The sequence below is a fragment of the Ipomoea nil genome, unplaced genomic scaffold, assembly GCF_001879475.1.
Source record: "Ipomoea nil cultivar Tokyo-kokei standard unplaced genomic scaffold, Asagao_1.1 scaffold3142, whole genome shotgun sequence".
NCBI lineage: Eukaryota > Viridiplantae > Streptophyta > Magnoliopsida > Solanales > Convolvulaceae > Ipomoea > Ipomoea nil.
In genome coordinates this window covers 636506-708594 of record NW_017619570.1, presented here as the reverse complement: position 1 = coordinate 708594, position 72089 = coordinate 636506, and the positions used below count along the sequence as shown (strand labels likewise).

General features: G+C 39.3%; 2 protein-coding genes and 2 long non-coding RNA genes across 4 annotated transcripts in view; 1 reads left to right on the top strand and 3 right to left on the bottom strand.

Annotated features, from left to right (window-relative positions):
- The window catches only part of LOC109167004, a 22710-nt gene extending 10567 nt beyond the window's left edge, over window positions 1–12143 (bottom strand). Inside the window, exons 1-2 of the long non-coding RNA XR_002051776.1 lie at window positions 12063–12143; window positions 403–408 (exon numbers count right to left, since the gene is read on the bottom strand). This is a non-coding gene — a long non-coding RNA (uncharacterized LOC109167004). The remainder of the gene's footprint in view (window positions 1–402; window positions 409–12062) is intronic.
- Window positions 12144–27567: 15424 nt separating this feature from the next.
- Window positions 27568–56142, bottom strand: LOC109166978 (abietadienol/abietadienal oxidase). The gene is made up of 10 exons (XM_019315878.1): window positions 55670–56142; window positions 54648–54972; window positions 46139–46288; window positions 45052–45291; window positions 41516–41605; window positions 40796–40874; window positions 36307–36329; window positions 32756–32854; window positions 32071–32198; window positions 27568–27655 (listed from the first exon to the last, which is right to left on the bottom strand). Exons 1-10 carry the CDS (start codon window positions 55897–55899, stop codon window positions 27568–27570), a joined length of 1452 nt encoding a protein of 483 aa, XP_019171423.1. The 5' UTR covers window positions 55900–56142.
- Window positions 35208–35588, bottom strand: LOC109166991. The gene is made up of 2 exons (XR_002051763.1): window positions 35374–35588; window positions 35208–35239 (listed from the first exon to the last, which is right to left on the bottom strand). It is a non-coding gene; the product is annotated as an uncharacterized LOC109166991 (long non-coding RNA).
- A 7019-nt stretch (window positions 56143–63161) lies between the features above and the next one.
- Window positions 63162–64223, top strand: LOC109166977. Its single transcript, XM_019315877.1, has one exon. It carries the CDS (start codon window positions 63162–63164, stop codon window positions 64221–64223), a length of 1062 nt encoding a protein of 353 aa, XP_019171422.1.
- The last annotated feature ends 7866 nt before the right edge of the window (window positions 64224–72089 follow it).

The window sequence follows — 72089 nt, the reverse complement described above, 5'->3', positions numbered from 1 at the left end:
ACCATCTTCCTTGATAGCGGAGGCTACCATCTTCGTATATTTTGAATGGTCCGTCATTTCCCTGAGTTAGGTCGAGCCGTATTTTATCTAGTTCTGGGTCTTGCTGCTGCCCGGCTTTGATTTCTTCGAGTAGTGTGGGTATGATTCTGACATTGAATAGGTGGATTTTAGAATTTGTTTGTCCTTGCTCTACTACCTCCAAATTCAACCTTTAGAAGTCCTTGCATAGCTCGTCTGACAAGATCCAGGTGGTGTTGAGGGAGTGATTATTCTTTCGGCTTAGGGCGTCTGCCACGACGTCAGCTTTCCCCTCTTGGTACTGAATATCTAGGTCATAATATTTTATAAGTTCCAGCCATCTTTGTTGTCGCAATTTTTAGATCCTTCTGGGTGAAGATGTACTTTAGGCTTTTATGATCTGTATAAATCTTGCATTGCACTCCGTATAGGTAATGCCTCCAAATTTTCAGGGCGAACACGATGACAGCTAGCTCGAGGTCGTGTGTGGGGTAGTTTTCTTCGTGGGTTTTGAGTTGCCTGGATGCGTATGCTATTACTTTGCCCCTTTGTATTAGTACGCATCCCTGTCCCTTTTTGGAGGCATCGCTGAAAACTTCGAATCCTTCCACTCTAGAGGGAAGGGCTAGGACGGGTGCTGTGGTCATCTTCTCTTTCAATTCTTGAAAGGCTGAGGTGCAGTTGTCGTCCCATCGAAAGGGGGTTTCCTTTTTCATGAGCTTAGTGAGGGGTTGGGCTATCTTGGTAAAATCGGGTACGAACCTCCTATAGTAGCCTGCTAACCCTAGGAAGCTTCTGACCTCCGAAAGTGATTTCGGTGCGGGCCATTCTTTGACGGCGTGGATTTTGGTTGGGTCCACCCTGATCCCCTCTTTGGTTATCACGTGACCCAGGAAGGCCACGTTGTCCTTCCAAAATTCGCATTTGGAGAATTTGGCGTATAGCTGGTGTTCCCTCAGGGTTTGCAAGGTTGTGCGGAGGTGCTTTTCATGTTCCTCCTTGTTTCGGGAGTAGACCAGGATGTCGTCGATGAACACGATGACAAAGTCATCTAGGTGGGGCCGGAATACTCGGTTCATGAGGTCCATGAATTTAGCGGGTGCATTGGTGAGTCCGAAGGGCATTACCGTGAATTCGTAGTGGCCGTAGCGGGTTTGAAAGGCCGTTTTCTGAATATCTGGGTCGGCCACTTTTATCTGATGGTACCCGGATCTTAAATCAATTTTCAAGAACACCCCTGCTCCTTTAAGTTGGTCGAACAAGTCATCAATTCGGGGAAGAAGATACTTATTCTTTATTGTAACTTGATTTAGTTCCCTGTAATCGATGCATAGACGCATGCTCCCATCTTTCTTCTTGACGAATAGCACTAGTCCTCCCCATGGTGAGGTGCTGGGGCGTATGTATCCTTTATCTAGTAACTCCTGAAGTTGTGCTTTCAGTTCCTTCATTTCTTTTGGCGCCAGTCTGTAGGGTGGCTTCGAGATTGGGGTAGCGCCAGGCATCAAATCTATGGTGAATTCGACTTCTCCGGTTGGGGGTGCTCCGGGGATCTCGTCTGGGAGGACATCGGTGAATTCGTTTACCACTGGAATGGTTTGGGGTTCGGCTATTTTGGTGTCGAGATCTTTGACTGAGCATAGGAAGGCTTCGTGCCCCTGGGTCAGATATCTCTTCATTTTCATCATGTTTACTAATTTGATTTCTGGGTTCTTGTGGGTTCCGTGGTAGGATACCCGTTTGCCGTTTAGTCCCCGCAATACCACTTTTTGTTCGCCGCATAGGATTTGCGCTTGGAATTTCCCTAGCCAGTCCATGCCCAAGATCACTTGTATCCCATCTAGTCTGAATTGTATTAGGTTGCTAGGGAATTCCACTCCTTCGATGGTTATCATTATGTCTTTGTACATGCGGTCACATTTTATGATTTCGCCGGACGCTACCTTGACTTGCTTGTGTTGGTGTTCAGACCGAGTCATGTGGCGAATTCGGCTGCTATAAATGAGTTGGTAGCTCCCGAGTCAAATAGTACGGTGGCGGGGGTGGTGTGTATGAGGAAGGTTCCGGAGATTATGTTGCTATCTCCGATTTTGGCTTTGCTTAGGGTAAGGATCCTTCCTTGAGTGGCTGGTGTTATGGCTTTGTGGGGTGAGGTGGCCCTGGCGGTTTTTGGCTCTTGGGGGGGTTTGCGTGATTTCCTTCAATTTTTCTTTTGTGTCCCAGGTGCGTCTCCTGTGGCTTGCTTGGTATTTGTTGTAGTTGAAATGCTTTGGCATATGCTTCTTCGAGAGTTCTTGGTTTTCGTATGGTTAGAGCCTTCTGGTTTTCGAGGTTGAGGCCCGTTATAAATTTCTCGATTTTGATTGACTCTGTAGGTACCAGTTCGGGTGTGAGGCGAGCTAGCTTGCGAAACTGCCGGTAGTATTCTGCGATTGGGATCGCTCCTTGTTTTAGATGGAGGAATTCTTCGTGTATGGTTGTTTTCATGTGACTGGGGTAGAATTGTTCCCGTAATCGTGTCTTTAGGGTCTCCCAGTTGAACCCCGGGCTTTGTTCGCGATTGGGTATCTCGTGGACCAACCAGATGTCGGCTTCGTGCCTGAAGTAGAAGGAGGTCGTTTCTACTTGGTGATTTTCCGGGCATCCCGTTGCTCTGAATATTCTGTCAAAGGTTCCGATCCATTCTTCGAGAATTGTGGGGTTTTCATCCCCTGAGAAGGTAGGCGGTCGGTGTTTCGAGATTTGGCGGTGGATTTCCAAGTTTCTGTTTGGTGGTGAAGGTTGGAGGACTGTGTTGCTTAGTGTCTGGGCAACTTGGGCCAGGCGTAGCAGATTCTGAATCAAGGATTCTTGTGTGGGGAGTCCCGGTGCTTTTGCCTATTTCCTTGTCGGTGCCATCCTGGGGGTTCATAGGCCGATAATATTTTGCATCCTTACCTTGATGCTATGAGTGTAGGGGAAGTTCTTTTAAATTAAGTGCGAATTAGGGTGAGGGCAAGTTTAGGGGTCTCACAATCTCACTGCGCGTCCTATGATCCCTAAATCCTATGTTCCTGAACTCCTAGAGTTTAAGCCTAATGTCCTAAAATATGGTCTTAAGAGTCTTACCCTAGGGTCAAACTTAGGCTCTGATACCAACTGTAACACCCCAAAATTTTGAAACTTTTAAAACTTATATAATGAAGGTGAATTCTCATTAAATCCCAAAATCAAACATAAGAGTACGGGGTGCTATGCCACATCTGAGCTGGAGAACTGAGATGCACAGGCTAAACTAACTAAATATCCTCAAAGCAATGTCAATACATAATCATGGCACGCAGGCCGAAAGGGAAACTAACTAATCTATGCTCCGGATCTCTAGCGCGCTCCGGGGTCTACTCATCTGTGCCTGAAAGTCAAATATATCTGTTCAGCGAATGATGCTGGTAACCCACTCCAACGCGTTGAAATACAATATAGATAAGTATATATATAGATATACAAAAACCATTTTGAAGCAGGAAGATATATACTTAGGGGACTCTAGCTTTAAAATCAGGGATAGACTCGACAAGTAGGGATAAGCATATTCAACAATGATAAACAGTTATATCGAGACAACATCATAAAGAACATGTATCTAAGGTCACAGTTCACTTTCCAACCATTCCCATCATCATTCAAGTCACGCGAGCACACTTTGGTGGCGCCACGAGACCAATCGCATGCCCCGAAATGAGGGTTAGTGCATATAGCACTAACACGGCCCCGCAGCACCCTACCTCACACCGCAGCATGAAGGGGTTGATCGCAACCAACCGTATAGACCGCCGATAGTTCGACGGCGGATCACAGCCCTACACACCGCTGACGCGCTCAGTCGGTGGACTGCGATCCTCTTTTGGGGACTACGACCCTACACACCGTTGACGAGCACAATCGATGGATCGTAGCGAATCAAGCCCTACACACCGCTGAGGGACTCAGTCGGTGGGCGATGATCCTCGGAGACTACGACCCTACACACCGCTGGCCCTTCACTCGGTGGATTGTAGCCGACCATAGCCCTACACACCGCCTGCTCACTCATTCGGTGGGCTATGGCCTTCCTCAGGCTGGTGGCCCTACACACCGCTGGTGCGTCCAGTCGGTGGACCATCCGCACACGAGGCCCATGTGGGCTGCAGCCCAAGAAGTGAATCACTGATAGTAGCCAGGAAAATGAACCGCAGCTCATAAGTAACCAATTTGACCGCAGCCAACTTCCGAACTGCAGCTCAGGAACACCCAATTTGATCGCAACCAAATTGGGGAATCATGCATCACATAACTCATTGTAGCACATAATAGCACATTAGGAAGGGGGAGACGTATAAATAAACTTACGTGTGGTCATTCACATACTAAGAGTAGTCCTAAGGGGTTCATGCATTCTCCTCCTAGGCCAACGGGTTACCGATTCACTAGCATGCAATTCCTAAGACTCTTTTATCCTACGAATGGCACCCGAAACATCAAACTAGACTCAAGCACGACAAACGGGGTCCGTTGGGGCACCACAGGGAATGGGGAACATCAAACGGGGAAGCCGAGAACCCGGGGTGGGTAACATACCAGCGGGTAGCCGGTGGGTGGAGGGCCACCCGCCGGCGACGATCTTCCGGGCAGCGGGTGGCCGGCGGGCAGACGTCTGCCCGCTGCCTGGCGGTGATTCTCAGGCAGCGGGTAGGTGGCAGGTCCTCCTACCCCCCACTGACTCTTTCATCTAGTAATGCGTCCCGGGATCCTTTGTGGAACCCGAAACCATGCTTAGATACTTTTAAACACAAATAACGACAGCACATAGGCAATTAACGGATTAAAAAGCAAGAATCATATTGAACACATCCTAACATGACTTCTAAACATAACAACACCCGAACATGCGAATTCCCACCCAAATATAAATCAAGAACATCCCAATACAATTTCCCAATCCAACGTAGGGCTCTAATTCCCATCCAAATTATCAAGACCTTATTTTATCTCTAACATCAAGAAACATCAAGATTTATCAAGAATCATCACATAACTATCAAGAACCTCTTTTTAATATCAAGATCATCAAGATCACATATAAAATCATCACATCAATCAAATAAGATTATATCACGATTATCATAAAGGAATTCATCAAGACACAAGTATATAGAGGGAGCCAAAGAAGGAGATTATAGCAAGGAAAATAGGTTTTGTTGAGATATGGGTTACCTCTTAGCCTTAATTAAATTCCTTGGCTATGAAGAATTTTTCTTTAAGATTTCTTCTTTCTTGATTTCTCCTTTGGGAATCTTTGGAAATTCTTGTGTGGTGAAAGTTATTGTTGTGTGAGTTCGAGGTGCCTTCTACGTCCCTATTTATATATCTAAAAGTCCTAATTAGGGTCTAAATGGTATGGGTTTGCTAATTATATTTCCTATAGGACTAAGGGATTGGTTTTAGGATAAGGGTTCATGGGCTTATGGTGGACTCTTCCTAATTAATTAATGAAATTTAATTCTTTCTTTTTGGGTAAATGAGTAAATAATTAATTGGTTTAAAGGCCGTAACACGGGGTGTTACAGGGGGTGTGCACACTGACAAGTACGATACCTGATTCCATAGTGTTTGAGAAAAGAACCAAGAGAGTGGTTCTGTGGGCGAGACGAGTATTAGGCTGGCTAGATGTCGATCCCAGATAGGTCTGTTCACATTGTGGTGAAGTTCCTACATCGCCCACGAGTAAAGCAAGAAAGAAAGAAAGCGAGTCAAGAGACTCAAGTGAAAGAAGAGAAAAGCGAGTCATTGTGACTCAAGAAGAAACCTCCACAGATCAAGTGTTCCTTGATACAAAAGAGCGAGTGTATATGTATATCTGTAACACCCCGTGTTACGACCCCCTAAACCAAATTAATTAATTAATCACCCACCCTAAAAACGGAATTAAAATCCATTAATTAGCTAACAAGGGGTCCACCATAGTCCATGGGCATTTATCCCTAAAGCCAATCCCTTAGTCCTATAAGAAATAGAATTAGCAAACCCATACCACTTAGACCCTAATTAGGACTCTTAATTATATAAATAGGGACATAGGAGGCACCTAGAACTCACACCACAATAAACATTCACCACACAAGAATTACCAAGAATCCCCATAGGAGAAATCAAGAAATAAGAAATCTTAAAGAAAGACCATCCATAACCAAGGAAATTAATTAAGGCTAAGAGGTAACCCATGTCTCAACAAAACCTATTTTTTTTGCTATGATCTCCTTCTTTGGCTCCCTCTATATACTTGTGTCTTGATGAATTTCTTTATGATATTTGTGATATAATCTTGATTGATTGATGTGATGATTTTATGAGTGATCTTGATGATCTTGATGTTAAAAGGAGGTTCTTGATATTTATGTGATGATTCTTGATAAATCTTGATGGTTCTTGATGATGAATATAAAATATGATTTTGATGGCTTGGGTGGGATTTGAGCCCTAGGTTGGATTGGGAATTTGTATTGAGATGTCCTTGATTTATATTTGGGTGGGGATTCGCATGTTCCGCATGCACCCGCTGCCCGGAAACTCGTCGCCGGCCGGTGGCCGTCCACCCACCGGCTACCCGCTGGTTTGTCACCCACCCCGGGTCCTCGGCTTCCCCGTTTGATGTTCCCCATTCCCCGTGGTGTCCCAACGGACCCCGTTTGTCGTGCATGAGTCTAGTTTGATGTTTCGGGTGCCATTCATAGGATAAAAGAGTCTTAGGAATTGCATGCTAGTTGAATCGGTAACCCGTTGACCTAGGTAGAAGTTGTATGAACCCCTTAGGACTACTCTTAGTATGTGAATGATCACAGGTAAGTCTATTTATACACCTCCCCCTTCCCAATGTGCTATTATGTGCTACAATGTGTTATGTGATGCATGATTCCCCAATTTAGATGCGATCAAAGTAGCTATACGAGAAGTTGGATGGGTTGAGAACCATACCAACTGTTAACCAGGTCGGTTGCGATCGGTTAGGTATATAAATATTATATAGGGTTGCGGTCCACTGTTTGGTTGTGATCAAACGTTGTACATGAGCTGCTGTTCATTCTCCTGGCTGCGGTCAGTGATTCACTTCTTGGGCTGCGGTCCACATGGGCCTCGTGTGCTATGACCCACCAAACTGGACGCGCTAGGCGGTGTGTAGGGCCAATAAGCCCGAGGAAGGCTGTAGTCCACCGAATGAGCAATCAGGCGGTGTGTAGGGCTACGGCTGGCTGCGATCCACCGAGTGATGGGCCAGCGGTGTGTAGGGTCGTAGTCTCCGAGGATCATCGCCCACCGACTGAGTCCCTCAGCGGTGTGTAGGGCTTGATCCGCTACGATCCACCGACTGTGCTCGTCAACGGTGTGTAGGATCCTAGTCCCCCCTTGTAAAGAGGATCAAAGTCCACCGACTGAGCGCGTCAGCGGTGTGTAAGACTGTGGTCCGCCGCTGAGTTCGTCAACGGTCTATAGGGTTGGTTGCGATCAACTCCCTTCATGCTGCGGTATGAGGTAGGGTGTTGTGGGGCCGTGTTAGTGCTATATGCACTAACCCTCATGTTCGGGGCATGCGATTAGTCCCGTGGCGCCACCAAAGTGTGCTTGTGTGATATGAATGATGATTGGATGATGATATGATTGATTTGAAAGTGATCTGTGACCTTAGATGCGTATTCTTTATGATGATTGTCTCTACTTAACTGTTATCATTGATTATTGTGCTTGCCCCTATTTGCTGAGTGTATTCCTGGTTTTAAAGCTAGAGTCTCCTAAGTATATATCTTCCTACTTCAAAATGGTTTTCCTATATATATATATATATATATATATACATATATATATATATATATATATATATATATATATATATATATATATATATTCAGGTCCGGCAGTGTCTTACGGTGCGGTTATTTCTTACGGTGCGGCAACACCAATAGTTCACCAAATATGCACCATCAACGTTAGGAAATACACCACACAAAACAGAGTCAACAGAGCCCTGCATCACCAAACACACACCATTAGGTGTGAGTAAAAACACCATACACTGTTCGGAAATACACCATTGGGGGTGGTGAGTTATATGGTGTGTTTTTTTGAGTCTGTGGTGTATTTTGTGATGTTTTATTACATTTCATTGGGGTGTGTTTTTATTACACTGTTGGTGCATATTGTTAACAGTGTTGGTGTATTCTGGAATTTGACCGCACCGCCGCACCGTAAGACCCCGCCGCATATGAGCGCTCTTCTATATATATATATATATATATATATATATATATATATATATATATATATATATATATATATATATATATAGGGATGCACTCAGGTGCGAATAAGTGCTCAGGAGGGAAATGCGAACAAATCAGCGTGCGACATGTGTCCAGATCTAATAACTTAAAAAAAACGCGGTGGCATTTTCGTAAATAATTGAACATCGAAGTGCAAGTAAAATCACTTACAAGTGCACCTACTTTCACCTATAAGTGCATGTAATTTTGCCTTGTTAGCATTCACTTTCCGCAAACATTCATGCACCTGGGTGTGCTTATAACTATATGTGCAACTATTTATAACTATTGGTGCAACTACTTATAACTATAGGTTCACCTACTTTCACCTATAAGTGCATGTAATTTTGCCTTGTTAACATTCATTGATCTGAGTTCAGCGGGTAGTAATACCCTTGAAAACCACTCGCAAACATTCATACACCTAGGTGCAACTACTTATAACTATGTGTGCAACTACTTAGAACTATAGGTGCAACTACTTATAACTATAGTGCAACTAAGTATTGATGCCCAGTGTAAATTTTTACTTACACCGATAATACATTTTACATGCACTTGTAATACATTTTACTTGCACTTCGATGTTCAATTATTTACGAAAATGCCACCGCGTTTTTTTAAAAAATCAGTGTTTCTCATCCATTAGATCTGGACACGTGGACGGACAGAATCCATTCCTATTTCGCGCCTGGGCGAGCCGTTCGCACCCGAGTGCAAGTCTATATATATATATATATATATATATATATATATATATATATATATATATATATATATATATATATATATATATATATATATATATACTGTATTTCAACGCGTTGGAGTGGGTTACCAGCATCATTCGCTGAACAGATATATTTGGCTTTCAGGCACCGATGAGTAAACCCGGAGCGCGCTAGAGATCCGAAGCATAGATTAGTTAGTTTCCCTTTCAGCCTGCGTGCCATGGTTATGTATTGACGTTTGCATTGAGGATTTTAGTTAGTTAGCCTGTGCATCTGAGTTCTCCAGCTCAGATGTGGCATAGCACCCCGCACTCTTATGTTTGGTTTTGAGATTTAATAAGGATTTACCTTCATTATATAAGTTTTAAAAGTTTAAAAATTTCGGGGTGTTACAATATCTATCTATATACTTATACTTAAAGCATCACGGTTATCTTGTTGCATGGATTTCATGACTTGCATGTTTAGCATAAAAGCTTGAAAAGAAGTATGATATTGTATTGTTGTTCATTGATCAACTTAATAGCATGAGTTTGCTTGTTAAATTTTAAGTATCTCCTTATCTATCAGTACGAGCCATGTTCAGAAATATCTATGAAAGCATGAGATTTATGATAAGTGGAGTACTTAAGAAAGCATGCCTATTTGGTAATTAGGTTACAAGCATATAGAACTTATTGATGAGTATGATATGAGTTATCGTTTCAGTATGTGGAAATATTTGATCTAAATGTGATTGCCAAATGTTTTCCAAAAGTATATCTATAGTACTTTACAAGGTTGAGTGGCATTATACTTAGCATTCGTGCTAACGGGTTGTTTTCTATTTGCTTGTTTGTTAACCCCTTTCAGGTGGACCCAGTGTTTGAGCGCGATCGAGATAGATTAGCGCGTACCTTAGAGTTTCTAGATGTTAGTCTAGACTCTATTTTATTGATGGATGTTTAAAACTCAGTTGTTAGATGTTTTGTAGACTGTTGAGCTTGACTCTAGACAGTACTTTCCTAGCATGTGCAGTCATCGTGTGTGGTGACTGTGGTGGTGACACCTCTTTTGGGATTTTTTTAAAGTTATTAATCGTATCTTTGCCTTGTTTAGTTATCTTTTAAGTTAAGTATTCGGGAATTTAGATTAAGAAAAGTGGGGTGTTACATACGCCATCCAATGAAGAGGAATATCAAGTTTATCTTTCATTTTTTCTTCAATAATTTGTATGATTGATTCATAGTTCCTTGGGAGATCGGACAAAGCATGCTTGATTTCCTCTTTTGTTCTCATAATCTCACTATATACAAACCCCATTTAAAGCTTCTTATCACAATCTACAAGTCGTAGCACTCTCACCAACGGTGCAAAAATCTTCAAACATGCCATCACACCTTGCCAAAATCTCATACTCAATATGGTTGAGTATGCTAACTTTCCATTAACCATCTTAGAAAATTTGCATTCATTGTGAAGTAAGGAATGAAGAATCAAATCTAATTACACCGGGCCTCACTATGTCTCTCTTCTTTGTGAATTGTCTCATCAATGCTAAAGTCTTGTGAAAAACTTTGCTTGATCAAGAACCTTCTTGTACCTTGGGAGACTTGCAATGCTTTCAAGCATAAGATTTATGGTGTGAGTGGCACAAGTCCAAAAGATGGTTTGGTTTTTTTTTTTTTCAACAACTTTGATGCTCCCATGTTGTTTGAGGCATTATCTGTGACAATTTGTACTACATTTTTCGGCCCCAACTTGTTGAATGCCATGCTCAACAAACTGATAAATGTAATCACTTGTGTGTGCATCAATTGAACATTCCTTTGAAGAAAGGAAAACGGTGCCCAAACTTGGATTGACACATAAATTCATTATACTTCTTCTTTTCCTATCGGTCCAAGCATCCGTCATTATTGAGCACCCATTTAGCTTCCATTCCTTTTCATGTGTCTTTAAAGACTCACGAACTCTATCAACTTCTTTTTTCAAGTATAACTCACTCATATCAAATCTACTTGGCGGTTCAACCCCGGACCAAATTGTCCAATTGCTTCTAATATCAACTTGAAGCTATCTTTTTCAAATGCACAAAAAGGAAGAGCGGCTTCATATGACCATTTACAAATATATTCCTTCACTCGGTTTGTCATTTCCTTTCAATAATGCACCATCAATCCGTTGTTGTTGCAATGCCTTACCTAAATTTATTAAAGATTCCAGATTGATGTGATTTGCAAATTTATCCATTGGGCCAAGTGGACGATGTAGCTTCATAGCTCCAACGCCTTCAAGAGTGTCTTGCAACTCATCAACATCAATTCTATCATCAATATTCATCTCGGCTCTTAAATTTGCATAACCAACTTTCTTATTTTTCCTTCTCATCTTTGTTTCATTGTGCATTTCTACACTTAAGTTGGTCATCTTTTGTAGATTTAGAACATGGAGTAACATTTCCTTGTATATGACCAACATGTCTTTTTATTCTATACACCTCACCAGACATAACTTTTCCACACAACAAACACTTTACTTTATCCAAAATTTTCCCATTAACTAGAATAGCATAATCCCAACCTATATCATTTGATTTCCTTTGAACTGTGGATGTTTCAGAAGATCCAACACTTTTGAGTTACCGAAGCACTTAATGAAACCATTATAAATTTATAAACTTGACAAATTAGGCAAATGGCAATTCAAGTTTCAAGTTTCAATTTGTCACAATCAATGCAAAAATATACACAAATATTGCATAATTCAAGATTTCAACTTTCAAGTATTCAACTTATCTACAACGCCAATCAATTTTTTTTCTCCATTTCCCTTCAACACTACCATTTTACCATACCATATGCTTTCTAAATTCGGAATCACACTCATTTATAAGGGTCTTAATGGGGATGTTTGATGCTTAATTGTGATCCTTTGTGGTTGATTTATGGTCTAATATGCATGAATGTGCTAATGTATTGCAAAGCTCTACAGTGTCTTGTACTTTAGTGTTTGTGAAGGGAATTGAGCTTAAAGGAAGACATATGAGCATGAACCGGAGCATCCAAAGAAGAGAGCAAAGCGGAGCATCGAAAGAGAGCTTGTCCACGATCATGGAATGCTCGTGGATAGAAAACAGTGAGGTCCACGAGTGTGATCCGCGATCGTGGAACATTCGTGGTCTGGGAACAGTGAGTTCCACGAGCGGGATCCACGTACTCATATACTCATATAAAAACTTGTGGTTGGGCAGGTTGAATTTTACAACAACACTACGAAAATTTTGATTTTCTCTATACTCTCTCGTAAGCTTCCAGAAAATCTTCTCCCAACTTTTCTAAATTCTGAAGTGCTCCTTTATTCAAGTTTGCCGAAAACAATTGTTGGTTTTAGGGATTTTGGGCCCAGGGAGGTCCAACACAACCTTGGTTGGTGGATTCACCTTTCAATAAAGCCTTTAAAGAAATGGAAAGGAATGAACAAAAGTAGAAAAAAGTGTTTCTCTATTCTCTGGGCATGGACTCGCCCCTTTCATATTCTCGGAGGGGCCTTTATATAGGAGGCCCTTCTTTAATTCGGCTTTAAGTACATTAAGGGGCCTTAAGTGCTAATTACGTCGCAGGGCCGTTGGGGCTGCCGTTACTGGGCCTCCCAACGGCTCCTTGACCGAGCTCTTCAATGTCGTCATAAATGACGCGCAACGGCTCTTTACCGATCCGGCCGAGTCCTCGTTACGACCTTGGGCTCGGACCGACTCCTAGACTCGGCCCTAATCTCTTCCTGCCCTTGTTATTTATTTGGGCTCCCACCTCTTGGGCCGTATTTTATTCTTCCTGGGCTTCTTCATCCTTCTTAGACCTCTCCCTTCCTCTTGGGCTTTTCCTTTTGCACTTATTCTTCTTGGGTCGGGATCTACACCCCATCAACTAGTCCCTCACTTTCCGATATCCGGTCCTCTAACGCGGATATCGGAAAGTAGAAATGTTTATTTCCTCCATCCGCAAATCTTCCCAATCAATCGCCCTTAATCGGCCGAGTAACGCCCAAATTCCTTGGGATTTTCCTGATTCGCTGGGGCCGTTTAGATTCCTTCATCATCCCTAGAGACCCTATAAATAGCACCCTGCTCCTTGTGTCTTTTCCTCACTCCTGTTGGTCAACCATGGGTCGTTCCCCTATGAAAGGGAAGAAAATTGACTTCGGGTCGCCGCGTCGCCCCCTTCCTTCTAAGAGGTCGAGACTGGAGAAAGAGGGCAAGAAGAAGGCTCCTCGTCCTTCCTCCAGAAGGCATCATGTCAGCACCACCTCCTCTGTTTCCCAGGCGTCGATTGAGGCTCCGTCCTCTGTGGCAAACACTCAATCCTTGGCCGACCCCCCACCTCCGACTGTGGCTCGAGTCACTGCACAAGACGGATCGTTCGTGGAGGTGGCGGTTCCAGAGCACTGGCCTTCAAAATGACTTTCACCATCCCTCTCGACGACTTGGACGGGCCGGCGACGGATCTGATGACCGATGCTGATTTCGCCTGCTACCTAGAGCTGTATCCGGATGATGAGGCGCCCATCGTTCCGCCTCTTATGCCGGCCTTCTGGGATTCGTTCTGTCCTTCTCCTAACGGACCATCGATGGAGATGTTCTTTAAAGACGAGTCTTCTTCCCCCGATGAGTGATTGTGTCGACCGGGGTTTGTCGGCAACGTCGAGTGAAGTCTTCAAGGGAGAGATGTAAAAGGAACATATATATATTTATCTGTTGATGTAATAAGTTCCTTTCTTAATGTACCGCCTCTTTGAATAATAATAATCCACGTAACTTTCTCCTTTTGGTATCCTCTTTTTCACTCGACTGGCTTCACCAGTCGGCCGATCTCCGAGTCGGCTTGACGTCTTATCCCGAGGTCTGGCAACCGTTATCCCCTTAGTATCCCTGAGAGATCTCACTTTTCCAGATAAAGTGCGAATCTTTGTTCTTCCCAAGCGGATTCGATGGAACCATTCTCTGACAGAGATTCCTGAATATTGTCCAATCCAGCCCGAGGGTGGCAGTTACGATTCCCTTCCGTGATCTTCGCTTAGATATTTGCCCCCCTTTAAGCTATATAAAGGGGTTCCTTTTCCTTTATGTTCTTCACCATTTTTTACTCCTGCAACTCTGATCATGAGTTACCGAGCCGGCGATCGTCGTTTCTCCATCCGCCAAAAGGAGCATGCTCGACTGGAAAAGCTAAGGCAACAGAGGCTGGCCAATGGTGGCCGCTTGGTGGGCGACTCTTCCTCAGATCCCATCGTGGTGCCGCCGGACATGTTGGACTTGGTTTATGTGGACTGGTCTGAGCGGCGAGCGAAGCCGATAGTGGAGGAGCCGGCGCTGGACGAGGAAGAGGTGTGGGAGGTTCCTCCTCTTTTTCGGGTGGCCATGTCTCCCAGCGCCCTTGAGAGGCCCCTCCAAATGATCGATGATAGGAAGCCGACCGTTTATTTGGACGACGTGCCGGAACCGGATCCGAGTCCGCCTCCTTTTCGCCCTCAGCTATTCCTAGAGGGTCCACCTCCGTCTACCCAGCGAAAGAGAAGAATAGTTCTTGACTTATCGTTTCATATTCCTCTTTATCTTGTAACGTGGCCGAGTCGTGGGCTTTTATCTATCCTTGATCAATAAAATTGTCTTTCTTCATTTCTTACTTGACTTAGACTGTCACCAAACTATACTTTTGTTGCGACGTGAAGTCGGCGTCGACTCCTATGTCGACCGATGGACTCGGCCGGGTTTTTCACTCGCCTAGAGTTGCTTTATGTCGACTGATGGGCTCGGCCCAACGATCACTCTTCGGATGACCTGGCCTATATCCGGGCAGCCCAGTGGTCATGGCCAAGGATGGGCCTTGTGTCAGTAGACCGGGTCATCTCAACCCATCCTTGACCTAGGGTTTACAGACACGCCATCTTAGGCTAACCCTAGGTCCAACCGTCGTTCTGCTTTCCAATGGCATTCATTGCAGCCGTCCCATCACATTCCATCGACCCTCTCTATTCTCCAATAAGTGATCGACACGTGGAAACCCCTTGGGATTCTCCCAAGTTTAAATACGTCTTCTTCCCTCTTTTACGTACTTCACCCAGAAATTCTGCAAAGAAAAAACCTCTAAATCGAGCTCAAATTTCTCCTCCTTGTTCTTTCGCCGGAGCCCTTCCAGGTTGGTGCCTATGTCTTCTTCTTCTTCTTCTTCTTCTTCTTCTTCTTCTTCTTCTTCTTCTTCTTCTTCTTCTTCTTCTTCTTCTTCTTCTTCTTCTCGCCGCTCAGCGGGATCTTCTTCTTCCACTTCCTCCTCCTCAACTTCGTCTTCTTCCTCTTCGACTCGCCGTATGGAGATCCCGTTCGATCCTCCATCAGCGTCTTCGTCTCAGCCGACCCCCTCTTCTTCGAGGGCGGTTACTCCTTTGAGCCCGGCCCCTCTTACGACGGTGGCTGCTCTTCCCGACGGTTCCCAACGGCCGAGGGGTAAGTTTGACCCCATATCCCGGCCGGCGGGGTCTCCGTCATTAATCACCGAGGCGGACCTCGATATGACCCGTTTTCTTTTAGGTCCTTCGGCCACCGTCCTTCCACCAGAAGGCCGGTCGATTTACGACCCGCCGGAGGGTTGTGTCGGCATTCATTTGCACTCGGTGGCCTTTGGCTTTCGAGTGCCACCTTCTCCATTTCTCTCTCTCTTCTTTCGCCATTACAACTTGGTCCCGGGTCAACTGGTGCCCAACTCGCACCGCCTTCTTGTTTGCTTCATCACTCTGTGTCACTGGTGGTTTTGCAAGCCTGACCTAGATCTCTTTAGGTGCTTGTTCATGGTGAACAAGGTCGGGTCGCATTCCCCAAGGTTCGTCCAAGTCTCTGCCTGTCCCGGCGGTCAACTCTTTGAGGGTCTTCTAGATTCCATAAAGGACTAGAAACCCTATTTCTTCTTCATTCGCCCTTCCTTTTCTACCTTCACCTTCCCCACCATGTGGCCGGCTGCTCTCTTTAAACCCTGCTCCCAGCGCGCTGTCTTCACCACGGACGCGATCCAGGGCGCCGAGTTCTTGAAGGGCATGGGGCCCTATTCCGTCAAACGTTGGTCCCAGGTATGGGCCATGGCGAAATGGGGTCTTCTGCCAACTTGGGTGGCCACCATAGGTAGCCTTTCATAACTCCCTCTCTCTCTTTGCTTTCATTCTTTGCTTTCTACTAACTCTTCGACTCTGTGCAGGCCCTTACGACTCCGACTCCACCAGCTCGAACGAAGCCGAAGCTCCAACACCAGCCATGGCCGACCGTGCTGAAAATATGAGACGCCGACTGTCACAACGGTCGACAGGTACTCAGGCAGTTTCCTCCTCACTCCCTTCTCCAGCTCCCCGGGCGACTCCAACTCCACCAAGAAATGTGGTGGACCTTTCGACGTCTCCGGCTACCTCTCCCTCCAGGCTTCCGTCTCCGGTCCCAACGGAGAGCCCAAGCTCCAAGCGTCCGCTGGAGCAGTCGGATGCACCTCCCTCTAAGAAGATCCGGCTGAGCTTGGAGCTCGAGGAGGACGCCCAGATATGGCAGGGAAACTACTCGGTCCAGAATTGGGCCGAACACATTCTCCTCCCCAAGGACCTGGAGGCGGTGAACAAGATGCAGGATGAGTACATCCTGGAGGCCTCTCTGCGCCAGTCTTACCGGGTGAGTTCTCGTTGACTTCTTTTACCTTTTACTTTCTTCTTGCTTCCTTGATTTTCCCCTAACATACCTTTTTTTCAGAACCTCACTTTCCAGCTGGAGTTGAGGAAGCGGATACAGGCCCTCAAGACAACAATGTAGGCCCTCGGCCACAGTCTGCAACAATTAGAGGAGGCCCACCGAGAAGAGCAAGCTGTCTTCGTCAAGGCAAGGGAGGTCCACACGGCCAAGCTTCCAGTGGGAGACGGAGCGAGACAAGGCCACCGCTGCCACCGCTACTGCCGTCGCGGATTACAAGAAGTCGGCTGCCTTTGAGGCAGACGTGAAGTTGGCGGTCGAGGGTCGTCGAGAGGTGCTGGCGACTCCGGAAGGAGACGAGTACCTGCTGGACCTCGGCGAGCGCGACTACCGCCTGGGCTTCCGTGAGGCGCAGCTGGAGATACACAGCCTTCTTCTAGCCCGGGATCCAAGTTTCACTCCTGAAGGTTGGGGTTTCAAGCCGGTGTTGGACCTTCTGCCGGCCCCTGAGGCGGCCGTGGCGGCCACTGATCCTTCTCCAGCGGCCCTTTCCGTGGCGGACTCGGTGGTGCCGACTGAGCAGCTGCCTTCAGCGGAAGACCCTTCGCCCACTCCTCCAGCTGGAACATCGGCAGAGGAGCGAGTCGAGGAGGTCGACGCTGATGTACCCTCCCCCGTAGCTTAGGATTTTCATAATTTTCCTTTTGTAAGGGTTAGTTCCCCCTTGGGACTTCTATGAATGAAACTTTTGTTTTTAGAACTCCTCTTGCATCTTTTCCTATTTATGCAATTTTTGTTTACATGTCAAAATTCTCTCTGCCAAGTCCTTACATCGAGGCAACTCTTAGTGTGCTCTGCTCTTCGAAAGAGTAGAGGGTCGACACCCTAACCTTCCTTCTGCTGCCTAACCCGCCGAGTCCCTTAGCCGAGGAGACTTTTAGGCTTCTTCTAACTTAGAAATTGCTCAGGGTCAGTGCCCCGTCATTTCTTTTTCTCGCCAAGTCCCTCAGTCGAGGCGACTCCCCTGGGCTTTTTTTTTTTCTCGGAAACATCTAAGGGTCTGAGCCCTTGTTTCCTTCTCTTTTCTCGCCGAGTCCCTCAATCGAGGCGACCCTTTAGGTTTTTTCTATCTCAGAAACGTCTTGGGGTCGAAACCCTAGTTTCTTTCTCTTTTCTCGCCGAGTCCCTCAGTCGAGGCGACCCTTTAGGCTTTTTCTATCTCAGAAACGTCTTGGGGTCAGAACCCTAGTTTCTTTCTCTTTTCTTGCCGAGTCCCTCAAACGAGGCGACCCTTTAGGCTTTTTCTATCTCAGAAACGTCTTGGGGTCGGAACCCTAGTTTCTCTCAATTTTCTTGCCGAGTCTCTCAAATGAGGCGACTCCTGTAGGCTTTTTCTCGGAAACGTCTAAGGGTCGGAGCCCTTGTTTCCTTCTCATTTCTCACCGAGTCCCTCAGTCGAGGCGGCCCATTAGGCTTTTTCTCGGAAACGTCTAAGGGTCTGAGCCCTTGTTTCCTTCTCTTTTCTCGCCGAGTCCCTCAGTCGAGGCGACCCTTTAGGCTTTTTCTATCTCAGAAACGTCTTGGGGTCAGAACCCTAGTTTCTCTCTCTTTTCTTGCCGAGTCTCTCACACGAGGCGACTCCTGTAGACTTTTTCTCGGAAACGTCTAAGGGTCTGAGCCCTTTTTTCCTTCTCTTTTCTCGCCGAGTCCCTCAGTCGAGGCGACCCTTTAGGCTTTTTCTATCTCAGAAACGTCTTGGGGTCGATACCCTAGTTTCTCTCTCTTTTCTTGCCGAGTCTCTCAAACGAGGTGACTCCTGTAGGCTTTTTCTCGGAAACGTCTAAGGGTCTGAGCCCTTGTTTCTTTCTCTTTTCTCGCCGAGTCCCTCAGTCGAGGCAACCCTTTAGGCTTTTTCTCGGAAACTGTTGCCAGTATGCGAAAAGCTATAGGCATTTTATTCAAAAGTCGAACTTTAAACGAACACACATGACTGACCTTTCACTGAAAATATTTCTTCAAGTGGATTACATTCCAAATCCGATCGACGGGCTTTCCTTCTAGGGTTTCTAGCTTGTATGTACCGGCCTGGACCACAGCGGCAATGCGTAGGGCCCTTCCCACTTGACAGCGAACTTTCCCCCCTCCATGGGTAGACTAGCATGTCGATCTCGCAGCACGAGGTCGCCCACTTGGAAGGTTCGCGGGCGAATTCATCGATCTCGGTATCTCTTCACAGTCTGCTGCTACTCCACCATGCGGGCATGCGTGGCCTCCCTTCGTTCTTCTAAGATGTTTTTTCAATCCTGAGGCTTTCCTCGTTTCCCTCATCCGAATAATTGCGGACTCTGTGAGTGGGCTCGACAAATTCTATAGGTACCTTGGCTTCAAAGTCGTATGCTAAAGAGAATGGGCTCTCGCCAGTCGCCCGTCTTTGGGTGGTCCGATAAGCCCATAAGACTCGATCAAGTAATTCCGCCCAGTTTCCTCTGACGTCTTCTAACTTTTTTCGGATACCGTCCACGATCGTGCGGTTTGCATTTTCAACTTGCCCATTGGCCTGGGGGTAGGCGACCGACACCTTAGTGTGTCGTATGCTGTGTCGTCAGCAAAAATCGGCAAATGGTCGGCAGTCGAACTGTCGACCGTTGTCACTGACTATGTGTTCGGGTAGCCCGAAACGACAAATCACCTTCTTCCATAGAAAGCGTCGACATTGATATTCGGTTATGGTGGCCAACGGCTCAGCTTCAATCCACTTGGTGAAGTAATCTATAGCCACCACGCAGAACTTTAGACGTCCGGGGGCGACCGGTAGAGGACCCAACAGGTCAATACCCCATTTTGCGAATGGATGGCCGTGGTGACTGGCGTGTAAAAGGTAGCGGGCCGAGTATCTTTCCGAGCGAATTCTTGACAGACTACGCATTTCGCTATCCACTCTATGCAGTCTCGTGTCATAATAGGCCAATAGTAGCCCTGAACGACTAACTTCCGGGCGAATGTGTGTGCGCCTTGGTGGGCCGCGCATATCCCACGATGAGCTTCACCCATTATCTTTTTCGCCTCCGTTTTGAGCAGGCACTTGAGGAGAGGACCCCCGAATGATCGCTTATACAACTGCCCATCTATGATCTTGAATGAAGGAGCCTTGCGGCGAACTCGGGCAGCGACCGCGGAGTCGTCTGGAAGCTCTCCCTTCTCCTTGTAACGGCGAATGTCTTCTATCCAAAACATTTCCGGATTTTTGTCACGGTCCCATTCTTGGGTCATCACTTGTTGAATTTCAGTGGTTGTTTCTTCTATGCTGGGTCAGAGTAATTCCTCCTTCTGGCAAATTCTCACAAGATGGTCTGGCACGCCTTCCAAGGAGATCTTCGATAGTATATCAGCCTCCATGTTGTTGGCCCGCGCGATGTATTCTATCTCATAGGCCACAAATCCCTTCAATAGTTTCGCTGTCTTCTCTTTGTATTGAGTCATCCGGGCGTTCTTGGTTTCGCAGGTTCCGGACACCTGTCCTACTACCAGGCGCGAGTCAGTCTTGAACCGCAGGCGGTCCACCCCTAATGTCTTGGCGAGTCGAAGCCCTCCTAGTACTGCCTCGTACTCGGCTTCATTATTGGATGTCTGAAACAAGTAACTCAGAGCGTAATAGAGTCTGAACCCTTCGGGGGTGATCAGCATGACTCCGTCGCCGCAATGCTGGCGACTCGCTGCTCCATCCGCATGGACCTCCCACCATTCGCCGGGGCCTTCCTCGGAGACCAAGGTCTGATCGTCTTCTCTCGCGATGCACTCGACCAAAAAGTTGACCAGGGCCTGCCCTTTAATCGAAGGGCGAGGCTAGTACTCGATCCCATATTGGGTTAGCTCTACTGCCCATTTCACGAGTCGACCGGACGATGTGGGATTTCGCAATACGCCTCCCAGAGGTTGGTCTGTCAGAACTCGAACGGTGTGGCCTGAAAGTAGGGTGCCAACTTGCGCACCGTAATTACCAAGGCATAAACTATTTTCTCCAGAGGTGTGTACCGAGTCTCGGTCGACTTCAGGGAACGACTCACATAGTATACCGGATGTTGGGTCCGTTCCTCTTCTCGAACAAGCACTGGGCTCACCGCCTTGGGGGATGTCGCCAGGTATAAAAACAAAGGTTCACCGACTTGGGGGTGGACAGCACCGGAGGTGTGGAAAGGTATCTTTTCAGCTCTTAAAAGGATTGTTGGCACTCAGCCGTCCATACGAAACCTTCTTTTTTCTTCATAGCCTCGAAAAAGGGCACAGTCTTGTCCGCCGACTTACTTAGGAAGCGGCTTAGGGCAGCCAGTCGACCGGTCAATCGTTGTAGGTCTTTAACAGTGCTGGGAAGCTATATATCCATTATAGCCTGTACCTTCTCGGGTTTGGGCTCAATGCCCCTCTTGGTCACCATGTACCCCAGGAATTTCCCACCTTGCACAGCAAAGGAACATTTCTTGGGGTTGAGCCGTAAGTTATACTTAAGCATTACTTGGAAGCAATCGGCCAAGTCCCCAGCATGATTGACCTCTTCCCGACTCTTCACTAGCATATCATCCACGTAGGCTGCCATGGATTTTCCCAACAGATCCTGAAACAGTCGGGCGACCATTCGTGTATATGTGGTTCCTGCGTTTTTGAGTCCAAAGGGCATGACCTGGTAGCAGTACACGTCATCTGGGGTCAGGAACGCCGTTTTCTCCTCATCGGCTTTGTGCATGTAGATTTGGTGGTACCCTCAGAAGGCATCCATGAAACTTAGTAACGCCGACCCTGCCGTCTCGTCGACCAACTGATCGATCCAAGGCAGAGGAAAAGGGTCATTTGGGCAGGCTTTGTTAAGGTCGTTGTAATCTACACACATCCGCCAGGCTGGTGGCTTTGGCACGAGTACCACATTGGCTAACCAGTCCGGATTCTTGACTTCCCGGATATGGCCAGCAGCCAACAGCGTATTTACTTCCTTTTTTACGAACTCTCTTCGATCGTTAGCCATGTATCGCTTCTTCTAGATCACGGGTCTATGGTCGGGGTCGACGGCGAGCCGGTGACAGATGATAGACCTGTCCACTCCGGGCATATCTTCGGGTCCCCACGCGAAGACCAACCGGTTTTCTCGAAGCACTCTGATGACCTCTTCTCGCACCTCTTTTCGGAGGCCTACTCCGATCCTCACTCGTCTTTCCGATCGCTCAGGATCAATCTCAACTTCCTCCAACTCTACGGCCAGCTCCGGCGAGGTGGCATCGTGTTCTTCGGGGGTCGTTCTGTGATCTCATGAACTTGCATCTCCCGCTTGCCCATACCTCGACAAGCTTGTAGGTAGCAGTCGCGGGCGGCCCTCCTGTCGCAACGCACTGTACCTACCCCGCTTGGTGTTCGAAATTATAAGCAAAGGTGCTCGATGGAGATCAAGGCTCCCAGGTCTTCCAAACCGGGCCAGCCGAGGATTGCGTTGTGCGAGCAGGCCAAGTCGACCACGATGAACTTCATGTCTATCTTCTGTACATCAGGATAGGTACCAACCTCGACGGGCAGAATAATGGATCCCTCGATTTCCACGGAGTCGCCCGTGAAACCGGCTAGTGGTGTCTTGACTGAGGCTAGTTGTTCCCGTGATAGCCCCATTTTGACGAAGGTCTCGAGATATAAGACATTGACGCTGCTTCTGGTGTCCACTAGGATTCGCCGGACGACCACTCCATTTACGTCCATTGCGATGACTAGAGCGTCGCGATGCGGTGTCTCCCCGGTGGGTAGGTCTTTGTCTGTGAAGACGATAGGCTCTCGACACGCTTTCTTCGAGCCACCTTCTCGCCTGTATACCATCCCCACGTATAGTTGCCGAGCCCAGGCCTTTCTAGTGTTGGCAGAATCGCCCCCTTCAGGTCCGCCGACTATCATATTAATAACTGGCTTCTGCCTCCACTGGGTTTCTCCTTCGTCAGTCGCCGGCTGCTTGCCGCGATTGCCTTCGACCGCCTCTGGGGGGTCGCCATCTTCCCAAGTCGTCGATCTTCTTCGCCATTGATTGGGAGGCGGTGTCCCTTGTTAGATGATCCACTCCATGATTTTCTTCAGGTAGTAACACTCCTCCGTGTTGTGGGTGTAGGATTTGTGGTATCGACGATACTTAGACGACTTACCCGGGTCCTCATTTATTGCGCACTCTCCGGTCGGAGGGGGCGGAGGCGGCGCGACGGCCTGTACTTCATGTATTGGATGTTGAGAGGTCGACCGGTAAGGCTGGATGCTGGGTCTGTCGTATGCGCGTCGAGTTTCGGGTCGCCGATTGGGTCTGGACGTCTTTCCCGTACCTCCGCCCGGGTTCGCTTCCCCCCGGAGGATCCTCCGACTTCTCGTTGTTGTTTATGCTTTACAGCTTGTTCCGTATTGGCCCACTTGTTGGCCATGTGAATAGCCTCCGCGTAGGTGGCGGGCCAGTTGTCCCGAAGGTCACGATACAGTTGGCCGGATCGCAGCGATTCGATGAAGAAGGTGAGGGCAGTCTAGTCCTCTACCTCTTCAATGGATTGAATCTCCTTTTGCCATCGAGCCAGGTAAGTTTTGAGAGACTCACCCTCCTCTTGGCGGATATCTCCCAAATGTGTTAAATCTTTTTGCGGTTTGATGTTAGCCGCATAATGACTCATGAAGCGGTCGGCCAACTCTTCGAAGCTGCTAATCGAGCCCGGGGGCAAGGCCACGAGCCATCTTTGCGCCGAGCCCTTCAGCGTTGGCAGGAAAGCGCGACACATGACAGGATCTCGAACCCCCAGCACTTTCGTTTTGGCTTGGTAACTCAAAAGATGCTCGCACAGGTCGCCGGATCCATCGAAGGTGGCCTGTTCTGGGAACTTAAAGTCGCCGGGTATCTTGTACGCCATAATCTCGGCCGAGAAGGCAAGGCGGTGAGCAACGTCCGACCTAGGGACTTGGTTCGACCTTCCATTTGCTCCTTCAAATTTCGCAGCTCTTGAGTCAAGTGGGCCACGTCTTCGGCGTTCCGGGTGTGATTTCCTGTGGACTCGGTACTTTCTCCGACCTGTGACTCGGCCTGCCGCTCTTCGTTGCGAGTAGGTCGCTTGGTCTGTCATGCCCGAGTTCGGGTCTTCCTGGTGCGGGTTTTCTCTCGGGTGACCTCTCAATTTCGTTGGTTTGCTGGTGCGCGGCTAGGCTCTCTCTCTCCCAATCGCTCTCTCACCGATTGGCGCGTCCCATTCGGGCCTAGCCTCGAATGGACCGACCGCGTTGGCAGATCCTCTACTCGGCGATCTCCTCGCCTGTCCCCATCCGTCCTTTGGGGTATTTGCTGGTCGCGTGGCGGCGGTCGTGAAGCCGACGGCTCTCCTCTCTCCCGGTTCTCGACCGCGATTGCCCGTCCAATGGCCCGGATCTGCTCCGGGGTGAGAGGTATCATCGGCGGGGGTCGGTTTCGGGGCGCCGAATCATTTTCCTGACTTTGCGCATTTCGCTGGTTCAGCTGATCTCGCAAGTCGACTTCCGGCTCGCGATTGCGGTTGGAGGCACGGCTTCGTTCTTCAGACATTCTCTCGTTCGCTCGTCTCTCTCCCTTCGTGAATCCTGCTGCTCAGGAGCAAACGTGACCCTTCGTTTCGATCCCCACGAATGGCGCCAGTGTTGGTTTTAGGGTTTTTGGGCCCAGGGAGGTCCAACACAACCTTGGTTGGTGGATTCACCTTTCAATAAAGCCTTTAAAGAAATGTAAAGGAATGAACAAAAGTAGAAAAAAGTGTTTCTCTATTCTCTGGGCATGGACTCGCCCCTTTCACATTCTCGGAGGGGCCTTTATATGGGAGGCCCTTCTTTAATTCGACTTTAAGTACATTAAGGGGCCTTAAGTGCTAATTACGTCGCAGGGTCGTTGGGGCTGCCGTTACTGGGCCTCCCAACGGCTCCTTGACCGAGCTCTTCAATGTCGTCATAAATGCCGCGCAACGGCTATTTACCAATCCGGCCGAGTCCTCGTTACGACCTTGGGCTCGGACCGACTCCTGGACTCGGCCCTAATCTCTTCCGGGCCTTGTTAATTATTCGGGTTCCCACCTCTTGGGCCGTATTTTATTCCTCATGGGCTTCTTTATCCTTCTTAGACCTCTCCCTTCCTCTTGGGTTTTTCCTTTTGCACTTATTCTTCTTGGGCCGAGGTCCACACCCCATCAATATACATTGAGTGTTCAACTATATTGTTAGAATCCATTTTATCATAGTAAATTGACGTTTAACATTCCTAGTAACATTAGGAGGTAACGAATTAATATTAAAGAAAATGTACGTGACACACGATTAGATTTCCTTTGAAACCGTTCTCATCGCTTGTAATATTTATAAAGAAATTCCTACTATGTCTGTTCACAACACAATGGAACATATATACAATCACAATCAAAAAAGAAAGCACCCAAATTGATGTAGAGCTGTTACAAGGCATTGGTTCAGGACTTATCTGCAAACGCTCCTCTAGAGTGGTTTGTCATTTGGAATTTAACATCCCCTAAAGTGACGCAAATTATGCTCTGGAAACGTGAATGATGAACACGGGTCCAAACGATGTCTTTTTACATAAAAAAAAATTTAGTTAATGTGCTGTTAAAGGCACGCGTTTGTTTAGATTATGAATTTTTTGTTATGAGATTATGAATGTACTGTATATTCATAATCTCATAACAAAAAATTCATAATCGCATAAAAGAAAAACATTTATTAAATTATGAATTTTCTGTTATGAGATTATGAATACAGTTATGTAATTATGAATTTTCTGTAAATTCATAATCTCATAACAGAAAATTAATAATCTTATAACAGAAAATTCATAATCTCATAACAGAAAATTCATAATTTCATAACAGAAAATTAATAATCTCATAAAAGAAAATTCATAATTTCATAATTGCACATTCATAAATCCATGCCTGCACATTCATAATTTATGAATGTTGAAGAAACTTGCGCGAAAAAGAAGTGAAATCGCGAAATGTGAAAATGAAGAAGAAAAGTCACGCGGTTAATTAAAAAAAAAAAAAAAAAAAAAAGAAAAAGAAAAAGATAACGGTGCACCGTTACCGTTGGGACCTTGTTTACCATGGATGGATGGTGAACACGATTTCATGGCATAACGATTCCTAAAGTGAAGATCTTCGTCTGGCAAGCTTGTACGTCCCAAATTATTCCGTGGACTCGGGTCAACTTGCAAGAATGATTACTATAATTATAAGAATGATTTCACAACATAATCTTAATTACTATAATTATTTCTAATGAGGTTCAAATCCATAATTAAGAGTTATGCTCAACAAAAATATTTAGTTTATTTTAATTGCCATTATTGTTGTTGTTATAATAATAAGGAAAAATGGCGAGTTTGGTCCCTGAGTTATAATGGTAATGACGACTCAGTCTCTGAGTTATAATGGTAATGATGACTCAGTCCTTGAGTTATGACCATATTCATTTTTAGTCCCTCAGTTATGAGCGAAGTGGCGCATTTGATCCCTGACGGTTAAAACTGATGAAAAAATTTAAAAATATTTAAAATTTTAGGGGTAAAGTAAGAAAATCATATTTTATTCACTTTCTTATATTAAAACTACTTTTGCAACATTATTTTCAACTTCCTAGTATTATATTTCAAGGTTCTTCAATTCCAAAAGCAATTCAATAATCTTCGTATGACTTGTTAGTAACCTGAGCTACGTATAAGGAACTTGTGACTGATCAGTACAAACAAGAGAACACTTGATCATTGTTTTTAAGCATGTAAAACACATCATCCTAAAAGCTTATGATTTCTCTTACTAAACATGGTAATCAAACCATAACTTTTGAAATACAAGAAGATATCAACTTTCTCAAGTTATTTTTTCGACAAATTCACCAAAGGAGTAACTTGAGATTTTTAGTACATAAAATTTTATCGTAAGCTCTGCAGTAACTTAATCAAGAATCGTATATCCTGAGAATATATGAAAATTATATATATATATATATATATATATATATATATATATATATATATATCACCTCCTCTATTTTCTTAAAAACAGAGTAGTGAATGGGGAACTTAAGACTCAGTTGTGATAATTCTAAAAACTGTTGTAACTTCTAAAAACGATTATTGACTAAACTACTGCATATGAAAATATTTTACATACTAAAACCTCAAGTTATTCCGTTGGTGAATTTCTCATAAAAGCAACCTGGGAAATTTGACATCATTTTGTATCTCAAAAATTTTGGTTTGATTACCTTTGTTGCTTAGTAAAGAAAATTGAAAATTGATAGAATAGTGTGTTTCACACGTCTGAAGACAATGATGAAGTGTTTGTTTGTTTGTGTTAAGTTTTAAATTTGTTATTATACGAGAGTCAGGTTCCTAACAAGTCATACTAAAGTTATTGAAATGATTTTAGAATTGAACAATCATAAAATAAGATGTTAAGAAGTGAAAAATAATGTTGTGAAAATGGTTTTTATTATTATTATTATTATTATTATTATTATTATTATTATTATTTATAAATGATATTTTGCAAACCAATATTTTATTGATATTTTGCAAACCAACATAAATATTTTTAAAATGAATAATTATAATGTATGGATGGTATAATAAATTAATTGGATAAGTCTTTATTTACGATTCACAATGTTGAAGAATATATAGATATACCCATTCAAATTGAGACTCAAACCCACCATCCCCACATAGATAGAAAAATAACTTGGTACCAATAAATTACAAGGTTCTTGGTATTCAAATTCTAGTTAATTGAACTTGAAAACCATTCACCAATCTTGCTGATGGAAAGAATGACATGCGGTCTTCCTTCACTTGATCCCACCTAAAATAATAGGACAAAATAAGTAAAGGAATAAGGGTAAAATAGGCCATTGAACTATACACGATAATGCAATTAGGCTATTGAACCTAAAAAGCTTATAATTGGGTGTCTAAACTAGGACAAATTATATTATGCACCGCGGTGCATAATGGATTATGCACCGCGCGTCTTTTTTTTTTAAATGAAAATAAACAGTGTTAGTTTCCGCCGTTTCGCACCCTTTTGCAAAAAGTAACTCTGTTATACAGTGTCATTTTGTATACACTGCAGTTTCAGTTCAACACAACTACAGTTTCATTTCGATATAACTATAGTTTCATTTGATATTTATAGACTCAAATATGTGAAATGTTATTTAATTTTATTTTATATACACTATAGTTTCATTAAAACACAACTACATGATTATTTTGATATAATTACAGCTTCATTGTACAATATACACTCAAATAAGTGAAATGTTATTCAGTTTCATTTTATATACACTATAGTTTCATTTCACTATAACTACAGTATCATTTTGATATAACTGCAGTGTCGGTTTAGATATATTATAGTGTCAGTTGGTGTTTAATTCACCAAACAAGCGGACTCCGTTAACTCTAACGGCGGGCCGTTTCTTCACTTAAAGAAACGGCGCCGTTTTTGACCGCGGTGCACATGCACCACGGTCTATAATATAACGACTGCTAAACTAACCAATTTCATTCAATTCCTCAAATTTGCAGGTTTCCAACAGGTTATCCCAAATTATTAAATTATTTTTAAAAAAAATAAATTTAAAAAATAATTAATTAAAATTAAAAAATAAATAAATAAATAATAAGACTTCCGGTCGGAGACGAAGAAACCTTCTTCGTCTCCAGCCGGTTTCTTCGTCTCCGGCCATGGCGACGAAGAAATCGGTCGGAGACGAAGAAGGTTTCTTCCTCTCCGACCAGAAGTTCCGTTTTTTTTTTTAATAATTATTTTTTAAAATTTAAAATTTATTTTTTTAAAAAAAAATTAAGAGTAAATACCCAAAATGGTCCTTCGACTATAGCTAAATTCACAAATTTGTCATCGACTTTCAATTTCAACCAATTAAGTCCTTAACTTTGCAATTTTAACACAATTTGGTCCTCTATCTATTTGACCGTTTGTTGATTGTGATTTTTGAGGATATATATGTAATTTCATGGTCCATCGTCGGGTTTTTAAGGTTCTGGTTGCATTTTTAGACCGCACTGTTACATTTGAATCCACTGCCGAAAGCAATCTATCATCCGGTCGCCTTTTTTCATCCTCCCTTTAGATTCAATGTAGTTGAGTTCGTACCAGAGCGAAGAAGACGACGTGTTTCTGAACCGGTGCAACGTCATCCTGGAGGCCTCTACGTGCTCCAACGAGAGCTGAAGGTTCTTCTGGAGATCGTCGATCACGGTCAACAAATGGTTAAATAGATGGAGGACCAAATGGTGTCAAAATTGCAAAGTTAAGGACTTAATTGGTTGAAATTGAAAGTCGAGGATCAATTTGTGAATTTAGCTATAGTCGAGGGACCATTTTAGGTATTTACTCAAAAATTAATTTGGGTTGACTTGTTGGAACCCTACCAATTGGAAGAATTGTATGAAATTGGTTAGTTTAGGGACTCAATTGTAAGTTTCTTTTAGGTTCAGTGACCTAATTGCATTATTGAGTGCACTTCGATGACCTATTTGACCCTTAATATCATATGAATTTTATTAAAAGTTTTAATATTTTGATTAAATTATAATTGACTAATCTCATCTCATCTTTATAAAATTGAAGTGAAGCGCAATGTCAAACCATGTTATAAACATTTCATTAAACTCAATTGCCAATATCACTATAATTTATTAGAGTTATAGTTAATTGCGCTCTTAATCCATTATTACATTTTGTCATCACGTATTATATTTGTCATATTTGGTGCTATTTTACTTTTTTAAAAAAAATTTGGTCACATTTAGGCCTTGTTTGGTAAAATAGTTAGCTTATCAGCCAATTTTGGTTTATTTGACCACTATTAATTGTTTGGCTCAGTTAAAAAATCAATATAAGTGTTTGGTTAATTAGCCTTTTGTAACTTCAAAATGCTAAAATTTAAAAAACTGTTTAAAGCAACTCTTTCAATTAGCTTTTTGATAAATGAAATTATACTAAACAGTTCTAAGCTAACAACTAATTTACCAAACATTTTTTTACAATCATCTAATGTTATCAACTAGTTATACCCTCTAAGTAACCCAATCTGCTAACAGCTAACAACCCTTTACCAAACAGCGCCTTAGCCTTTTGACTAAGACCCTGTTTCGTAAAATATTAGCCTATCAGCCAATTTTGGCTTATTTGACCACTATTAATTGTTTGACTTTGTTAAAAAAAAATTAACTCCAAAAAGCTAAAATAAAAAAAGCTGCTCAAAGTAATTTTTTCAATTAGCTTTTTGAGAAAAGAAATTATACCAAACAGCTATCAACTAACAGATAATTTACCAAACATCTTTCTACAATCAGCTAATGTTATCAACTAATTATACCCTCTAATTAACCCAATCAGTTAACCGCTAACAGCCATTTACCAAACAAGACCTGAATTTTGGATAAAAGATGACTACAATTCATAATATTTTCAATTCAAAATCATACATACTTGAGCATCTAAATACTTTTTTAATGCATGATTTTGAACTTGAAATGCGATGCATTTGATTATTTTCTTTTGATGATTTAGTTGAAAGGACAAAATATTGGGAAAAAAAAAAAAGTCTTGCACCAAATGTGGTAACAATAATACTTGAGTGCCAAATAGCATGTGACATAGTTGGACCAAAAATTAAAATAACTTAATTAGTTATCATTTAAATGGCGACTCAAGTTCAATTCTTATTAATAATTATAATTAATTAATAGAGTTTATTTTACTTTTGAGTGGTATTGACTTTAAATATATTCGGTTTTCATCGAAAACTATAAAATCGCATCCTAGCTACTATATTTGAGGCCAATTTGAAGTAAAATATGAATATTTTTTAAAGTCAATGCCCATAAATAGAACTAAAGCCGTCAAAACGGGCGGTTGACGAATTAGACCCGTTAAGCCCGATTTTTAGTCAAGTTGGGCCAAATTTTTCATTGACCCGATCTGTTAGCCGATAGAGGATAACCGGGTGGTCATATAACCTGCCACCCCACCCCATATTTATTTAAATATACTTTGTTTTAGTTTAAATGGGCATTGACAACCAGGATTATGTGGTCTAATGGTACCTGGGTTGGACTTTCATTTGGAAGGTTGTGAGTTCAAGCTTCAGTGGAGGCGTTATTGGCTCTTTGTGTTTCGGTAGGTAAAAGATTGTTTATAGTAAGAATTGAATTCCTAACATCTCATCTCAATTGATCTAAACCTAATAAAAGCAACTATGCTGGAAGCATTTGTTAAACTTTCACACATACACACACACACACATATAACTTAGTCTTAATATATTTATTACAAGTATTATTCAATATGATTAATTGTAACTTTATATAAATATTAATATAATTATATAGTTAATATAAATTTTATTTATTACATAAAATATATAAATTTATGAACTATACATTTTATAACTTAATAATATTATAATTATAAAATATACATAAAAATTATATTAGTGTTAAATATATAAGTTAAATAAACTATAATTATATTACAAATTACAAATTAAAATCTAATTATCTAAATATACGTTATATATAAGTACACATGAAACTTGTTTAAAAGGTTTAATGTGTTGGATTGGTAGAGGCTTAGGTAATTATTCTTCACTCTAAGGTTAGAAGTTTGAATCTTAGATTATATCAAAACAGATTAATATTTTAAAATAATTGTATTAATTAAGTTATTATTAAAAAAAAAAAAAAAAAAAAGAAAGTGGACTGGCAGGCTGGCCTCTTTAGCTCTACAGCCCACTCATACTTGGGTTGGGCTTAACTCCCCAACCCGGTTTCAAAAGGAGTCGGACCGATTATCCATCACGTTTTCTTCCTAGTTCATTCGTATGAGCTCATCTAAACTAAAAGTTTTGCTATAATTAAAAGACTAAAAATAAAATAATTTATTACCCAATAATTAATAGGAGGTAATTATATGAGATCTACTCGATTAAATGGCATGATTACTCTATTAGGAAAAGACCTCATACTTAATATGACTATGATGTTGTGGAATTGCTATTCATGTTTCTTTAAAGTCAAATAATAAAACTACAAATTAATTATAAAAAAAAAAGGGGGGAAATATGCAGAAATTGTGATGCATGTCCAATAATGTTTATTCAAATGTTCATTTCATTGATGCGTGATATTCATAAATGTGAGGCAGAAATAAAAATGCCAAGCAAGATTGATGGAAAGAAGGCATACTTGTAAGTGGTAACGAAGTAATGGAGAAAGAGTGCAACTTGAAGGCGAGCCAACTCAGCACCGGGACAAAAGCGGGCTCCACCCCCAAAGGGAGTGAAATATGGACTATTTTTCCAATTTCTCATCTCCTTTAAAAAAGAAAAAAAAAAACATAGAAAATAGTTAGTTATTGAATACTAGAGGGGAAATGACATCATTTAATATCTAAAGTTTTGATTTTGTCCGACTATATCTTAAACCATATGAAAAAGGTAAATCTTGAGTTGCTCAAATAATTCTATATCAAAGACTATTTGAATTCCCACTATTATATGATGTAACATTGATATATATGTCATTCTTTCCAAAAGGTTGAATCCCAACCCTAAAGGCCCTTGATATATATGTCATGAACTGTGTTAGAGTTGGATTAAAAAATTACTTCATAGACAATCGATAGATGAAAAGTGGTAACATGTATAATTAAAACAAGCAGAAAAATGTTATTTTCTTACCATTCATAAACAAAAAAATGTCATTTTCTCAATGGTTCAAAGTTAATATAACTTCTCCCAAATATAACTTTGAACGAAATATAATAATTAATTATTATATGATGCTATAAATGTCATGAACTCTTATGTTATTTAATTTTTTTGTATTTAATTATTACTATTAAAGGACAGATACTATTTTGGAAGCTAACCTGATTCTCAGGAACCATCCATCTCCAAGGGTTGAAAGTGAGAGGCTCAGGGTATATGTCGTCATTCAAATGGACTGCTGAGAGGAATGGAACCACAAACACTACAAGAAAAATGCACATAGACAACGGTTATTAACCGTTGTCGTAGGGGTATAGTTTCTGTTGTTGAAGCCGGTGTTGTTGTAAGTCCCGCGCATAGACAACGGTTTTTTAACCGTTGTCTTTTCTAGAAACAACAACGGTTTTTTAACCGTTGTCTATTAAGTGTTGTTGAAGCCGGTGTTGTTGTAAGTCACGCACATAGACAACGGTTAATAACCGTTGTCTTTTCTAGAAACGACAACGGTTTTTTAACCGTTGTCTATTAAGTGTTGTTGAAACCGGTGTTGTTAAAAGTCATGCAATAGACAACGGTTATTAACCGTTGTCTTTTCTACCAACGACAACGGTTTTTTAACCGTTGTCTATTAAGTGTTGTTGAAATCGGTGTTGTTAAAAGTCACGCAATAGACAACGGTTATTAACCGTTGTCTTTTCTACCAACGACAACGGTTTTTTAACCGTTGTCTATTAAGTGTTGTTGAAACCGGTGTTGTTAAAAGTCACGCAATAGACAACGGTTATTAACCGTTGTCTTTTCTACCAACGACAACGGTTTTTTAACCGTTGTCTATTAAGTGTTGTTGAAACCGGTGTTGTTAAAAGTCACGCAATAGACAACGGTTAATAACCGTTGTCTTTTCTACCAACGACAACGGTTTTTTAACCGTTGTCTATTAAGCGTTGTTAAAACCAGTGTTGTTAAAAGTCACGTACATAGACAACGGTTTTTAACTGTTGTCTTTTCTTTAAAAGACAACAGTTATAAACCGTTGTCTATTGTGTGTTGTTGAAATCGCTTTTGTCACACCCATAAACTGTTGTCTTTTGTAGAAAAGTCAACGGTTTATAATTGTTGTCTATTGTAAAATAGACAACGGTTTTTAACCGTTTTTCACCTGCTTAAATTATAATCGTATAAAAAAAAAACAATTTATCCATTCACCATATGTTGCAAAGTGTAGTTACATAATTGTGCACAAGCTAATAAGGTTCAAAATAACAAGTCAAAAGACTTCCATGACCAATTCTAATTATCATCCAAGTCATAATACTACTACACAAAAAAACAATTCCCCGAACCAATTCAAGTCCAAATGATCACAACGTTCGAATGACCAAATCATACCTACTCTATGTGACTTGATAGAATATCGGCCCATTCAGATCGCACCAGATCAATAACCGCTTTGTCATAATCAACTTGTTGAAACTACATGTAAAAAGTAAGAAAATAAATTAGTATAGATATAAATAATTTGCAATGAAATGAAACTGCCCTCTTACTCTCACCACATTCATACTCAAGGTGTTCATAACAAGATAATGAGTTCCCTAAAGAGAATCATAACAAGTGTAGCCAACAAGTAAAGAAAGACACTTGAAAAAAGCAATACAAATGCACTCCCAAAAAAAAATGTTAACAAATCAGATACACAGGATTCAGGTTCTTGTCTTAGCCTTCAAGTCTTTGAGAGATTATTAGACACCCAAATTTGATAAACAATTCAGATAAAATCTCATGAGAATATAATGCATGAAACTTAAACACAAACGACAAAGAAATCCCTTATTAATTACAAAACATCAAGCACTAAAATGCCCAAAATTTCGAGCTTTCACATGCATTCTACACCCAAATTTCAGAGCAACAAACTTATATATTCTAAAAAATAAAAAATAAAAATCAAATTTATCATCAATAACTGTCCAAATCAAGTGAAAAAGAGAGAGGCTTAAACCCAAGCTAACAAAGCATTAAAAACCTAGAACCATTCTGCAATTAAATAACAGCAAGAAACAAGGAAGAGAGAGTAGAAATGGAATGTAATACCAGTGCTTGAACAGAATTTTTATCATCGAAGTCTGGAGCATCAAATGCATCATATTTCCACTTTGAAACATTCAAATCAGAATAATTTTAAACACGAAATAGAAATGAAATGTATTACCAGTGCTTGAGCAGAATCTTTATCATCAATGTCCGGCATGTTCTTATGGTTTGCAAGCAGGAGTGAGCATTGATTTGTTGGTCAACTTGTTGATGTATTGCATCATCATCAACCTCAAACTTGTTTGCAGTGAGTAGCAGTTCTGACATGTCCTCTCTATGGTAAAGGTAGAGGAGAGTATCATCACTACTCTCACATTTGCACTTGTAAATTTCATTGTCTGCAAATTAAATTAAATAATTAAATTAGCTGCATGCTGCATGATCGAAATGAATGAACTAAAAGAAAAAAATAGACTTTTCGTCGCTAAGTTATAGTATTTTGTGATAGCTAGCATGCATATAGCATACCCTTTATGGCAGTACCACGAAGCTTAACAAGTTCGTGTAGAACTGTTTTTACCATTCGTAATGGTTTGTCATCAGCTCCAGCTCTAAGTAATCCATCAAACCAAAACCCGAAGAAAATATTTAATTAATGAAGCAGAGCCAAGCATTCAGCAAGATATACCAAAATTCCAGACAAATAAGAATAATCATGCAATCTATTTACTATGTCTGTACATACCTCTTCCTGATTTCTTCCATACCAAGATCTTGTAGGTATATGTGAATGCTTTGAAGAATTCGGTGTAGGTCAACCTCATAAATGGTGCTTTGGAGAACCTATAACATATGAAAATGATTCAGAGAATTGTAAACCTCTAATACATAAAATGTATATTACTATTCCTAATACTTATATGGTTGATACCTTCCCAAGGGAAAGAATCACGTGAAGATTGCCACCTTACACTTGTGCAATACTCCTCGACTGTCTAGTCTCACTTGAGAAAACTAAAGAGAGATGTTCCGGCAATCCAAGGTGGTTCTTACCATTGGGGTATCAAACACAACTACCAAGAAAGTTTCTCATACTAATTCTAACAATACTACAAGTCAGTTCATTAAGTAACATAGATGATGAGCCTTAAACTAAATACAAGAAAAATTGATCAACATCATACAATGACAAGATCAAAGCAATTCCCATCTGAGGCAAAACCGTTGTCTTTGTAGTGTTGTGTATTCTAGTGCGCTTAAAGACAACACACAAACGACAACGGTTAAATAAAACCGTTGTCGTTTTTTAAAAAAAGAGCGCACAAAGACAACAGTTTTAAACAACCGTTGTCTTTTTAGTGTTGTGTATTCTAGTGTGCTTAAAGACAACACAGCAACGACAACGGTTAAAAAAACCGTTGTCTTTTTAAAAAAAAAAAACGCACATAGACAACGGTTTTAAAAAACCGTTGTCGTTGTGGTGTTGTCTTTTCACAATATGCACAAAGACAACACACTTATAACAACGGTTATATAAAAACCGTTGTCTTTGACAAAAATGTTGCATCAAAGACAACGGTTTTGGACCAAACTGTTGTCTTTTATACAAAAGACAACACTTTTCTTAATAACTGTTGTCTTTCTAGTGTTGTCTATGTGCACTTTTCTTGTAGTGAAAGCATCCTTTTGGAATAATATAATCTATATAACTCAAGCAAAATGCAACATATATAGTTAATTTTTAAATTTATTGACCAATATATAAAGAGAGTGTTGTGATACTTATACCCTTAAGTTCTAGGCAAATTCTCTTATGCAACCGTTTCACAAATCCTCATTCATAAGGAACGTTGAACTTTTTTTATAAGTATTACATTTTCTTAAATAAGTATTACAATTTTCATCATAAGTAATTCTTCAATTCTTAATATTACATTTTGATTTACAAATATTACATTTTTCATAAAAATCATCACATTTTTCGTCATAAGTATTGCACTTTAATTTATCTCCTAAGTAACAATTAAACAATTTGTTGAGATTAACAAGAACAAGAAACAATAATAACGGCAAAAAGGGTAAAGAAGACAAGATTTACGTGGTTCGGCAATGTGCCTACATCTACGGGAGTGAAACAATACTCTTATTCATAGTAATGGTGATTGTAGTGACACCACCCCTAAGGGATACAACCAATATATTTATAGCATCTAATCCCTGTACAAAGGGTCTACCCGTTTCACTCCTACTGCTAGTATGAAACAAACTCATATTCCTAATCCATATATGAGACAAACTCAACAATCTCCACCTTGGCGAATATGCTCTTTAGGAGAAAAGATAACTCAACAAATCTCCACCTTGACGAATATGATCTTTAGGAGAAAAGACTTATCTCACCATCTTCACCTTCACATATATGCCCTTTAGGAGAAAAGACTATCTTCACCTTTGCAAATATGCTCTTTAGGAGAAAAAGGTAACTCAACAAATCTCCACCTTGGCAAATATGTCCCTTAGGAGAAAAGACTTATCTAACCATCTCCACCTTCGCAAATATGCCCTTTAGGAGAAAAATTTTATCTCAACTATGCTCTGATACCAATTTGTTGAGATTAACAAGAACAATAAAAAATAATAATGGCAGTAAAGGGTAAAGAAGACAAAATTTACGTGGTTCGGCAATGTGCCTACATCCACGAGAGTGAAACAATTCTTATATTCATAGTGATGGTGATAGTGGTGACACAACCCCTTAGGGATACAATCAATATATTTATAGTCATCTAATCCCTATAAAGGGTTTACCCGTTTCACTCCTACTCCTAGTATGAGACAAACTCATATTCCTAATCCATATATGAGACAAACTCAACAATTTGTTGAGATTAACAAGAACAATAAATAATAATAATGGCAGTAAAGCGTAAAGAAGACAAAATTTACGTGGTTCGGCAATGTGCCTACATCCACGGGAGTGAAACAATTCTTATATTCATAGTGATGGTGATAGTGGTGACACAACCCCTTAGGGATACAACCAATATATTTATAGTCATCTAATCCCTGTATAAAGGGTTTACCCGTTTCACTCCTACTCCTAGTATGAGACAAACTCATATTCCTAATCCATATATGAGACAAACTCAACAATTTGTTGAGATTAACAAGAACAATAAATAATAATAATGGCAGTAAAGGGTAAAGAAGACAAAATTTACGTGGTTCGGCAATGTGCCTACATCCACGGGAGTGAAACAATTCTTATATTCATAGTGATGGTGATAGTGGTGACACAACCCCTTAAGGATACAACCAATATATTTATAGGCATCTAATCCCTGGATAAAGGGTCTACCCGTTTCACTCCTACTCCTAGTATGAGACAAACTCATATTCCTAATCCATATGTGAGACAAACTCAACAATCTCCACCTTGGCGAATATGCTCTTTAGGAGAAAAGATAACTCAACAAATCTCCACCTTGACGAATATGCTCTTTAGGAGAAAAGACTTGTCTCACCATCTCCACCTTCACATATATGCCCTTTAGGAGAAAAAACTATCTCCACCTTAGTGAATATGTCCTTTAGGAGAAAAGACTTATCTCACCATCTCCACCTTCACAAATATGCCCCTTAAGAGAAAACGACTTATCTCACATATACACATGGGTAGGAACAACCATGCACATCCCAACTAGCCAGCCACATGCATACGCAGCATCAAACGTTACCCAGTGCATGTACACGAACTGCTTTGTCCTAAGCCGTTCGCCCTCAGCCGTCGACTTGTTATACCAGCCGCGACTCATGCTAACTGCCCGTTCAGCTGACCTCCTGCATCTGGCCCATACCAAATCCATATCCCCTCCTGGTATCCACGCTGCCCCAACACAACAGCGCCCCTGCAAAGTCACACTAAGCCCAATGCTCCACTAACCAGCAATTAACACTGGTCATCAACATGCACCACGCAACATCAAACGTTTCCCCGTGCATGTTCACGAACTGCTTCGTCCTAAGCAATCCGTAACACCAAGCCATATTAGCTAGGGATGTCAATTTAGCCCGAACCCGATGGGCCAACCCGAAAAAAACTGAAACCGACAGGGCTATGGCCCGAACGGGCTAGCCCGATAAAACACATTAGCCCGACGAGCCCGAAACCGATTAGCCCGATGCCCGATAGGGCTAGCCCGAAATTAAAAGGGCTAGCCCGACAACCCGAACTATTGAAAACTATTCTTTATTATAGAAGTGATGTGAGACCTAACATATATGGAATAATTATTATACTTTAAAATAAATAAATAAATAAATATATATATATATATATATATATATATATATATATATATATATATATATATATAATTTAAATTAAAATTTTTAGTTTTTTAAAATATAAATCAACATTAATCTAATATTTTGACTAAAAATTGATGAGGACGGAATTCTTCGTCCCCGCTAAATTCTTCGCGGGAACGTAGATAGGGACTTTTTTAATTTTTCGTTGAGGACGGAGATGGGGAGTATACTTCCCGCCCCGTCCCATTCCGTCCCGCCCCGCTCCGTTGTCATCTTAACTCTAAATATGGGTACTCACTTTCAGTTTCTAATTTTAGTTCAGATGGTTCAACCCGCCCGATTAGCCCGACAACCCGAAGTTTAGGGTTAGGGCCAAACCGAACCCAAGAATAAAATATTAATAAACCGATTAGCCCAACAACCTGACAGGGCTAGCCCGAAATCGAGTGGGCTGGTCCGATTGACATCCCTAATATTATCCCAGCTCATACCAGCCGTGACTCATGACAAGCCCGACTCATACTAGGTCCATATCCCCTCCTGGTATCCACGCTGCCCCTAACACAACAGCGCCCTTGCAAAGTCACACTAAACCCGTGTGCCTTGCCCAATGCTCCACTAACTAGTAGTTGCCACTGGTTAGTAACACGCACCACGCAGCATCAAACGTTCCCAGTGCATGTTCACGAACCGCTTCATCCTGAAGCGTCCGTCCATAGTCCATACCAGTCGTGACTCATGCCAAGCCCAGCCCATACCAGGTCCATGTCTCATGACAAGCCCAACCCATACCAGCCGTGACTCATGCTGAGCCCCCAGTGCCATACTGGCCCATACCAGCCGTGACTCATGACAAGCCCGACCCATACCAGTGTCATACTGGCCCATACCAGTGCCATACTGGCCCATACTAGGTCCATGTACCAATTTTCCAATGCATGTTCACGAATTGCTTCGTCCCAAGTAATCCGTCACACCAGCCGTGGCTCATGGCAAGCCCGACCCCATACCGATACCAGGTCCACGACCCCTCCTGGTATCCGCGTTGCCCAACAATACAGCGCCCCTCACCACCTTCACATCTAGACTCTAGAAACGCCTAACAAGTCCAAACAATGTTCGAACTTGTTACTAGTTACCGCTAGAACATCACCTTCACTATAATAAGAGTCATCAGCTTGTACCACGTCCGTAACTTCCTGCTTCTTCAACTCCCCAAAATCAGCCTCTTCCAAATTAGTTGGCTTTTCCGCCTTCAAGGTTTTCAGAAGGCCCTGATGTGCCAACAAATCTTTTACCCTAGACCGCCATAACCCAAAATTCCCTATACCATCAAACTTTGATACCTCGAATTTTGTACTTGAACTAGCCATCTCAACTATGCTCTGATATCAATTTGTTGAGATTAACAAGAACAAGAAATCAATAATAATGGCAGTAAAGGGTAAAGAAGACAAGATTTATGTGGTTCGGCAATGTGCCTACATCCACAGGAGTGAAACAATACTCTTATTCATAGTAATGGTGATTGTAGTGACACCACCCCTTAGGGATACAACCAATATATTTATAGCATCTAATCTCTGTACAAAGGGTCTACCCGTTTCACTCCTACTCCTAGTATAAGACAAACTCATATTCCTAATCCATATATGAGACAAACTCAACACAATTTATCAATAATTAATATTACTCTTTTTATTTTTCATAAGTAACTATTCAATTCTAAATATTACATTTTAATTTAAATGTATTACATTTTTATTCAAAATATTACATTTTTTTTTTATAAGTAACAAACAATCTTACATATAACTGTCTCACGTAAATAGATGAAGATCAGATGGACAGAATACCTTGGTATTGAATGTCAACCGTGGCTTCTCTCATCAGGCAAATTGCTATCCCTCCAATTCTAAGGGTTTCATCTATCACCTGCAATCATCATTATCTCAAATTAAAGTCAATAGTCAAACACATTTATGTAATAACTCAAGTCAAACACTTGTGTTTTCTTACTTGCTTCCTTTATGTTGTAATTTGAAATTAGGCTAACGTAGGATTATTCAATTGGGCTATAATATACATAGACTGAATCACACTAAAAGATTGAATCTAACCTATTAGCTAATTTAATCCATAGCCTTGTAAACATATACGTTCTCTCTTATTTTATCAATGTGAATACTTAACACTTTACATTTGCTTGTTAATTACTTGTTATTTTGATAATGCTCCCTTAAAGTCTTGAGACCTAGCTTTCTAGTGCTCCTGCGCCCTTGTGCTTAGTCACGCATTGTTCAATTCACACATGTCATCCTTAGAGAATTACATCCCGAGTGAAGATTCTATCCTACTTAACCTATTTTAATTTCCATCCACTGCTTACTACGACTATCAACTCCCGATTAATTTTCTCCATCACTACATTTTTTTTTAATAATTAAAGGGTCATAAATCTCATGTGACAATTCAACAATTGATTTATTAACAGTAAAATAATATATTATCACTGTACTAATGTTAATATATATTAATTTATGTAGAAAGATATATATGTTAAAAGCTGAACTCACACATTGTGTCCATTGCATAGCTTTATAATCTTCCCATGTGATCATGTCATCACAAAAGCCACTTTTAGTCCTCAGACTCTCATGCTCATCCTATAAAATTTTAAAATTACAATATGTCCCTTGCATGGTGTGTTTCAACTCATAATGCAAACAATAATAATAATAATAATAATAATAATAATAATAATAATAATAATAATAATAATAATAATAATAATAATAATAATAATAATAATAATTGCTTATAAAAATTTTCAGAATAAAACAGACAATAACAAATATACATTATTTATAAGACCAATTAATCAAATCATAGGTTATAAATATAAAGAAGCTAAGAAATAATTGAGGGGATCAATCTTTTTATATATCACTTATTTATTTTTTACTACCTGATATAACTAATGTGCCTCGTATTTTCTATTTTTTGAAAAGAGACATCATAATAGACGAAATTTAAGAAAAATCTTCACGTATCTACGTGTGTAAAGGTATCACGTACAGAAAAACAAAACAAAACAAAACAAAAAATCTTTGGTTTGTGTCTAAAATTATTTTTATCTACATAATGGGACAAGTTATAAATGAATGTAAAATAAGTTATTGTTACTTTTGATCCCTCGATTATTATCCATTGATAATCATATTTGATTCATAGATATTAATTTTGTCACATTTTGATATACGAGTATGCTTTTTATGTCCCACTAATCAAATCTTTGGCAGCGACTCATGGGAAAATAAAAAATTTATTTCATCTGAGGTTGCTTCAAAGGCTGCAAAATCTTGCAGTCAAATTTAAATATACAATATTATTATCAAATTATCATTTTCTAACAAGTAGTTGTTGAAATTTGAAACAACAGGACCAAATGTGGTAATAAAAGTATATCGTGCACAAAATGTGACAAATTTAATAATTCAGGATAATTAAAATGTGAGAAGTAAATAATAGTTAATGAACTAAAAGTGACGATAACTCAAAATGTTATACTGAAAATTGTTGAATTTATTGTGAATAAGTCGATAGATCAAAATAATATATATATATATATATATATATATATATATATATATATATATATATATATATATATATATATATATATATATATACACACACACACGAAATATATGTATAACAAAATTTTGAAAATATATAATTATATATAATTCGAAAAAAATGGGATTTATAGTTTCACAAAAATAATCCCAACCACAAAACTAGTATGAAACTAGTACACAGGATTTAATTTAGAAAATTAATCCCAACTAAAACTTTGTACGAAACCATTAACTTATTTATATAAAAATAAATAAATGCAAAGAAAGGTGTTTTCAAACCTGGCGTTTTCAACCTAACGAAAATAACAATCCAAGTCGTGTGTAACACACATTTTCTTTAAAACCGATTCGCTAACTCCGGAGGGTGCTAGGAGCGTTGTAGCGTCAGTCTCTCAGGATAAAATGGATCACGACTTTAAGTTTGAGCACTCAAATAAAAGTTTTGGTAAACAAGAACAACATGCGAGCACTTTGATCATTTCCTTTTAGGGTCTGTTTGGAAACCCGAAAAATGATTTCTGGAAATCATTTTCCGAGTTTCTGGTGTTTGGCTAGACAAAAAATTGAGTGGTCAACGAAAAATGAAGAATAGTCGATGGAAAATGAGGTTAATTTTCCGGAAAATGACTTCCCCTTTTTTTGGGGGGATGTCATTTCCATCTTCTAAACACTCAAACTGGTTTACTTCCTACGCCTCCTCCTTCAACATTCAACAAAGAAAACTCCACCAACAATCCAACAACTCCTCTTCCAACAATTCTATAACCATAAAACCAAAGCCCAACACCTCCTCTTCCGGAACTGGTTTCCGATGCAGAAACCATTTTTCTAATTTCCGCATCGGAAACCAGTGGGAACTGGTTTCCATGCGGAAACCAGTTCTCTGGTTTCCCTGCGGAAACCAGTTCTCTAGTTTCCGCACAGAAACCAGTTCGGAAACCAGAGAACTGGTTTCCCTGACCAGTGGGCGGAAACCAGAGAACTGGTTTCCTTGACCAGTTCCCACTGATTTCCGATGCGAAAACCATTTTCCCTATTTCCGCATCGGAAACCAGTGGGGTTCTTGTGCTTATTTTTTCTGAAGAAGAACACAGTAGAATTCCGAAGAAGAACACAGACAAATTTAATCCCTATTTCCCACTGGTTTTCGAAGAAGAACACAGTAGAGTTCTTGTGCTTATTTGTTTTGACTGAATTATTTCTCTGTTTTTCTGAATTGTAAGTCATGAAAGATGAACACAGTAGAGTAAAAATAAAAATAATTGAAGTATACAATTTTGTTCATTTTCTGGAAAATGAACCAAACAAGCAAAGACTGTTTTCCATTGTGCATCTAAACACAAGAAAGGAAAATATTTTCTCGAAAATGACTCATTTTCCAAAAGTCATTTTCCAAAAGTCATATTCCTGCTTTCCAAACGGACCCTTAAAGGAAATGTTGGCAGAAATTTTGTAAGAAAGACGAGTTGAGAGAGATGGAGAGAAAATCAAATAAAGATTTTGAAGTTCTCAAATCAACGGCAAAACAGTTCTACCCAACATCAAGCATTTATAGCTGTAGTGAAATAAAAAGCAATTACAATGGCATTAATATATGAAATTATTTCAGATATGTAACCGCATAACCTGGGCAAATTATGTTGTGGAACCGTGTCCACTTTGCAAGGTGGACACGATTCCAAAACTGTTTATAATTATGAATATATACTTCAAAAATTATGAACATATAGTTCTATAATTTTGAACATAGAGTTGTGAACATATTTATGAATATATAGTTCTATAATTATGAATATAGAGATTCAATAATTGTGAATATGAAGTTCAAAAATTATGAATATATAGCTTTATAATTATGAACATATAGTTTAGTAATTATGAACATAGAGTTCTGTAATTGTGAATATAGAGTTCAATAATTATGAATATGAAGTTCAAAAATTATGAATATATCTTTATAATTATGAACATAGAACCGTGCCCATCTTGCAAGGTGGACACAGTTCCACAGCATAACAATTGCATAACCTGCAACACTTGGCCCGCGTACACTAGACAAGCCTTTTCATACTCATTTTGTGAGTTGATTTGCATATCCCTACGCGCAAAAGAGAGCATCTATGCTATACAATTAAATATGCCTTTAAAAGGCTATTGTATATATAGTTGTGCAAACTCACTTTACAAACCTATGTGAGACAAGTGCTTTTAAAAAGTCTTTCCACCTTCATTTTTCAACTCAAATATGTCTACTTCGAGAATCAATTTCACATTCACCCATTATCCGTTTTGAGCGTACACTACGAAAGATTCGAATCCACTTTGTCCCGACCCAAATCGAAAGTGAACCCACATATATTTATATAACAAAATAATCACTTTCTATGCCATTTATGCTAAAAATTCCAACAAAAATAATTGTGTATGTAATTAAATTAACTTTAGCTTGAAACTGAAATTTATATATGTACCTGCAATTGCTTCATGGCCGTGGAACAATGAGTGAGGAAGAAAACAGCGAAGGCCATTGTCTTGGCTGTAGTCTCGTTTCCGGCGAAAAGAAGGTTGAGGATGAAGTCGGCGAGACCATCGTCAGGAATGCTTTGTTCCTCCATGAGTCTACGGAGCAAACCGCTTCCGATTTCTTGAGAGACTTGTTTTCGGTGACTTTCAATTGTCTTGTTGATCTTTTCAATAATACTCTCCCTTGCCTATTACATTACATATTAAACAATTGATATAACATCAAGTTTGTATAGCATGTGGAAAATATTTACCAAGTCACTCAATCTCCTAAATTTTGAGGAAAATGATATTTTTTCTTATTTGGTTCCAAAAGAAGTAAAATACCTCAAATTTGAGGAAAAAGTTTTCTCCGCCAAACATTGATATTATTTTGTTTTCCTTGAAAAAGATTTTCTTTGTTCACTTGGTAGGATAATTTTTCCCTCATAGAACTATCTTAATTATCCTTATTATTATTAGGGGAAATCAATATTTTAGTCTCTCATTTGTTTCCCAGCCGTTAATGTAGTCCTTAATATTCAATTTCAATCAATTGGATCCTCAAATTGTTTAAAATTTCGTCAATTTGGTCCTTGAAAGCGTTTAATTGATGAAATTTTAAACAATTCGATGATCAAATTGGTTAAAATTGAAAACTAGGGACTATATTGACAGTTGAAAAATAATTGACAGACCAAAATGTTAATTAACTCTTATTATTTTGGCATATTTAAAGGCATATTTAAAGGCAAAATGTTAATGGACTACCCAATTAATTGACTGTAATTCATTACTTATAAAGTAAATATAATACTTTTGATGAAAAAAGTAATACTTTTTACATCAAAATGTAAAAGTATTACATTTGCTTCAAAAGTATTAAATTTTCTCTAATATGTAATAAATATTTTATTTCTAACTAATTAGTATTACATTTGCTAGTATAATATTATATTTAAATATTGATCTGATCTGTGAGGCAATCTCACATAAGTGTGACCCAGGATTGTTAAAAGAATGAATAGAATGTAGAAAGGCTTATATCTTGCATACCTTCATAGCAGTGTGGTAAGCAAAACCTGGAAAATGAATGGGAAGAGAGAGGCAACCATCGGCGAAATCGGAGAATAGCTTTGCCATCTCATCCACCTCTGACTCGCTTGACTCCCCTAGCAATTGGTTCACCATCAGGTTAATCGCCACCTGAAATTTTCACACCGTGCAATCTACATTATATTATAGGGCAATTTATATCGTGGACCAAGGTCCATATAGCATTGTTGACCCTGAATTAAACGAAATCGTTTGATATTTAAAATTTAATAGATTCTGTAGTTTCCTGCTTTTCATGTTTAACATAAATTTTAAGTTATTCTAGTTACATAATCAATACGCTTAAGGTATACAATTTCATAACACGAGGCACAAAAAATTCATAACACAAGACACATACATATATTATATATATTTACTTATTCTCAAATATGATTTATGTAGATAATATATGTCCTATAGGCACATAATATCATAATACAAGACATAAATTCATAAAATAAGACACACAATATGTTGTATGTTACACTACTACTAATCTATTTCAGGTACAAAATTCATACGCTTAAAATACATAATTGCATAACATAAGACACATAAATGTATAACACAAGATGCATACACATGTTTTTTTATTTACTTTAGCTCAGGTACAGAATTGCGTAACATATGACACAAAAGCGCAACACAAGACACAAAAACGCAAGCACAAGACACAAGAGTGCATGTTATGTTTACTTTATTTTAGGTACATAACCCATATGTTTAAGGTACAGAATTGCATAACATGAGACACAGAAACTCATAGCACAAAACACATACACATGCTTTACATCAAAGAAAAAAGAACCTGTAATGTGAATTGAATAACAAATGCTTGCCGTCAAAATTAAAATTCAAAACTATATAATTTAGGATCAGGGTTCACGGTATAACAATTGATATTATATTCCCATATCAAAATGGAATTACATAAATAGAACGCTTTGTGGGTTTAGGTCCATCTTGGGCTAAACCCAATAAGTTTGGTTAACTCATCTTATAATCGTTATATCGTGAACCATAATCCACTATGCACATTGTAAATTCTGATCCAAATTATGTATTTACAATTAACATATTATATACTTTTAATTAATTGATTATGTACCTATTGCAGTTATGATATTATGTACTATCAGATTATTTACACGTACATAATATGTTAACTGAATGTACATAATAAGTTAATTAAATGTAAGTCAATAATTTAGACTAGAGTCTACGATGTGCCCCTAATCAACGATATAATTTGCACCCATCTTACCGCGATCAAATTAAATTAGGGGTCGTTATATCGTGGACCGCGGTGTACATGCACTGCGGTCAAAACGGCACCGTTTCTTTAAGTAAAGAAACGGCGTGCCGTTAGTGTTAACAGAGCGCGCATTTTTTTGTATGTTAATTACCAACTGACACTATAGTATATTTAAATCGACACTGCCCCACGTATTATTTTTATATTATCAAATGAAACTGCAGTTATATCAAAATGATATTGTAGTTGTGGTGAAAGGAAACTGCAGTGTATATAAAATGAAACTGAATAACATTTCACATATTTGAGTGTATATTATACAATGAAGTTGTAATTATATCAAAATGATCATGTAGTTGTGTTTCAATAAAACTATAGTGTATATAAAATAAAATAACATTTTCACATATTTGAGTCTATGAATATCGAATGAAACTGTAGTTATATCGAAATGAAACTGTAGTTGTATTGAACTGAAACTGCAGTGTATACAAAATGAAACTGAATAACAGAGTTACTTTTTGCGGAAGGGTGTGAAACGGCGGAAAACAGATGCCGTTTCATTTCATTAAACAAAACGATGTCGTTTTGATGTGCGGTGCATAATCGATTATGCACCACGGTGCACGATATAATTTGCCTTTTTTTTTTTTTTTTGAAAGTCGATATAATTTGCCTTAAATTAGTTACATCCTAGAGATTTTGAGCCCACATCACTTTTGCATTAATTTTACACTTGTTATACAGTGGACCAGTCTAATATAATGCTTTTTTTTTTTTTTTTTCTTACTGTTATCATGAACCAATGACGTATCAGTCTACAATTATATATATTGTAAAATGAAGTTATAGTAGAATTAAAATGATATTTTAGTGTTGTTATAATGAAATTAGTATATTAGAAAAATAAAATTAAAAAACAGAGCTCATACAATAATGTATATTGTCAAATGAACCTGAAATATAATTAAAATGATACTTTAGGATTACTATAATGAAAGTTATGAAACTAGTGTGTAGAAAAGAAATTTAAAAACATAGCTTATACAATAACATATATTGTCAAATGAATCTGAAGTGTAATTAAAATGATACTTCAACGTTACTATAATGAAACTAGTGTGCGTGAAAAAATGAAACTAGAAAATAGAGCTCATGCAATAACATTTATCGTCAAATGAACCTGGAAGTGTAAATACTTACGGATTTCAATAATTTATATACAAAAATTTATTACTCCATAGTAAATTAGGCAAATTATGTTGTGCATCCGTGTGCACTATGCATGGTGCACACGGATGTAAAAACGGCGTCGTTTTACTTTAAAAAAAAAAAACATTTTCGATTGCCGTTAGTTACGTAAATATATGTTCATAATTTTATAATTTCACATTATGAAGTTATGGATGTGTAGTTATGCAATTCTGGATGTATAGTTATGAAGTTATTGATGTGTAGTTATGCATGCAATTCTGAATGTATAGTTATGAAGTTATGGATGTGTAGTTATGCAATTCTGAATGTATAGTTATGAAATTATGGATGTGTAGTTATGCAATTCTGAATGTATAGTTATGAAGTTATGGATGTGTAGTTATGCATGCAATTCTGAATGTATAGTTATGAAGTTATGGATGTGTAGTTATGCAATTCTGAATGTATAGTTATGAAATTATGGATGTGTAGTTATGCAATTCTGAATGTATAGTTATGAAGTTAATGGATGTGTAGTTATGCAATTCTGAATGTATAGTTATGAAGTTATGGATGTGTAGTTATGCAATTCTGAATGTATCATTATGAAGTTATGGATGTATAGTTTAAATTATGCACAACATAACATCGTTAACGGCAATCGAAACTGATTTTTTTTTTTTTTTTTTTTAAGTTGGACGTCAAAACGACGTCGTTTTTGCAACCATGTGCACCATGCATGGTGCACACGGTTGCATAGCATAACTACTCAGCAAAAGTTTAGTTGTTTATCTACAATATTTTAGGCATAAGGGTCAAATAGCCCATTTTACTATTCAAGAAAGTTCAATTAGCACCCTGAACTAAAAAAACATTCAATTAACTACTACAACTCTTTTAAAAAATTCAATTTTAATTTTTTGTAGGTTTATATGAATACTAATTTGGTCCAATGGTATCCGGGTTGGACTTCCACTTGAAAGGTTGTGAGTTCGAGCCTCAGTGGAGGTGTTATTAGTTCTTTGTGTTTCAATAGGTTGAGAAAGTATATGAACAGATACTACAATGTAATAGAGCTAGTAGCATTCAAAAAAAATATGAATACTAATTTAACGGTTAAATAAAATTTTGTATTTTCAATTCTAATGCTCCGTATCTTTATTTAAAACAAAACAAAAAAAAAAAAAACAATACTCGTATCTAAATCCCTAACATTTGTTTGAAAGGAAATCCCTAACATTTATTATTATTATTATTAGTATTTTGAAGGGAAAATGACACTTTTTCCCCTTGAGTTATATACTTATATCACTTTTTCCCCCTGAGTTGTTTATGTAAGTACATTAGCCCCCTCAATTATTCTAAAAGTGATAATTTCCCCCCCTAATATATTAAATTGACATTCCTACCCTTAAAGTAAACATTTTATTTATTTTTATTCTTCAACAAATTATTGCTTATACGTAGGGATGACCACGGTTCAATTCGAACTGAACCGGACCCTATAACAATCGAATTGAAAGTTTCCGGTTATGATTCAGATCCAGAATCCAATATTTAGATTTCAATTCATTAAAATTACGAATCAAAAAAATTGGATTCTGAACCGTGAACCGGTGGTTCCGGATCCGGTTGGCGATTTTGAATCGTCTTTATTTTAACATTTTATTTTTATTTTAAAATACTCTAAATTCAACAATAAATGTAATTTATTTTTTTCAGTTCGGAACATGAATCGGTCATTCCGGTTCGCGATTTTAATAAACTCTAAATATCAAGTTTTGATTCTAAATTGTAATTGGAATATTTCAGTTTAGTTGTTATAGTGTCTGTTCAGTTTGAACCGAATCGTGGTCATAATTTGTTAGAGAAGAAAAATTAATGAAATATTTATTTTAAGGGTAAATATGTCCATCTAACATTTCAGGGGGAAAAAGAGCCACTTGAAAAATTCAAGGAGAAAAAGTACTATAAGTATATAACTAAGGGGGAAAAAGTGCCATTTTCCCTATTTTAAATGTATCAGCTTATGTTGAAACTGTGTATCCATATATCTATATCTATATATGAGATTAAAAATTAAATAAAAAATGAAAGCACCGTGTCAAGGTTAGTTTGGAGAGAACATAGATACTCATATATAGATACACAATTTCAACATAAGCTGATACATTCAAAATAATAATAATAATAATAATAATAATAATAATAATAATAATGTTAGGGATTTTGATACGGGAATATTTTTTTTTACAAATATACGGAGCATTAGAATTGAAAATACAAAGTTATATTGTACCATTAAATTAGTATCCATATAAACCTACACCAAATGAAAATTGAATTTGTTTAAAGATTGGGAAAAGTGTCAAATTGTCCCTCTAAGTCAAACGGATAGTGCAATTGAATCCCCTAAATGAAAAAAACTTCAATTAAACCCCTTAAACCTGCTAAAATGTTCAATTGAGTCCAAAATTACCTGATTAACAAGTTAGTGCAATAAGAGGCTGACATGTGTCCCTTTTTAAAATTTTTATTTTTTAATGATTCTTTTCTTTTCTGTTTTATTAAAAAATTTCTTTTTGTTTTATTTAGAAGTTTTTGATTTTTTTTTTTATTATTAAACAACCACCGGCTCAACAGCCGGTGGCTGTCTCCTTCCCTGGACAGCCGTGGTTGTCCGGCGACAGCCACGGGCTGTCCAAAAACGATGGCCAAACGGAAAGAGAAAATGGAGAGATCTGTAATGGTGTGTAGTTGGGGAAGAAGGAGAGTAGAGGACGATGGCCAAACGGAAAGATAAAATGGGGAGATCTGTAATGGTGTGTAGTTATTGGGGAAGAAGGAGAGCAGATGTTGAATGGGGTGGCTAAAATGGGGAGATCTACAAGACCCTTGGTGGGTTTTGGGCTGCTGGTTTTGTGCTTCATTGGCTCATGGCAGCCATGGCAGAAGGTGATGACTTGAAGTACAAGGATCCCAAGCAGCCACTGGGAACTAGAATCAAGGATTTAATGAAGAAGATGAATCTTGAGGAGAAGATTGGGTAGATGACTCAGATTGAGAGGAAAGTTGCAGTGCTAATGTTTTGAAACAGTACTTCATAGGTATGTATTTTGACCAATGTAATGTTGTGTCTGGTCATCTTTCCACGGCTGTCGCTTCAGATGGCCATGGCTGATGGCTCTCAGACGGCCATGGCCGTGCTATTCGGGGAAGGAGACAGCCACCGGCTGTTGAGCCGGTGGCTGTTTAATAATAAAAAATAAAAATAAAAAACTTTTAAATAAAACAAAAAGAAATTTTTTAATAAAACAGAAGAGAAAAGAATCATTAAAAAATAAAAATTTTAAAAAGGGACACATGTCAGCCTCCTATTGCACTAACTTGTTAATCAGGTAATTTTAGACTCAATTGAACATTTTAGCAGGTTTAAGGGGTTTAAATGAAGCTTTTTTCATTTAGGGGATCCAATTGCACTATCCGTTTGACTTAGGGGGTCAATTTGACACTTTTTCCTTAAAGATTTGTAGTAGTTAATTGAATGTTTTTTTAGTTCAGGATGCTAAGGCTCTGTTTGACAGAGCTTATAACTTATTTTAAGCTACTAGCTCTGTTTGGTATGTTTCCAAAATGAGCTCGTAGCTTAAAATAAGCTAGTAGCTTTCTAATTAAGTTTTTTTTTTTTTTTTTTTTTTTTTTTTTTTTTTTAAATTTTTTTTTTGTCATTATTATTTTAAAGAAATGACATCATTTACCCTTCTCAATTAAAATCCTTTTATCTTCCGCAACTTTCATCACAATTATTATTATTATTATTATTATTATTATTATTATTATTATTATTATTATTATTATTATTATTATGAGATTAAGGAGATTCACAACAATATTGTTACTTCATTATGTGATGCTAGATCATGATTATGCTAATACTTTCATTTTAAAATGTTAATTCTTTTTTAAGACAAAATATTAAATTTTAATATGTAAACAAATTAATTTAAATTTTATGAAGATGTCCTTTTTTGTCTTTTTACATTTATCAATTTATCAAAAAGTTAATTTATCAAACACTTTTAAGCATAATAACTCTTTAGTTTTTTTGCTCTTAGCTTATAACTTTTCAAATTTCAGCTCTTTTTAAGCTTTCATCTACCTTTTCAACTAAATTTGCCAAACATAACCTAATTGAATTTTCTTGAATAGTAAAGAGAGCTATTTAACCCTTACGCCATTTTTTAATAGAGACCAAATGAATATATCACTTTTCAATTGGTAATCTCTTTCAAAGTATCAAACAACGAAAAAAAAAAAAAACATATAGCGTGAGACTATCTATGTAGTGGTAAGTCCAAAGAGAGACGAAATGATGGAATTTGAAGAAGAGTTTTACAATACACATTTCAAATTCTACTTCTATACTTTTACTCCTTAATATAGTCATGATTGAAAAAATCGCTAAATGTCCGAAGTATTTTATTATTTTATTTTTAATTTTTTAAACTTTGTTTAAAATATTTTAATTTTTTTAAGAATAATAATTATAAACTATTTAATACTTTAGTAGTTAATACTAAAATATTAAATATTAACCTAAAAAAATCTAAATTTTGAACAATTTAATATTATTTTGCTCAAAACAATGTCGTTTTGAGTGAATAACTCATTAAAAAATAAGGAACAATAGCTAATCGGCTGACTAGGCGGCCTAGCCGGTGCCTAGGGACAAATTTTACTGTGGACCACGGTCCACAATGCATTGTGGTCCAGGCATCAAAACAGTGCCGTTTTTTTTTTAATTGAAAGAAACGGTACCCGTTTCGCGCCGTCCTGCAAAAAGTAACTCTGTTTGTATAACATATTCAGTTTCATTTTATATACACTGCAGTTTCATTTTAACACAATTACAATTTCATTTCAATATAACTACAGTTTCATTTGACATTATACACTCAAATATGTGAAATTGTTATTCAGTTTCATTTCATATACACCATAGTTTCATTACAACACAACGACATTATCATTTCGATATAACTACAGTTTATTGGACAATAAACACTCAAATATGTGAAACTGTTATTCCGTTTCATTTTATATACACTGCAGTTTCATTTCAACACAACTACAATTTCATTTCGATATAACTACAGTTTCATTCGACATTATATACACTCAAATATGTGAAATTGTTATTCAATTTTATTTTATACACACTACAGTTTGATTACAACACAATTACAGTATCATTTCGATATAACTGTAGTTTCACTGGACAATATACACTCAAATATGTGAAACTATTATTCCGTTTCATTTTATATACATTGCAGTTTCGTTTCAACACAACTACAGTTTCATTTCAATTCAATTACAGTTTCATTTGATAATATAAAAACAATATGTGAGACAGTTTATTTTGATACACTGTCATTTCATTTTGTAACTAATACACCAAAAATACGGGCTCCATTAAGCTGTAATGGCAACCGTTTCTTTACTTAAAGAAACGACACCGTTTTTGGACCATGGTCCACGATATAATTGCTGGTGCCTAGGAGGCCTAGGAGTCGCCTAGGAAGCTGAGACGGTCAGTGACTAAGCAGCCTCGGCGGCCCCTTAGACCACTGATTACGGTGATACGCTAGGTGGCCGACCGGTGCCTAGCACCACTACTGGAAATTATAGAATTTTCGACCACCTGAAAGTGATCTTAAATCAAGTTGAAACCAAAAAGTGGTCGGAAATAGCAACAAAGGTTTTTCCGGATACCAAAAGTGGTCGGAACAAGACTTTCGACTTGATTTAAGATCATTTTCAGGTGGTCGGAAATTCCATAATTTCCAATAGTGCACCTAGGCGAGATGTTTGCAACACTGGATGTACCGATCAAAGATGAATTATTTTTATCATGTGGGTAATCAAAGCATGTCACATATTAAGGAGTAGAAAATGAGAGTAGAGGTAGAATAATCACTTTTCCTTCGAAGAAGCAAAAAAGAGAGGACACCATACCTTTCTGCAGACATCTTGGAGAGGAACAACCTGACCATCCCCTAGGCCCTCCAACGTCCGGCGAACGACCCTCTGAATGTCGTGCAAGAAATGGAACCTTAGCTTCTCCAAAGGCATCATTTTAGAGGCAATGGAATGGAGCTTCCTCTGCTTCTCCCCATGCACTGTGATCACCCCGTTCTTCCCAACCAAATCTCTGAACGATTTGGGGTAGCTTGACCGGAACAACCGCCCCTCGTTTTGCAAAACGAATCTGTTGAACCCCGCCTCCGCAGACACCACCGCCCGCTTCCCATGTATCCTGCACGAGAATATCTTTCCGTACCTGCTCACGCACACATATATATGTTTTCAAACATCATTCTTATTGGGCCGAGACATGTAAAGGGCCAATTGCAGTGGCTCGGAGATTGTTAGACGAGAGTGCATAAAGTGAAAGGTCTGTCTCTGAAAAATGTGTATCAGTATAAGGAAATAAAGTAAGAAAATAAAAGAGCTAGATCAGAGGTTTGAATCTCAATATGAGAAAATTGTAGTTAAAATTGGCAAGTGTGTGCTTGGAGGGTGAATAGTCGGGCGGAGATCGGCAAATAGTCAAGTTGATTTATCAATTGGTGACTAGGAGATTGTTAGATAAAAGTCGGAAAGGTCTGTCTTTCGAAAATGTGTGAGGGCCGTATAAAGAAATAAAGTAAGAAAATAAAAAAGACACATCACAAGTTCGAGTTCAAGAACAAAAATTGTGCTGTTAAAATTGACAGGCGATGAACACTAAGAAGATTTGTTGGACAGAGGCCGGTAAATGACCAAATCCATCAATTGGTGACTAAGAGATTGTTGGACCAAATCCAACACCTACCATACCTCTCCAAAATGTGATATAGTCTATAATAAGAAAAATATTGCGGATTCTAGAAACGCTTGGTCCTAACCATTCTATTCCTCAAATGATTCAAGGTTGACGAAAATATTGCAGTTTCAAGTTCGTCGCAAAAAAAAAAAAAAATAAATAAAAAACTCACTTCTGAACCTGCTGTTCCACGAAACGGGGTGGATGAGAACTGGCGATAGCCTTGTACCAGTTGAAACTGTCGCCAATGATTGGCCAACCATTCCCCCCAGGAGGAAATCTCTTCCCACTCACTTCCCTGCTTTTATTCCACACCTTCGCAAGAAACACCAAGAAAAGAAGGATTGCGACGATCATACCAAGTAGAATTTGTGACGAATTCTGAGCTTCCGATTCCGCCATCTTAATTCTCACACACAAGCTAAGAATGCAGAGAAGAGGTCTGGTAGCTTAGTCTTTATTTTTTAGAACAAATTAAATTAAAATTGTGACAGCTAAAAGGTGATCCAAATAAGCTCAAGTTGACCCTCAACTTAACTAACACGTCTGGAATGGAATGGAATGGAAGGGAATGAATTGTTTAGAACGAGAAATGAATGATGGATTTATCACGATACATTATTGTTGGACTTTGTAGGAAGACAGGTGAGGACGTTTTGTCTTTTATTATCTCTCTCCCCAAGCTTTATATATATAATGGCAACTCCGATTATACTATAATAAATCCAGACAATGTTTGCAAAAATTGTTCTAATTTGCCACTTTGGGTGTTTTGCTTTTCCTAGAATAATTCATGAAAAAGCTAAGGTACTTATCCTGTTCTTATACTTATCATCAATATCCACTAAATTATATCAAGAGTAAATACCCAAATGGTCCCTCGACTATAGCTAAATTCACAAATTGATCCTCAACTTTCAATTTCAACCAATTAAGTCCTTAACTTTGTAATTTTAACACAATTTGGTCCCCTGTCTATTTGACCGTTTGTTGACTGTGATTTTTGAGGATATATATGTAATTTCATGATCCATCATCGGTTTTTTAAGGTTCCGGTTGCATTTCCAGACCGCACTGTTATATTCGAATCCACTGCCGAAAGCAATCTACCAAATTCGGTCGCCTTTCTTCATCCTCCCTTTGGATTCAATGTAGTTGAGTTCGTACCAGAGCGAAAAAGACGACATGTTTCTGAACCGGTGCAACGTCATCCTGGAGGCCTCCACGTGCTCCGACGAAGCTGAAGGTTCTTTTGGAGATCACCGATCACGGTCAACAAATGGTCAAATAGATGGAGGACCAAATCGTGTCAAAATTGCAAAGTTAAGGACTTAATTGGTTAAAATTGAAAGTTGAGGACCAATTTATGAATTTAGCTATAGTCGAGGGACCATTTTGGGTATTTACTCTTATATCAAGGTCAATATTGTTAAAATTCTAATTAAAAATTAAAAATTCAAAATATGTTGGTATAATTATGTGCATAAATAAGTTACGTTGTTGCACTACTGGAAATTATGAAATTTCCGACCACCTGAAAGTGATCTTAAATCAAGTCGAAAGTAAAAAGTGGTCGGAAATAGCAACTAAGATTTTTCCGGATACCAAAAGTGGTCGGAACAAGACTTTCGACTTGATTTAAGTTCACTTTCATGTAGTCGGAAATTCTATAATTTCCGACAGTATTGTGCACATTTTGATATCATCCCTATACAATGATAATATATTTCTAAATTTATTATCTTTCATTTTCCTTTGTGTACAAATTTTAATAACGACATATTCTTTCACTTATTATTATTATTTTTTGACATAACTTATTGCAATATATTTTTTAACTTTTTAATAATAATAATAATAATAATAATAATAATAATAATAATAATAATAATAATAATAATAATGAGAGTTATGTTAATTCTAAGAATGGTCCCTTGACTATTGACATTTACTAATTTTTATCATTTGACTTTCAATTGGACTCCATAAATGGTCCCATGACTATTGATCTTTATCAATTTTCGTCATTGATTTTCAATATGACCATAAATGGTCTTTTGACTATTGATTTTGTTCCAAATTTGGTCCTTCAGTTAAATATCAATTTAATATACATTAAATTTAAGAATAATAATGTAAAAATTAGCTTGTTGTTAAGACTGACAAATATTGAGTTTATAAATTTAATACATTGAGTTCATCATTGTGAAGAACTAAAATTTTTACATTACTACCCTTAAATTTAATGTTTATTAAAATGATATTTAACTAGAGGACCAAATTTGAAAAAAAAACAATCAATAGTGAAGGGACCACTTATGATTAAATTGAAAGTCGAGAACGAAAATTGGTAAAGATCAATAGTTAAGAGACCATTTATGGTCCAATTGAAAGTCGAAAGATAAAAATAAGAAAATTACAATAGTCAAGGGACCATTCTTGGAATTAACTCTAATAATAATAACAACGGGAACTTTATTAGAAAATCAACAATTTGATCCCTCAATTGTTAGCGAAATATCAATGTAGTCCGTTAATCGCGTAATCATTGATTTAGTATGTGACACCCCGTAAATCCGAATTCCATTTAAAGATTAATTAAGTAATTAATCCTAATCTAATTGGTAATTTATTATTCTTTAAATTCCTGAAAATTTAATAGTTGGGGACAAGTAATTGACTAGTCAACCCAAGTCAATGAGTTGTACTCTAAGCTTTGTGAATAGTTCCCTTGTTCCCTTACACTTTTCCATCTTAGTAAGGGTAATGAAGACATTTCACCTCATGATTGTATTCCAAGCTAACCTAGAGTTTGCCTTTCATTCTTTCCCTTACACTCTCAAAACAAAAGCTCCTCCTTCTCTCTAGAATTTAGCTAGCTTCTCCTTCAAGCTATGTTTGGGCATTCCAAGATCTTCCAAGTTTGTCTCCAAGATTCCTCATTTCCTACTCTTGAGCATCTAGGAGGGTAAGATCTATGGTCCTTTTGTGTTTTTAGTGCTTTCTAAGGTATCTTTTTCCAAAGATGAAATCTTTATGGTCTTTTGGTGTGTTCTTGAAGTTGGGGTTGAAGGAGAGCCTCGTTCGGAGCTTGAAAAGGTGTATTAAGTGAAGATTTTGTCTACAAGAGGTAACCCATGCTTTACAAAATCTATTTTCATTACCTATATGATGATTTCTTGGATTCTACATGTGATTTTTGCTATGAAATGTGAGATTTGATGCATTGTCTTGTGGGAATGCATATCTAGAGCTTGTTATTAGGGTTCTTGTATGCCATTGCTTGGCTATTCCTTTGATTCAAGTCGTGCTGTTGTATTTTGTGAGATTTTGGGTGTTTTGGGCTTGAATTTGAGCTTGGTGTTGAAAATCCCCGAAGGGATTATTTGGTACAGGGTTGTGTACCCGTGGGCGGAACGGCGGGTAGGGGTCCACCCGCGGGGTACAAGGCTGGTGGAACAAGGTTCGCGCGGGCGGAACCACGGGTGGGGGTCCACCCGTGGCCCCACCCGCGGGGTACAATGGTGGTTTGTGTGGGGATTTGTTCCCCGTGATTCTTTTGACTCGTTAATTGATGTTTTGACTTCCCGATGTTCTTTTGTTGAACTATTTGAGTGTCTTTTTGATGTTTCGTATGTCTAGAACTGTGTTAGGAATCCATGTAGGATTTGGTGTCTTGAATCGTGCTAAGTGTTCAACCTTGTGATTCGTTGAACCATGATGAGTCTTGTATGTTCTTCGGAATAACGTTTGGTTTACTCGTTTGATAAGCATGCTAGTTCGGTGTTGAAATGCTAGCGTGTGTTGTTTGTTCTTTCCTATTGTGGATGATGACTTGTGTTGATCATCGTCGTTGTCGGATTGTGATCCTTTCCTTGTTGAGTATGGTTTCATATCTTTGTTGTGATCCATTGATTGATTCCTATGATGGTGTGGTGTGTGTGTCTGTACCTAGATTGCACGATTAATGGTATGGGACATTAGTCACCAAGGTACGACAGTGGTCCTCGTGGTGGCCATGATGTGATTATGGAGTTTGTGACCTGTGTGTAAGGTTCACGTGTTCTTGGGTGGCTTCGGCCGTGTGTGTGAACGGTACCCTCGTGTACTATGAAATCGGTGGATATGTTGGAGATTGTAGGAGTGGGGACGACAGTCCTCGGAGGCATAAGGTTGGACTTTGGAGTACAGGGGTCCTGGAGGTAAAGGTTGGAACTAGTTATAAGGTTGGGGGTCGCTATAAGGTTGGAACCGGGCATAAGGAAGGATTATTGAATTCGTGATGTGTGATGTCACGAAGGCATGTGTTGCCAATGTGTGTTTCTCTATTCGTGATGAGTGATGTCACGAAGGCATGTGTTGCCGTTGTGTGTTTCTTTATTCTCATTTGTTGAGCATGTCGGGTGTTATTCTATTGAGTGATGGTAGAATACGCCTTGGGATGTGTTCCCTTTTCGTTGTTGTGAGTGATATAGAGTCTTTGTGGTTGACTACTATCTTTGGTTTTGAACTAATATATATAGTATTCCGTTTCGAAAATGATTTTGCAATAAACTATCTATATATATATATATATATATATATATATATATATTATATATATATATATATATATATATATATATATATATATATATATATATATATATATATATATATATATATATATATTATATATATATATATATATATATATTATATATATATATATATATATATGCTATTGACGCGTATTGATGGGTTACCAACATTATTCGCTGACCGGGCGTCGTCCCATTTATTTATGTGCTTTTCAGGTCCCGAGTAGTCGGCGAGCGCGATAGAGATGGCTAGTTTAGTTTCCAAGACAGTTGTAGTTGAGTTTTGGGCCTGTGTGCCCCTTATGCTAGACATATTAGATTGTGATGTTGTTTTAACCTTGCCTATGCGTTCACTTTAGTGTGGATGTGGCATAACACTCTCCCTTTTCTGTCTTTATATATATAGACTCCCGCTGTGTTTTACTTATGATTCGTGGTTAGATTTCTTGCATATTTAAGTTTAAAATGGCATGAAAATTGGGAGTGTTACAGTTGGTATCAGAGCCTAGGTTTGAGCCTAGGATGCTAGACTCTACTAGACTTTTAAAGAGGTTAAGTGTGTCTTGAGACCCGAAACGACCGTAAGAATCTAAGTGATTAGGACTTAGGACTCTTTGGACGCGCTGTGAGCTGTGTGCTGTTTATACTTTGCTTGCTTGCTTGTTGTTTTGTTTTGTAATAGTGTTGTTGTTGTAGAAGCTTTGCGATGGCACCACCCCGTCAGCGCGCACACACGTCGGAGACCCCGACAAACGAACAGCTTGCCCAGAATCTGCAACAGCTCACGCAGACTATGCAGACCCTCAGCGAGGCGTTGTTGCACAACAACAATCCCGCTCCACCTCCACAGCCTACCAGGCATAGAGATATAGGGCGCCTTGGGTCGGGCCATAGACCTCCGACGTTCACCGGTGAGGAAGACCCAGTTGTTCTCGAAGAGTGGGTTCGGACGTTCGACAAGATCTTCTCGATCGTTGGGTGCCCCGAGGAGCGCCGCGTGGAGCTAGCATCGTTCTACTTCAGCCACGAAGCTGATTTGTGGTGGATGCATGAGGGACCAGCTTGCCTCGAGGAGCCTGACTTCGACTGGACGGCTTTGAAGGACCGGATGCGAGAGCGGTTCTATCCGGCGCATGTTCGAGCCGCGATGTATAAGGAGTTTCTGCACCTCCAACAAGGTTCTTCATTGGTGGTTGAGTACCACAAGAGGTTTCTAGAGCTCGCTCGCTTCGCCAGGTTGCTTGTCCCCACCGAGCTAACCAAAGTTGAGAAGTTCGTAGCAGGTTTGAACTACGAGGCGCGCAAGGCTTTAACCGTGAGCAAGCCGAGGTCTTTGAAGGAAGCTTACTTGAGTGCAACAGACTTGTATCAGGTGCAGCAGCTACAACGTGGATCTTATGAGCTTGCCAGGAAGAGGACCGAGAGCGGAGGATCTTCTAACTTCAAGAGGCCAAAGCAGAACTTCCAAGCCAAGAATGCACCTTCTCCAACTCAAGGACCACCTCGAACGGAGTCCGGAAGCCAAGCCAAGAGGTTCGCATGTCTAAAATGTGGTAAGGAGCATGCTGGTCAGGATTGCAACGATTTTGTGTTCCGATGTTTTCGATGCGGGGAGAGAGGACATAAGATTGCCGAGTGCCCTCAGCAAGCCAACCAAAGGGCGTTGCCACCGTCTTCGGGTCCCGGAGGAGCATCGGGAGGGAGCTCGAGTCGTGGAGCAGCCGGGGCTAGACCCTCAGGTCGGGTTTTCGTGAAGGGGCGATCTTAGGCGGAGACTGAGGGTTTGATTGAGGATGAGATAGCAGGTAACCCTTTTCTAGCCTACCCAAAACAACTTGTTCTTTGTTGCTTTTGTGTGTTGTCTTGTTTTCTTCGTTGCCTTTTTGTGTTGTCTATTGTTGCCTGATTCTTTTTGTCTTAAGTGAAAGCCTTTCGTGAAGTTAATTGTTTACTCCTAAAATGAGTCACGTAATTCCATAGCCATGCACATGTACTCTTGTAACCCATATTTTGTGAGTCACCTAAATTTATCTAAGTGTCCTTTGAGTTTATAATAGACACCTAAATTTATCTAAGTGACCTAAATTTATCTAAGTGTCCTTTAAGTTTATAATAGACCATCCATGGAATTTCTTCTTGTGTAGCCTAAAAAGCTAAGTAAATTTTAAATTGTAACCCCTAAGTTTTGAACCTAAGTGTACCATTTACTAACCCAACCCTTGAACCACTTGAGCTTATGATGTTTCTTAACCTTAACTCAATTTTAATTCTACTTCACCCATAAATTCTCACTTGCCGTTGTGTGTTTCTTTATTCTCATTTGGTGAGCATGTCGGGTGTTATTCTATTGAGTGATGGTAGAATACGCCTTGGGATGTGTTCCCTTTTCGTTGTTGTGAGTGATATAGAGTCTTTGTGGTTGACTACTATCTTTGGTTTTGAACTAATATATATAGTATTCCGTTTCGAAAATGATTTTGCAATAAACTATCTATATATATATATATATATATATATGCTATTGACGCGTATTGATGGGTTACCAGCATTATTCGCTGACCGGGCGTCGTCCCATTTATTTATGTGCTTTTCAGGTCCCGAGTAGTCGGCGAGCGCGATAGAGATGGCTAGTTTAGTTTCCAAGACAGTTGTAGTTGAGTTTTGGGCCTGTGTGCCCCTTATGCTAGACATATTAGATTGTGATGTTGTTTTAACCTTGCCTGTGCGTTCACTTTAGTGTGGACGTGGCATAACACTCTCCCTTTTCTGTCTTTATATATATAGACTCCCGCTGTGTTTTACTTATGATTCGTGGTTAGATTTCTTGCATATTTAAGTTTAAAATGGCATGAAAATTGGGAGTGTTACAGTTGGTATCAGAGCCTAGGTTTGAGCCTAGGATGCTAGACTCTACTAGACTTTTAAAGAGGTTAAGTGTGTCTTGAGACCCGAAACGACCGTAAGAATCTAAGTGATTAGGACTTAGGACTCTTTGGATGCGCTGTGAGCTGTGTGCTGTTTATACTTTGCTTGCTTGCTTGTTGTTTTGTTTTGTAATAGTGTTGTTGTTGTAGAAGCTTTGCGATGGCACCACCCCGTCAGCGCGCACGCACGTCGGAGACCCCGACAAACGAACAGCTTGCCCAGAATCTGCAACAGCTCACGCAGACTATGCAGACCCTCAGCGAGGCGTTGTTGCACAACAACAATCCCGCTCCACCTCCACAGCCTACCAGGCATAGAGATATAGGGCGCCTTGGGTCGGGCCATAGACCTCCGACGTTCACCGGTGAGGAAGACCCAGTTGTTCTCGAAGAGTGGGTTCGGACGTTCGACAAGATCTTCTCGATCGTTGGGTGCCCCGAGGAGCGCCGCGTGGAGCTAGCATCGTTCTACTTCAGCCACGAAGCTGATTTGTGGTGGATGCATGAGGGACCAGCTTGCCTCGAGGAGCCTGACTTCGACTGGACGGCTTTGAAGGACCGGATGCGAGAGCGGTTCTATCCGGCGCATGTTCGAGCCGCGATGTATAAGGAGTTTCTGCACCTCCAACAAGGTTCTTCATTGGTGGTTGAGTACCACAAGAGGTTTCTAGAGCTCGCTCGCTTCGCCAGGTTGCTTGTCCCCACCGAGCTCGCCAAAGTTGAGAAGTTCGTAGCAGGTTTGAACTACGAGGCGCGCAAGGCTTTAACCGTGAGCAAGCCGAGGTCTTTGAAGGAAGCTTACTTGAGTGCAGCAGACTTGTATCGGGTGCAGCAGCTACAACGTGGATCTTATGAGCTTGCCAGGAAGAGGACCGAGAGCGGAGGATCTTCTAACTTCAAGAGGCCAAAGCAGAACTTCCAAGCCAAGAATGCACCTTCTCCAACTCAAGGACCACCTCGAACGGAGTCCGGAAGCCAAGCCAAGAGGTTCGCATGTCTAAAATGTGGTAAGGAGCATGCTGGTCAGGATTGCAACGGTTTTGCGTTCCGATGTTTTCGATGCGGGGAGAGAGGACATAAGATTGCCGAGTGCCCTCAGCAAGCCAACCAAAGGGCGTTGCCACCGTCTTCGGGTCCCGGAGGAGCATCGGGAGAGAGCTCGAGTCGTGGAGCAGCCGGGGCTAGACCCTCAGGTCGGGTTTTCGTGAAGGGGCGATCTTAGGCGGAGACTGAGGGTTTGATTGAGGATGAGATAGCAGGTAACCCTTTTCTAGCCTACCCTTGTCTTTAGAAAACAACTTGTTCTTTGTTGCTTTTGTGTGTTGTCTTGTTTTCTTCGTTGCCTTTTTGTGTTGTCTATTGTTGCGTGATTCTTTTGGTCTTAGTGAAAGCCTTTCGTGAAGTTAATTGTTTACTCCTAAAATGAGTCACGTAATTCCATAGCCATGCACATGTACTCTTGTAACCCATATTTTGTGAGTCACCTAAATTTATCTAAGTGTCCTTTTTAAGTTTATAATAGACCATCCATGGAATTTCTTCTTGTGTAGCCTAAAAAGCTAAGTAAATTTTAAATTGTAACCCCTAAGTTTTGAACCTAAGTGTACCATTTACTAACCCAACCCTTAAACCACTTGAGCTTATGATGTTTCTTAAACTTAACTCAATTTTAATTCTACTTCACCCATAAATTCTCACTTTATCCAAAATCCCCAAATTAAATCATCTTCTTTTCCCAATTTCTCCCAAAATCCCTAAACCCCAATTCTTTTTTTCCCCTCTTCCTCTCTACCTGTGCGCACAGCCGAGACACCCCCTCCCCACCACCCGTCGGTTTCCTGTCCCCACCGAGACCAAACCACCGCCGACGCCACCTGACGCCATCGCCACCACCGGAGCCTCGCCGTCGACTTGCTATGCTGCCGTGAACCGAGAGCAGCGAGAGAGAGAGAGAGAGAGAGAGAGAGAGAGAGAGAGAGAGAGAGAGAGAGAGAGAGAGAGAGAGAGAGCAGCGAGAAGGGTGAAGAGAAGAATGAGAAAAGAGGAGAAAAAGCCTTGGGTCTTGTCGTTGAGCCTTGGGTCATCTTGCAACCATGCCTAGGAGAACAAGCTTAGCAAGGAAAGTGGAATAGGTGGATGCCCATTATCTCGTTTTGGAAGGTAAAGCTTTTGACCCGGAATCTTTTCCAAGTTCTTTGTTGGATATGTTGAGATATCAAGGCTTGTTAGATGGGTTCCTCACCATAAGGGTTGAGACATACCCGAGCTTGGTTAAGGAGTCTTATCATCACATGGTTGTGACTAAAGACGGTGGGAAGCTAGAAGTTACCTCTAAGGTGAGAGGCGTGAAAGTTGTTTTGTCTGAGAAAAGACTGGCTCAACTCTTAAGTCTGACCGCTACGGGAGTTTCACAGTACAGTGGTAACTCTTGGGTTAGTACGGATACCATGAGGTACAGGGACTATTTGAGTTATCTGTTGGGTCGGACGAGTGGGTTCACTCAAGCCTCGAGACCGAAGAAGAAATGGTTGTCTGCCGAGCAGAGGATCTTGGTGATGCTTGTGTCGGATTGTTTGTTGCCCAATAACAACAAAAGTCGGTTGTTGGGAAATCTAGAGTGTACCTTTGCCTTATGTCTGAAGAACATGGTGAAGTTAAACCTGCCTGCCTTGATGTTGCAACACATGGTCTTTTGTCGAGACCACAACTGGAAGAGCCTGCTATACGGGATGGTTTTGAGTTGGATTTTCGCCAAGAAAGGCGTGAGTGTTGAAGGTTGTGTGCCGAAGCCCGTAGGAAAGATGGTGTTGGATGCTATCAATTTGCGAAGCTGCAACTTGTTCCAGTTGGATGGCGGTGAGTACATCATGCTTGAGGAAGTTGCTAGGAAAGCCCCCGAGGAAAGAGACGAGTTGGTAATCGAGCAACTCAAGCAGAACCCAGACTAAAGAAACTAAAGAGAACAATGTAAGAAGAAGACTAAAAAGTGAAATGACTAAATTACCCATGGCAAATCGGAGCTATCGCCGGATTTTGGACGGGCTACGGTCAGAGGGGCTAAATCAACTAAAAACAGTTATTTTCAGGGACTAAATCGATGATTACGCGATTAATGGACTACATTAATATTTCGCTAACAATTGAGGGACCAAACCGTTGATTTTCCCTTATTATTATTACTAGTATTTTCACCCGTGCGATGCACAGAATGAATTTGTTATAATATATTAAAAATATTTGAATCGATATATAATTATTTAAATTATAACATCAAATACTCTGTATTATATAGTGCAATTGAAGATATGGTTTGGATCGTTTATGTTTGTTAATGTTATCATTGCTTGAATTCGAGCAAGTAATTGCGCATGCGGTGCTGTAACTTAAGAGATTTTTATATATCATTGTTTAGGATTTTTATAAATTGGGCAAATGTGCTCGTTCTCTAGAAACTTAGTTATAGTAATCAATTGCTATCCTAATTCATTTGTATAGAGGATATATTTTTGTCTAGATATATAACAATTTTGTCATTTTGAAAAAAAAACATAATATCATCAATTGTATTTACACATTATTGAAAACCCCTTTGTAGACGACATTGGTAGTCGCAACACAATCTTGTCCATCCTTGTCTAGAACTAACGCCTTCAGACCATCAGGATGGGTTACTCGGGAGAAAACCTTGTAAAATTGTCTGTGATTAAAGACCGGTTTTTAGCAATAACCCAACGTGATTTAGTGTTTGACCTTGGCTTTTGTTGATAGTCATGGCATATGCAAGCATCAATGAGAATTCTTTATGCTGGAACTTGAAGGGAAATCTTGTATCAAAAGCAGTGAGAGACATTCGGGGGATAAGAGCTTTGGTTTCTTCATGTATCCCATTAACTATTCTTGCTTTGACAATGTGATATACCAATCTTGTGATGATGCGTCGCATCCTGTTACAAAGACCAAGATAGTGCTCTATGTTTCACAATAACATAACAGGTGCACCGACCTTTAATGTCAATGAATGATTATGATGACTTGGCAATCTCAAACTATTTAAGAATTCAGGAGTGTGTACTCTTGATAGATTTTCACTGTCTGATTCTGCCTTCCAAAAGAGTCACAACTTAAATATATTCGTCCTTCTGCAGTATTCATGTTACACATGTACTGATTAATTTGTTCAACGACATCTAAAGTCTGCGAGAGGATTGCTCGGCTTTCTAGCTGCGACTCATCAAGCATGCCATATCTCGAGCTTTGGAATGTGCTTTCCACTATAGTTGCTATGGGATTGTGTCCACACTTCAACAAAAATAGTGCCGGAATATCGATTTCAAATGAACCCAAGTTTACAACCCCTGCAATCCCAACTCCGATGTCTGCAATCCATTTTGAAAACCAATCAACCGTCTGATCTGTCTATCTTCTTCTAAAGCTAAGATCCATAGTTTCAAGTTCTTGGTGAGCCTTAATACCTTGAAATTTGTCTACAGGTATGAAGAATTAATATTTGCTCCGACAACTACTGGTATTGTTACTTTCGAAATAACAGGTAGGATCTGTTTAAAATCGTCACCCAAAACTATTGTCTTTCCACCAAAAGTCTTTTCAGCACTACCCGGTATGACGAACCTCAATAGATCCCTCATGGTTTTGTCCAAGGCCTCAAAATAGTATTTGTGCGTCATCCCATATTATCAATTTGCTCCTTATTATAAGCTCATCACGATCACTTCCTTGCGATATATTGCACGTGGGATGGAATCTTCATTCAAGGAGAGTGGTAGAGCAAACCTGGATTGCGCTGTCCTGCCTCCCGGCAAGAGCAAAGATGCTATTCCACTGGAAGCAACATTCAGAACAATATCACCGTGACTCCTTATCTTTGACGATTACGTTCTCGACACGAACGTCTTGCCTGTTCCTCCGTAACCATATACAAAGAACAATCCACATCTATTGGAATCAATATCATTCTTCACAGAGTCGTCGTAAACATTCTTTTGCTCGTCGGTCAATTGTGTTACCAATGTTTCATGCATTGTCTTCAATGATTCCTTGTCATACGCCAACTCTTCAGCTATCAACATGTTTTGACTCAAACTTATGCTAGTTTCGTCTGGAATTGGCATTTCTGAGAAGTCCTTCAGGCCCTTCCCCCACAAAGATATCAACTTCTCCAACTCCACCAAAGCAAACTATTTTTTATCTGAATCCGATAACTTCAACTCTTAAAAGGAAAAAAAAAACAAATTAGTTTATTTATAAATAAGAGTTAATACCATATAGAGTCTTCCGAGTATAGTGGTTTGCCACGTTTAGTCCTAAAACTTTCAAATTACCACTCATGGTCCTTCGACTTTCAAGTTGTTACCATCTGCGGTCCAAATTAACCACTCATGGTCCTTCAACTATAAAAATTTAACCACCCATGGTCCTTCCAAGAGGACCGCGACTGGTTAAATTTTGAAAGTTGAAGGACCATAGGTGGTTAACTTGGACTACGGATGGTAATAATTTGAAAGTTGAAGGACCATGGGTGGTAATTTAAAAGTTTCGGACTAAACGTGGCAAAACCACTATACTCGGAGGACCCTAGATGGTATTAACTCTTACAAATAATTAAAAATAAACAACAAAGTTGAATAAATAGATTGGAGTAAACTAAATATCGTTGATTCAATGTTGAGTAGTGACGAAAAAATAGGAATAGGAATTTTAATATTGTTTTATTTTTAATATTAAATAGATTGCACAATATAATATTTGTTGTTATAATTTATATAATCGTATATCAAGTCAAATATTCTTAAAATTCTAGTATTTTCACCCTTACGTTGCATGAAATTGATTTGTTATAATATTTAAGAATATTTGAATTGATATACAATTATATAAATTATAATAACAAATATTATATTGTGCAATTGATGAAATAGGTTAGATTAATTATGTTTTTTATTGATGTTATCATTGCTTGAATTCAAGCAAATAATTGTCCAATCACCCATGCGATGCACATATAAATTTTTTATTATATATTTAGATAATAAAATTAAAGATGAAATTATAAACAATTCTAATATTTGAAAATGTACATTTATTTGATTATAAGATTAGTATAAAAGTATCACTCAATTAATTGAATAATATATGACTCGTTTGTCTGCAATTATCTTAAAAAATCGATATGTAATATGATTTATGTAATTATATTATTACTAAAATAAATAGGAGAAAAAAGGATAAATAATTTAATTGTAATTATTATAAAAATAAATCCAACGATCCATGTTTAGCTTAATTACCATAATAATTATTAGTCAATTATACTGATATATATGCAATTATACTTTTATACCTTAAGTATATTCATTTTCACCATATCGCCTTTTTTTTCCTCCTCCTCTATATATGAATGGATTAATTGTAAAAAAAAAAAAAATCCAATGACCCATATCTAAATGTAATTATACTAATATTCTTGTAATTATTAGCTTAATTAACATACTAATTATTAATCAAGTATACTAATATTTGTGAAATTAATCTTTTAATTACCATAATAATTATTATTAGGAATCATACTAATAGTCTATTAACAAAACATAAGAATTATCAAAAGTACATATTCTCAATACTTTACAATATTATAGAACTCAAACCTATAATATTCATAAAAAAAATAATGAAAAACTAAAGAGCTGTGCAGAAAAACTTCATCATGGACTCTAACCACCAAATTAGCTATATATGTCCTATGATACTTGAACTCCCTGCAAAAGAATAATTCAACCATCCAAACAGTTTGATTACAATGCATTCACCTACTTGGAAGAATAGGTGATTGGAAAACTTGAAAATCCAATGATTACATGAGCTTTACAAAACCTTAGAAAAGCTTATGTGCCACTAAGCTTATAATAGAATCAATCTTAATACACTTGACAAAAACAGATTTGTGTATTACATAATACTTGAAAACTATTGTAAAATGTGATACATATAAAAGAGGAAAAAGCTACACAATACTTGAAACCTTCTAAGTCATCACTTTATTCTTCTTTCCAGCACTATGCCTCAACATCAACCTAGTAATGATGAGAACTGATTGTATTGTATTTACTGAACTTGATTACAATGAGATCAGATGATGTGAATATATACAATAGAGAGTCACAGTGTGACAATGATAAGAAGTAGAGAGTCACAGTGTGACAAGGATAAGAAGTTCTAAATAGACTCAGATACATAGAGTCCTAATACTCCCCCTTAAGCACAGTGTATACTAGTAACCTGTAGCTTGTCCCTTAGGGAAGAAAATCTAGGTCCAGGCAGAGCTTTGGTGAAAATATCAGCAAGTTGATCCTTCGTGGAGATGAATTTGACTTGGATATCGCCCGAAGCTACTCGATCACGAACAAAATGATAATCAATCTCCACATACTTGGTGCGCGCATGAAATATTGGATTGGCACTCATATATATAGCTCCTAGATTATCACACCATAATTTTGGAATGGAAATACCCAGAATATGTATCTCACGCAGTAATGACATAATCCATAGAACCTCAACACAAACATCTGCAAGAGCTTTGTATTCAACCTCAGTGGATGACCTGGTAACAGTTCTCTGTTTCTTGCAAACCCATGATATAAGATTACTCCCCAAGAAAACAGCAAAACCACTCGTGGATTTTCGATCCTCAGGACAACCAGCCCAATCAGAATCAGAGAAGACATGAATGTCTCTAGATGAACACCGTCGTATGCGTAAACCATGATCAACTGTTCCCTTAACATACCTGAGTACCCGTTTGAGCTGCTCCCAGTGTGATATGGTGGGAGCATGCATATGTTGGCATAACTGATTAACTGCAAAGGATAGGTCAGGTTGTGTGACAGTGAGATATTGTAGTGCTCCAGCTAGACTCATGTACTATGTGGGATCATCATATAGATCTGAATTGAAGGGGACAGCTTTCGAGACAGAGATAGGTGTAGAAAGGGGTTTGCATTCAGGCATTCCAGTCCGTTTTAAAATATCATTCATATACCGTTGTTGAGATAAAATAATCCCATTGTCACTCTTAACTGTTTCAATACCCAGAAAGAAACTTGGTTCACCAAGATCTCTGATTTTGAATGTAGCAGACAGTTTGGACAAGAGCTGAGACATAATACCCTGATCACTTCCCATTACAAGAATGTCATCCACGTACACCAATAGATAAACCAAAGCAGAGTCTTTAGAGTAATAGAACAGAGAGACATCTGTCTTAGATGCTTGAAAACCAACTGATAATAAGAACGTATGTAGTCGATTAAACCAAGCTCTGGGAGCTTGTTTTAACCCATATAGAGATCTTTTTAACAAACAAACATGATTCGGGAAGTTAGAATCAATATAACCAGGGGGTTGCTTCATATAAACTGTTTCAGCCAGATTACTATTCAGAAAAGCATTATGAACATCTAGCTGTTTGATAGACCACCCAGATGATAAAGCTAGAGATAGAAGGAGTCTTACAGTCGTAGGCTTTACCACTGGACTAAAAGTGTCGAAGAAGTCCTGGCCTGGAACCTGATTAAAACCTTTCGCAACCAGCCTGGCTTTGTGCCTTTCAATAGCACCATCAGCCTTTCTCTTTGTACAAAACACCCATTTATAGCCAATAATATTCATACCTGCAGTGGGTGGAACTAGAGACCATGTGTGGTTATGTAGGAGAGCATTGAATTCTTCGTCCATGGCTTCACGCCACTCAGGATATTTGACAGCTTGAGAGTGACATGTGGGTTCTGTGGGATGTACCTGAGCTGCTAGAGCAAAAAGAGGAGCATCTGCGTTGCTGCGAGTGGCCATAGAGTGAGTACGGACATTGGGCCTGATGGACCGCCCACGTGGACGGCCTCGCCGGCGAGCAACAGGCTCCACAGGATCACCCAACGAGGCAGCCTATCCGGGATCCACGGCTGGTTCGAATGAAGCTGGTAGCGGCGGTTCTGGCGGCTCATCATCGGACACGACAGGAATAGGTGTGTTGTGACTGAGAACAGATTCCGCCCAAGGTCCAGAAAACAGAGTA

What these genes read in the sequence shown, in the direction of transcription:
- LOC109166978 (XM_019315878.1), bottom strand. Translation starts at nt 55,899, where the DNA reads ATGGCGGAATCGGAAGCTCAGAATTCGTCACAAATTCTACTTGGTATG. An exon ending in GTGGAACAGCAGGTTCAGAA is followed by an intron (nt 54,973 to 55,669) that starts GTGAGTTTTTTA and finishes GTGCGTGAGCAG; the next exon opens with GTACGGAAAGATATTCTCGT. An exon ending in CTATGCAATGGACACAATGT is followed by an intron (nt 40,875 to 41,515) that starts GTGAGTTCAGCT and finishes TGATGATTGCAG; the next exon opens with GTGATAGATGAAACCCTTAG.
- LOC109166977 (XM_019315877.1), top strand. Translation starts at nt 63,162, where the DNA reads ATGGCACCACCCCGTCAGCGCGCACGCACGTCGGAGACCCCGACAAAC.